This window comes from Meles meles, chromosome 18 (assembly GCF_922984935.1).
Source record: "Meles meles chromosome 18, mMelMel3.1 paternal haplotype, whole genome shotgun sequence".
Lineage (NCBI taxonomy): Eukaryota > Metazoa > Chordata > Mammalia > Carnivora > Mustelidae > Meles > Meles meles.
In genome coordinates, this window is record NC_060083.1 from 3,098,381 (window position 1) to 3,170,469 (window position 72,089).

General features: G+C 41.8%; 1 protein-coding gene and 1 non-coding gene across 3 annotated transcripts; both read left to right on the top strand.

Annotated features, from left to right (window-relative positions):
* The first annotated feature begins 5,420 nt into the window (after nt 1-5,420).
* TEKT3 (tektin 3) lies at nt 5,421-44,115 on the top strand. Of its 2 annotated transcripts, XM_045985610.1 has the most exons (8): nt 5,421-5,521; nt 16,132-16,739; nt 19,232-19,315; nt 24,901-24,971; nt 29,172-29,315; nt 32,875-33,097; nt 35,934-36,088; nt 43,842-44,115. In XM_045985610.1, exons 2-8 carry the CDS (start codon nt 16,161-16,163, stop codon nt 44,056-44,058), a joined length of 1,473 nt encoding a protein of 490 aa, XP_045841566.1. In that variant the 5' UTR covers nt 5,421-5,521; nt 16,132-16,160; the 3' UTR covers nt 44,059-44,115. The 2 variants fall into 2 exon arrangements, with proteins under 2 accessions (XP_045841566.1, XP_045841568.1); XM_045985612.1 differs by lacking the exon at nt 16,132-16,739 and having other exon boundaries at nt 24,898-24,971.
* LOC123930341 lies at nt 31,932-32,037 on the top strand. Its single transcript, XR_006816057.1, has one exon. It is a non-coding gene; the product is annotated as a U6 spliceosomal RNA (small nuclear RNA).
* Nucleotides 44,116-72,089: the final 27,974 nt, after the last annotated feature.

The window sequence follows — 72,089 nt, forward strand, 5'->3', positions numbered from 1 at the left end:
TTTTTTTTTGTTAAATTTTTATTTTTTTATAAACATAAACTGTATTTTTATCCCCAGGGGGTACAGGTCTGTGAATCGCCAGGTTTACACACTTCACAGCACTCACGATAGCACATACCCTCCCCAGTGTCCATAACCCCCTCCCCCTCTCCCAATCCCACCTCCCCCCAGCAACCCTCAGTTTGTTTTGTGAGATTAAGAGTCACTTATGGTTTTTCTCCCTCCCGATCCCATCTTGTTTCATTTATTCTTTTCCTACCCCCCCAACCCCCCCATGTTGCATCTCCACGTCCTCCTATCAGGGAGATCATATGATAAAGAATACATTTTAAGAATTTACATTATTCTCTAATTTTAGACTGCAATTTAGAGCTTACATTATTCTATAATTTAGAGTCTCACATTTTTACAATGCAATATTTCCAGTTCCCCCATATAAATTGCCATAAAACAGAATTATGGAATTAAAAGGACTTAGAAAGAGTGGGCAGATTAGAGACAGCTGCCTGTAAAGGCACTGCTTTCTATTTTATTTTCCCTCTACTCCCCCTTCACTCATACTCCCGTATCCCACTATTTTACCTCTCCTCCTCCGTCCTTCTTTCATCAGTTTTCCAAGAACTACCCTTTGACTCCTCCTCACCCTTCCCCACACTCCTAGCAGGATACTCAGATGGGGAGCTGTCATTCTCCCTTCTAGGTGGTATCAGAATTATTTTTGCCAGCCTTATTAAAGGTGTAATCCTAGAAAAGCTGACTTTAATGCCTCCGAACAGGGAACCTGTGCCCCAGGTAGTCCTCCAAAGCTACTTCTTTGTGGTTGGTCTTGTGTTTCTGATACATGACTTACTTTAAGCTTATTTGTTTATGATATAGAGGCGAAGAGCATAGAAATTAAAACCAGACAGACACGGATTCAGAGTATGGCTCTTCCTCTTGCTGTCTGTGTGGCCTGGGGCAAGCCACCCAACATCTCCAAACCTACATTGATTCATCTAGAAAACAGAAATAATAATAATCTATTCCTTACTAATGAGATCATGCATGTTAAGCCCTACCTAGCATAAGATAAGGTATACAGCACAGAGTGAGAGGTCATTGAATATTAACTATGATTATTACTGCAGTCCAATAGTGGTGTGTGTGTGTGCGTGTGTGTGTGTGTGCGCGCGCAGATATAAGGCATACTGTCTAGGGAGTGAGGCCAAAACATTTGTAAATGAATATTTACTAATCCATCAAGTGGATTCTACCATACTTGCCACACAAACTAACAAGATAGAGAAGAAAGGATTAGTTCTGATGAGCAAAATATATAATGTTTTGGAGGTAGCGTTTCCCCTTAGCATCAAACAATGAGTAGCACTTCTTGATGAGTACTACTCAAACAATGAGTAGCAAAGATGGGAAGAAGGGAGCTCTGGGTTGAGGGGACAGTCCGAGCACATCATGGATGCAGAAAAATTACAGGCTGTTCTTGGAGGCCCACTTGGAGAAGGGAAAGCTGGGGTAGAGGTTGTGTGCTCACCTGTGTTTGGGGTCATGGAGGCAAGAGGGAGAGTTGGAGAGCTCCCCCATATTCCTTCTTTCCCAACTTGGTGTTGCTTTAGGGCAGGGACCTTGTGTTATTTGTTCCCTGCTATTCAGCGCCTGGCACATGGTAGAAGGCACCTACTAAGTAATGGTTGAATGAATGAATGAGAGATTTCTAGCCTGTGCTTTTATCACAGCTGGAAATGGGGAAGCAGAGGGACAAAGGGGCATCAATGTTTTACTTTAAACTCTGGGTCCCTGCTTCACAGAAAGAGATTTTGCTGACGATTATGGGACATAATTTGGACAGGCGAGGTGTGTGTTAAGTCCAAGAGTGCCACAGTGGAAGGTGTCACAGCAACAGGCTGTCCTGTACAGAGCATGTCAAACCAGGCTGGAACACTGGGTCAGAGATGTAGACACAGGAACGAACAACACAGATATGGAACTTGACTCCTTGGACTCTGCACAACAAAAATCTTTGTAGAGGTCATGGTCATATCCCAGTTTTTAGGGACTTGACAGGATAAGGAAGAGAAGTAGAGGTCAATGACTTGATGATGCAGGAAAGCTTAGTGCCTTAATTCAGTAACAACAATGGATGGAGTATGTGGGGAGATGGAGGGGAAGTTCTCTAGGGAGTAAGAGAAGTGAAAGATGCTGGAGAGTAAAGGAAATATTTTAGTTATCTGAATGGCGGGATGCAGTGTGGTTCTGAGTGAGCATTAATGGGAAAATCCCCTTTGTCTAAGGATGAAGACGTGAATGAGAGAAGAGACGGGAGGTAGTCAGGTGTGGAGGAGAGACAGGTAAGGGTGTGGAGGGGGAGACAGTATAGTGAGGTGTGGAGGGGGAGAAGGTGTGGTCAGGTGGGGGGGTGGGATGGTCAGGTATAAAGGGGGAGACAAGGTAGTCAGCTACAGAAGATGATGACTTGGTCTTCATATAGCTGGAGGCTAAGTTTTCCACTCACCATGAGTCTTGGGCATTTAGGGTTGAAATGGGAGTCTTAGGAGTGTTGGTTGTTTGTGAACTAAGAAGATGCATAGAGCTCAGTAAGGAGATTTCTGGGGAGTATCATCAAAGCTTAGACTTGGGTGCTGAAAGGTTAGACTTAGAATGTGAATGGCATTGCTGTGTTGTGAGCAGCATGGGCTAACCTGCGGGCACCACTTCTAGTCTGGGAGGAGCATGGAGGAAGCAGGCTGTGTGCATGAGTCCACCTTGCGAATGGAGCTGGAGGGTGGGGGTTGGGCGCCCAAGACGGATAGGGCTCCCCGGGTCTCTCATGAGGAAGTCTAGCTGGGAAGGGGCCGACAGCATCCTGAATCAGGACTGATGGAAGCCGCACAGAGACTGGAGAGGAGGTTTGGTGAAATAGGGCAGGGAAATGAAAATATAGCACATACGAGTTATACAAGAGGCAAACTCTGTTTGTGGCTTCTGTACTTCCAGACACTTGATGAGCTTCTATCCCATCAGTCATCACAGATTCGCTCCTTTATTTAACAAACATCGATCGCGCCCCTGTCTTGGAGCAGATACAGAGATGGACAGAAAGAGACTCGTCCCTGAACTCGTGAAGCCACCGACAGCTGTGAGGTTGATTAGCAGAGTGTACACTGTTTTGCTATATTCTCTTTATAAACAGGGACAAATAAGCGTGAGAGGAGCTCTCCACTGTAAAATAAAGCTGACGGGGCGGGGGGTGGGGTGGACAACTAACCTCTTCATTCTGTCAAAGACTCGATGATCACATAACAATTTTAGGGGGAAGGCATCTGGATTATTTTTTTAAATCATTAAATTCTTTCTGTGGAGACCAGAGTTGACCAATGTAACCAGAAATTTTGATCAGAAGGTTTTAAAATTTCACTGGCTCCATGGGTCATTCAAAGGACCAAGTTGTGCTGTAATTTCACCTGTTTATTTGTAGATCAGACATTGAATGAATTTGATACTCAATAAGTGGTGATATTAGGCATTTTGACGTGTGCCAAACTCAAAGACACACAAAGTATGTCACCTCTAACAGGCAGCTAAATTTGTTCTAGGACTATTGAAGGCCTTTTGGCTGGTAGCATTTTCAGGTAGGGCTCCCTCCCACCCCAGTAAAAGCATAGCTGAAATACAGTGTTATGCTAGTTTTAGGTGTATAACATGGCAAATGGACAATTCTATATACTATGCAATGCTCACCATGTGAAGCGTAGATACCATCTGTCATCTCTACCAAGTTACTACGATACAAAGCATATATATTGCCTATACACTCCTGTGACTCATTTATTTTGGATCTGGAAGATTGTACCTCTGAATCCCCTTCACCTATTTTACCCATTTCCCTGCCCCCTCTCCTCTGGTAACCACCAGTCTGTTCTCTGCATTTATGAGTCTGTTTCTGTTTTTGTTGGTTTGGAAATAAGTCAGATGGAGAAAGACAAATGCCATATGATTTCACTTACACGTGAAATCTAAAAACCAAAACAAATGAACCAGTACCATTTTAGACCCATGGTAGCATTTACCAAGTCTACAGCCTACAGCCCCATCCAGAATTCTGAGAATTAATACAAAATATACACTGTGCATGGGAAAAAAGGAATTTTAAAAAAGGTATCTGAAGGTAAAATGTTTGCGAGGCCAGAAATAGAAAGAGTTGCTGGTAAGGAGCATAGGAGAACAGAAGGACAGGGTTTGGGAGCCCTGGTGCCCTGGTGGGGTCTGGGAGCTTAAACTTGGCCTGTTTAGTCCTGTGGCCAGGCTAATGAGCAGCTTCTGATCATCGGATATTGTCTGCGGTTTTCCAGCGTGGGGAAAATATTCTGGGCTTGTCTCCATTGCTGAGGTGCCATGTTGCTTAAAATAAACTCTTGTGCTGGCACCCCATCCCTGCTTTTCTAGTTCAGGTTCCTATGAGTTCAGTTAATGTGAGTTAGCCCCTAATAAACTTGGAAAGGAGACGGGAACACTTTTCTGCATTGACAAAGCTGAGGTCCCTAAACTTTAGTCACATCACTAAGGTCTTCTAGGGGCCAATCTGATGGTGCTTTATCCTGCTATCACCCTTTGGTGGAGTGTCACACAGGGGTTCCCAGGCCAGCCAAGACTGATCAACTTAGGGCTGTATTTTCTTTAGCACCAAGAGTAACTCCATGGCCTTCCTGTTCACCCATTAAGACTGTTGCCTTGTGGAAAGAGTGCTTTGAAGCCAGACAGATCTGAATTTTAATAGTGGTTCTGCCACTTACTGTTTGGGTGACCTTGCTTATGCCAGTTAACTTCTCCAAACTTGCATTTTTTTCGTGTAAATTTTAAATTCCTACCACACGGTTGTGAGGAAGTTGCAAGGGGGAACAGTGATGTATGGGAGACAGGTGACCCAGTCCCCGGATGAACTAGTGGAGGCCTCTGTTTACGGAAATATTTGCCAAAGAGAGAGAGTGAGGGAAACCCCAAATCTTTTCTTTAGAGTGAGGAAGGAGGGGAGGGTCACTGGGCAATGCCACCACGGGAGAAGTCCCGCTGGGCAGAAGACAGGTGTAGATGTGGAGGCTTGCCCGCTGTCCTGCACCTAGAAGGGGCCACCGAGCCCTCTACCACTGAAGTTCCCATTCAGGTGCCGCAGGAGAGGCGGGGAATCACCGCGGCCCCTCCCGTGGGCTGCACTGCCCCGGCTCACCTCCGCGACCCAGCAGGTCTCCCCGGGAGCCGCGGTTACTAGGCGCGAGAGCGTCCATGGCAACCGCCCGCCGCGGGGTTTCCCTCCCTCCCTCCCGCTCCCGCCTCCCGCTTCCCACCGGCCAATGGGCTCCCGGCGAGCCGGCAGGGGCGGCCGTGGAGTGGTCCACGGGCGTGACGTCACAGGTGGGGAAGGCGGGGCCAGGACGGGACCGGTTGGGGTCGCAGCCCCCAAGGGCGGTGGGTGGGGTCTGCCTCCCTTCGCGCTCACCGCCCCTTCCCCGCCCCCCGCCGCAGCGGCCGACAGGTGAGTGGTCGGGTCGGCTCCGGCCTGCCGCTGGGACGACCCCTACAGCGTCCCCTTCCCCAGCGAGGCCCCAACGTCTGACCTCGGAATTCGGGGTGACGGCGTGGTAACCCCGCAATTCCTCTCCCCAGTCTGCACTTCCCTGCCCCCACCCTTCAAACCGGGAACCGTGCGGACCCGCGGGACCTGCGAGCCCATCCCCCACCCCATGCCTGGTGCTTGTTGTCAAGGGCTGAGAAGTTATTTCCAAATGCGGAGCCCGCGAAGGGGCGTCCGACCCCGACCCTGTGCCCACTCGTGCGATTTCTTAGACCGGTGAGCGGTGCCGTGCTTCGCCGCCGCAGCGCTGGGTCCGGCCGCCTCCGCCGGGTTTCCAGGGGCCGCCCAGGGAGGCGCCGTCCAACGGCCGGGCTGCTCCCGCAGAGCTGAGATTCTGATCAGGGCAGCTGCTCGCTCTTGGGCTGGGGCCGCTTCTGTTCTGCTCGGACCCTGAAGCTCTTACCTTGTGTTCGGACCTTTTAGACCAAACCCCTTTACGTTTCCTCCCTGGATGCTTATGATGGTGTAGATAAATATTTTAGAAATGCATACTATCACTTGTTTGGCCACCGTGAAAACAAGCAGATTGTTTCACTAACAGACAAAGTGTTCCGAGGTTTCTGATAAAATGTTCTACCCTTTTTTAAAATTAAGATTTTATTTATTTATTTGACGGAGATCTCAAGTAGGCAGAGGGGCAGGCAGAGGGGGGTGGGGAAGCAGGCTCCCCGCTGAGCAGAGAGCCAGAACCCTGGGATCATGACCTCTGAGCCAAGGCAAGGGCTTAACCCACTGAGCCACCCAGGTCCCCCCTACTCTTTTGTTTTTAAACGGAAATATTTTCTGCAATAAGTAGAGTGTTCAAGCATCCATGCCTCACTTAAATAAGCAAGCCAACAACTTTACAGTCCTGGATGAGACCTCCCTCCTGTGCATCCCTTGGGAATTCCATTCCCCTTCTCCTTTCTCAGCGGTATTCACCTACCAGAACTTGCAGTTTACTTACATTCTGTATATTCGTGTACCGTTTCTACTTACGCATTTGTTCAAAAACGAATATACCGTGTTATTTTCAAAGTTTATGTAACGGTGTGGTGCTCTAGGTCATTCATTTTAACTGCTGTGTGATAACGCTTGTATAACTTACCGCAAATGATGCATGCCTTCTCCTCTTGATAGACTTTTAGACCGTTTCCTTTTAAAAACTGTTGGAAACATTCTTGTACATTCTTCTACATTCTTGGGTACATACTTGAGTTTCTCTACGTATACCAAAAGGTTGCATTGCTGAGTCATGGGGGAATGTGCTTTTCCAAATTGTTAGATGCTGCTACATAGATCTCCAATGTATGTTAATTTATATTTCCAGTCTCAGTGAAGAGGGTTCTGTATTATACATTTTTTTTTGGAAGAAAGGGATGAACTTAATGACCCAAAATATAAGATGTTGCCATGCTATTGTCTTCTAATCAGTCTTTCTGAATGACTTATAAGATGGCTGGCTGGAGCTTCTTATTTATTTATTTACTTATTTATTCATATTAACTATATGTATAAAGATAAATTGCTTAAATGTTGAAATCTGATATAATTTTTAAAAATCAGCTGCTCGTTAATGTAGTTAGTGGGGGCAGTGTTTTATTTTTCCCCCAGTTTGGAACTGTGAGTAATTAGATGGACACAACCAAAGGAGCTAAGGGGGTTTGTATGTGACCATTTAAGCCTATCCTGGTCACTTATCTGAGGCAGAATGTGGAGAAATTCATGGAAATCTGTTCTTGTCATGTCTTCTGTACAAAATGACCCACAGGTTTTTATACCTTAAAATATTTATGATTTTAAAGCCTTGACTAAATATGCTAATAAAATATGTTTATCCAACTTGAGGTCATCTTCTGGATTATAAGTGGCGCTTTCCAGTACCTACAGTCTTTGTGTTATTGATTATATTTTTAGCATGTTAATATTTATAGAAGACAATTATAGCATTTTTTTTCCAGTAGGTAAGTAACTATTGACTCCATATTAAATAAATACACTGTATTCTACTTCATTTCTTGAAATTTTTTTTGGTTCATGCTGAAAGTATAATAAAAAAACAATTGCATAATTTAGGGTATGAATTTTTCCACAGCTATTTTCAGTCATTTTTCCAAAGAATTTGTTCCGTTTGTTTGCAAATAGGAGACATTTATAGCATCAGTTAATGAGCTTAGTATGTGCTTTATGAACCCTGTTACAATGTGACTGAGTTAGAATTTAGAGAATGATTTAAGTGTTGTAAAAGTCACATCATCGAAGTAAGCCATGGGCTTTTAAAAAAAATTCCTCCTTAAAAGTTTGGTAGAATTCATGAACAAACCCATTTAGGCCTGAAGTTTTCTTTGAAGGAAGATTTTAGAGATTCAGCTCTTTTGAGTACCGCAGGGCTATTCAGGTGGTCAGTTTCTTCTTTAGTCAGTTTTGGGTGTTTGTGTTTTTAAAGCATTTTGTACATTTCATCTCTGTTGTCAGATTTCTTGGCATGAAGTTGTTAGTCACATTGCTTTATTAGCTGTTTAATGTTTGCAGGGTCTGTGTCAATATCTCTTTTTCATTCCTGATATTAGTAATTTATCTCTCTTTTTATCTTGACCGGTCTGGTGAGAGGTCTATCAATTTTATTGTTAGAGTCTTGTTGCTCCCCCCATTTGTCTATTTTCGATTTCATTGACTTTTCTCTTTTTATTATTTATTTCCTTCTACTTTGGCCTTACTTTGCTGCCCACCTCCCTGCCCTGCCCCTTGCCATCAAGAATAAAGTGGAGATCATTGATTTTATTTTATTTTTAAAATTTTTATTTTTTTAAAGATTTTACTTATTTATTTGACAGACTGAGATCACGAGTAGGCAGGGAGGCAGGCAGAGAGAGAGAGAGGGGAAGCAGGCTCCCCGCTGAGCATAGGGCCCAGTGTAGGGCTTGATCCCAGGACCCTGACCATGACCTGAGCCAAAGGCAGAGGCTTACACCACTGAGCCACCCAGGCACCCCTATTTTTAAAATTTTTAAAATATTTGGCGCCTGAGTGGCTCAGTGGGTTAGAGCCTCTGCCTTTGGCTCAGGTCCTGGTCTCAGGGTCCTGGGATCAAGCTCTGTGTTGGGCTGCTTGGTGGGGATCCTGCTTCCTCCTCTCTCTCTACCTGCCTCTCTGCCTACTTGTGATCTCTGTCTGTCAAATAAATAAATAAAATCTTTAAAAATAAAAAAAAATATATTTTATTTATTTATTTGAGAGAGCAGAATAACACAGAGCATGAGCAGGGTTGGAGGGGAAGAGGGAGATGGAGAATCAGGCTCCTTGCAGCCTGATGTGGGACTTGATCCCAGGATCCTGGGATCATGACCTTAGCGGAAGGCAGACCCTTAACCAACTGAGCCTCCCAGGTGTCCCGAGATCATTGATTTTAGCTAATTTTTATTTTCTAGTGTAAGCACTGAAAGCTATACATTTCTGCCTAAACACTATTTTACACACAATTTTAGCTGCATCTCACAATTTTGATATGTTCTGTTTTTATTCTCATTCAGTTCCAAATGTTTTCTCATTTTTCTTCATTGACCTAGAGGATGTTTAGAAGTGTGTTGTTTAGGGGTACATGGGTGGCTCAGTCAGTTGAGCATTCTACTTCTTTTTTTTTAAAAAAGATTTTATTTATTTATTTGACAGACAGGGAGAGAGAGAGAACACAAACAGGTAGAGTGAGGGAGGGAGAAGCAGGCTTCCCATTGAGCAGGGAGCGCAATGCAGGGCTCAATCCCAGGACCCTGAGATTATGACCCGAGTTGAAGGCAGACACTTAACCACTGAGCCACCCAGGCACCCCTAGCATTCTACTCCTGATGTCGGCTCAGATTTTGATCTCAGGATCATGAGTTCAAGCCCTGCATTGGGCTCCATGCTGGGTGTGGAGCCTACTTAGAAAAAAAGTATGTTGTTTAATTTCTTGCTATTTGAGAATTTTCCAAATATCTTTCTATTTTTGATTTCTAATTTAGTTTGATATATCAGTGAACATATTCTGTATCATTTCAGTATTTTATGTTTATTGGAGAACTTGTTTAAGGGTCAGTATATGGTTTACCTTGTTAAATATTCTTTGTGTAGTGAAAATTGTATGTAATTGCTGTTTAAAAATATTTTTCTTTCAGTTTTATTGAGATAAATTGACATATAACGTGTATGAGTTTAAGATGTACAGCATAATATCCTACATATATTGTGAAATGGCTACCGCAATAAGTTTAGTTAACATCTGTCATCTCGGGGCGCCTGGGTGGCTCAGTGGATTACGCCGCTGCCTTCCACTCGGGTTGTGATCTCAGGGTCCTGGGATGGAGCCCCGCATCGGGCTCTCTGCTCCGCAGGGAGCCTGCTTCCTCTTCTCTCTCTGCCTGCCTCTCTGCCTACTTGTGATCTCTCTCTCTGTCAAATAAATAAATAAAATCTTTTAAAAAAACCAAAAAAACCCCCAAAAAACAACAACAAAAAATCTGTCATCTCATGTGGACACAAAAGAATTTGCTGTTTTGAGGGGTGTATAGATATAAATTAGGTCCAGTTAGTTGTATTTTTCAAATAGCCTATTACCAATTTTGTATTCGTTCTAACAACTACTGACAGAGGTGTGTTGAAATATCTGCTATAGCTGTGGGTCTTTTTCTCGCTTTAGTTCTGCCAGTTTTTGCTTTATGTGTTTAATATTCTACTGGTGGTTACCTAGACATTGAATATCATTAAAGCTCCTTGATTAATCCTTTTATCCCTGTTTCTCTCTTTATTTGTGATGGTATTTATTGTCCTGAAATCTGTTTGGTTTGTTATTAATATAGCCACTTCAATATTCTTTTGATTTTTATTTATGTGGTGTGCCTTTTCCATTCTTTTATTTTTAACTTACCTATGTTTTACATTTAAAATGGATTTTTTGAGATGGCGTATCGTTCAATATTGCTTTTTAAAAACCAGCTTAGGGGCGCCTGGGTGGCTCAGTGGGTTAAAACCTCTGCCTTCGGCTCAGGTCATGATCTCAGGGTCTGGGATCGAGCCCCGCATTGGGCTCTCGTGCGGAGCCTGCTTCCTCCTCTCTCTCTGCCTCCTCTCTCTCTGCCTGCCTCTCTGCCTAGTTATGATTTCTCTCTGTCAAATAAATAAAATATTAAAAAAAATAAAAACCAGCTTAAAAATCTGTGCCTTTTAATTTGACTGTTTAAACCATTTATTATAAATATAATTATCGGTGTGATTTGGTTTGTGTCTACCATCTTGCTACTTGATTCTGTCTTACTTTTGTCTCTTTTCTCATGGGTTAATTACGTGTCTTTGTCAGTCTTCTATTTTTCCCTTCCCCTCTTAGCTGATTAGCTTTAATTTTGTTTTGAATCTTTTTGGTCTGAGGACCTTTTTGTACTCAAACAACCTCATGTTGAGTATCTCAAAGAACTTTATGTGGATTGCATCCACTGATATTTATTATATTAGAAATTAAAATCGAAAAGTTAGAATATAACTTCTTTTAAAAATAAGCATTACAACCCATTATATATAATATAAAATGTTTAATTAAAAAGCTATGTTTTTGAAACAAAGAATATCTAGTGAGAAGAGTAGCATCATTTTATATATGCGGTAAAGTTCTTTGATTTCTGTCTAGCAGCTGGGTTATCTGATCTACTGTATTTAGTCTATTGTGATATCACATATCATGTCATCTCTGGAAAACCCCATTGTAAATTTGTGAGAGAATCAGAGTGAAAAAGGAAAACATCACGTGAGCATTTCTATCAAAATAATTTTGAACTTGTCACCCCTGAGAAGGTTTAGGGTTCTGGGGTCATGGGTTCTGGGTCATATCTTGAAGAACTGATGTTCTACAGTTTACAATATGCATTTTTAAACTTGTTGCAGTATATGTTTAAACAATATTATTCCATTTTAGTTATGATCCTTAGAATAATACATTGCCTTTTCAGCTCTCCATCATTTGTGCTATTATGATCATATAATTTACTTCTATTTTTACTATAAACTCCACAATAATTTTTTATTATTACACTTAACACAACCATCGATTAAAGAAATTTATAAGTTAGAAAAGAATATTTTTTATATTAGCACACATACCATTTCTAGCACTTTGTTTCTTTGTGTAGATCCAAGTCTCCATCTGATATAATTTCCTTTTGCCTGAAGAATTTCTTTTAACAATTCCTTTAGTGCAGTTCGGCTGCTGATGAATAATCTTGGCTTTTATTTTTATGAAGAAATTTTATTCCACCTTCATCTTTGAAAAATACTTTCACTGGATATACAATTCTAGGTTACATTTTTTCCCCAGCTGTTTAAAGATGGTGTTTGATTGTCTTCTGGCTTGCACAGCTTTTTTTTTTTTTTTAAAGACTTTATTTATTTATTTGACACAGAGAGAGAGAGAGATCACAAGCAGGCAGAGAGGCAGGCAGAGGGGGAGGGGGGGAGCAGGCTCCCGCTGAGCAGAGAGCCCGATGTGGGGCTCGATCCTAGGACCCTGAGACCATAACCCGAGCCGGAGGTAGAGCCTCAACACACTGAACCATGCAGACGCCCCTGGCTTGCACAGTTTTTGACAAGAATTCCGCACTAATCCTTACCTTTGTTCCTTTCTATGTAATGTGTATTTTTGCTCTGATTTTAAGTTTTTCTCTTTATTGCTGATTTTCAGCAGTTTGATTATGATGGTCCTTGAGGTGATGGTGGTGGTGATGATGATGATGGTGGTCGTAGTGTGAGCCCACACGTGTGTTTGGGTGTGTTTGTCTTCTTGGAGTGTTTGGAGCTTCTTAGACTTAGGGATTTATAGTTTTCATCAGATTTGGAAAATATGCAGCCATTATTTCTTCAAATATTTTTGTCTCCCTACCCTTTCTATATGACTGACACCCCAAATATGTGATGTTAGTTTATTTGATATTGTGCCTATATTACTGAGGGTTTTCTCTCTCTCTCTCTCTTTTTTCAGTTAGAGAAAGTCTGTGCTTTGGTTTAGTCAGATTTAAACTCACTAATATTTATTTCTCCAGTGTCTACCCTGCAGTTAATCTCATCTAGTAAAATTGTTCTAGTATATACTGTGTATACGTATGTTTTATTCCTAAAGTTACATTTGGTTCTTTTTAAAAGATCTTGTTCTTGTTTTACCTTCATTCTGTTCTTGTTTTCCTTTAAATACTTGTACATTGTTTGCTTGTTCTATCAAATCTTTCCTGTTGACTGATTTTTTTTCCTAATTATGTATCAGAATTTTTTCTGCTGCTTGGCATGTCTGGCAATATTGATTGAATGCTGGACATCGTGATATTCCATATTTGAATGTCTTGATGTTGTCAGGCAATTAAATTACTTGTGGATTAATTTGATCTCTTTGAGGCCTCTTTTTAAGCTTTGATGGGATGAATCTTTAGTACTTTCACTCTGGAGATAGGTCAGCCTTATCTTTAATGTGTGACTCCTCTGGGGTCTCCACAGGATGCTCTAGGTAATCACCAACAACTTTCCACTCTGACTGGTCTGAGTTCAAAATGTCTCTCCACCCACTGTGAGCTCTAGAAATTGTTCAGCTGACAACCCTGCCATCATTCTTTGCCAAAGTTCATGTCGTGTCCCTTGATCGATGTGCATCCCATTGCTCAGCAAAGATGCAAGTGGACCCCTATATAGACTTAGGGAGCTATTTTTCTACATAGCTTGCTTTATTCTGGAACCCTGCTTCACAACTTCCAACTGTCCCAGCTTCCTAAATTTCTGATCTTCTCCTCAACTCACAAAGTTGCCAGGATCTGTTCAGTTTTCACCTGTTTTCCCGTAATCTGGAAATTGCCTCCAGACAGAATGCCAGGACCATCAGATGGCTTGCCTTATTTGTTTCTCTTTTCTCAGAGATCAGAGTCTTGTCCTGCTTATTGTTCAAGACAGATGTTTCAGATATTTTGTCTAGTGTTTTAGATGTAAGAGGCTAAGTCTAGTTTTTATTACTCTATCATGATTGGAGTCAGAAGTCTATTTTGATTTTTTAAGTATTTCTTAGGCCATGTTACCCTAGGTTTCCTTGACCAATAATGACCCAAAATATAAGATGTTGCTGTGCTATTGTCTTCTAGTCAGCCTTCCTGAACGACTTATAAGATGGCTGGCTGGAGCTAGAACTTCCATTGTGCAACTGTATAGAACGTTGTATCTTGCGTAGAATATTGTGTCTCCATGTGAAAATTATGGCCACACACCAGGAGCTCTACATCTGAGAGATGTATCTGGAGCTTTATGCTTCAGATTCCAGATTTTAAATTATATCCCATCCCTAATTAAGAAATATCTCACTGGAAACTTTTGTAAACTATATTGAATTTCTCAATCCATCTGTCTTCTCTGGCTTACGAACTTCTGCGTTTCATAGATCACCACTCATAGTAGATGACTCATGATTTGATAAACATGGGTTTAGATGCCTCAAGACTTCAACATAATAGGTGTTGGGTAAACATATGTGGTAATTCTACACTTAGAATTCCTTGGTTGAAGGACCAAGTGGGTCGCTAGCTTTTACTGTCAAGAATTAAGAAAATCAAAAAAAAAAAAAAAAAAAGAATTAAGAAAATCCAGGTAAGAGTGGCCCAAAGCCACTTGAAGTTTCTTGCTGAAAGAAAACTGACAAGATTATTTCCAGATTTGACTGGAGAAGAGGTTAGAACTGAAAGTAGCCATGAAGACCCTAAGGTCTCAAGTTGCTTTGAATTTAGTTTTTTGAAAAACAGTGTTTAACTTTCAAACTGAGGGGAAGAACTGCAAGTGATTATTAAGGTTTCTCTTTTACCACCATACTCCTAAGCTTGGCCAGTACAAGGTATCTGGGGACTGAGGGAGGGAAGAATTAGGAAGAGGCGGGGAGCTAGGGTTGTGTGGGCCGCCACCATGGCGTGGGCAGCTGTCCCACCGCATGTGGAATGAGTGTGTTTCAATCTAACCACAGTTCTACAAATAGATTATTTTGTGGTTTGGGGACCAAAGACCTCAAGGCATAGCTATTTAAATAATCATCAAATGATTTTTTTTTTCTGAGGTGGTTATAGAATTGGATCTGATTTATTTTTCCTTTTCAGTAAACGGATCCATAGACATTAACAACCAAACGGAATGGTGTTTACATGCTGAAAAGTATGTCATAGGCTGTGGCATCTTGACTTTCTGGGCTAATAATAACCCAAAGTTCCAGACAATAGAATACTTTTCAACCGGTAAAAAAGATGAAGTGGATCTGTATGATCTAACAGGGGGAGAGATCAGAAATATATATTTAAAAAATGCATGTTCTAAATAATACATAGAATATTAAGATAATTCAATATTTGTATTTAAAAAGCTCTGTTGATACATATAAATGGTATATAAGTAGCATTTTAAAAATAGCCTTAAAAATGATATATATGTTGGTATATAATAGGAAATATCTGGACAGAAACAACAACTAACGAATAGTTGTTCAATGTTCAAAGGGGTTCACTTTTGGGGGGATGAATATTTATCTTTTATTTTGTATATACTTTTGGCCTAGTAGTTTATTTATTATTATTTTTTAAAGATTTTATTTATTTGACACAGAAAGAGATCAGGCAGAGAGAGAGGGGGAAGAGAGAGAGGGGGAAGCAGGCTCCCCACTGAGCAGAGAGCCCAATGCGGGGCTCGATCCCAGGACTCTGGGATCATGACCTGGGTGGAAGGCAGAGGTTTAACCCACTGAGCCAGCCAGGGGCCCCTGGCCTAGTAGTTTAAAAAGCTCACATTTATTGAACATTTATTTTGAGCCCAGAACTATGATACGCATTCCAAATACATAGCATTGTCTTACTTAGCCCTCCTAACTGCCCTAAAGTGTCTATACTGGAGGTGCCTAGAGGTGGCAAGTTGTCAAGAGAAGGGAGCCAAGTATTTGCCTTGAGGTATGTTTGCATACCAAGCACACTGTTGTTATACAGGTTTTGTGCTCATTTAGGATGACTTCGTAGGGGAAATGCTGCCAAGTAACACCTTGCTATTACTACCTCTCATAATAATCCAGAGAAGTAAGTACTACTATTATTCCCAATTTAGAGATGAGAAAATTGAGGCACAGATAGGTTAAGTAATTTGCCCAATGCCTCACAGCTAGTAAATAACAGAGGCAAGATTTGCATTCCTGTTAAAATGCGTACTTTAGGCTCTTAATTTAGATTTGTTACAAGATAATAATAACTTAAATTTAAATAATGATTTTTTTTTAAAATTCAGAAATTCAAGTGGCCAATCTAAAAAAATGTAATTTTTAGTATATTCTGGAAACAGAGATGGGAAAAATATTTTTAGAACATATTATCACTGGTAAAGGTGGATATCAAATTAGAACAAATTCCTAATATGTTAGGGAGTACTGCTACTAAAAGTCAAATGTAGCTTTCATTTGTAAATTTTTACCAAAGATTAATTTATGTGACTGTTTTTTTTTTATACACCCTCCCCCCCAACAGGAGAGATTTACAAATAGTGTTTGAGCATCATGGAGCTTTTAGGTTCTACATTAACGGCAACTTATGCCCACCCTAGACCAACACCAACCAACTTTCTACCAGCCATCAGTACTATGGCATCAAGCTATAGGGACCGCTTCCCCCACTACAATTTAACCCATACCTTGAGCCTTCCTTGGAGACCAAGCACATACTACAAAGTAGCCTCCAACTTGCCGACCTTGGGTCCGTACTGCACCAGATCTCAGAAGGTGTGCGAGAGTACCATGCTTCCCTTTGTTTCCAATAGAACCACTCTCTTCACAAGGTATACTCCTGATGATTGGTACAGGTCCAATTTGACCAACTATCTAGAATCCAACACTTCCCGACATAATTCAGAGAGACTAAGGGTAGATACTTCTCGCCTGATTCAAGACAAATATCAGCAAACAAGAAAAACTCAAGCAGACTCCACCCAAAATTTGGGAGAACGAGTCAATGACATAGGATTTTGGAAATCTGAAATCACTCATGAGTTGGATGCAATGATTGGAGAGACAAATGAACTCACTGATGTTAAGAAAAAATTGGAGAGGGCTTTGATGGAGACAGAAGCCCCTCTTCAGGTAAATATAAGACCTTATGATAAAAGACACTGGATATTTATATGATTATAATCCACTGGTAGAATTACTGTGGTTATTATCTGTCGAATTATGTTTCACTTCACCTGTAGAAGCCAACCTCCTTTCAATACATCTGTAACTACTTCCAGGAGTTGGTAAAACCATGACCAGCTTTGCACATCCTACAGAACAACCATTTAAGTAGAATGAATTCTGAGTGCAAAGCAAAAAAGGTTAAACAGAGAGACACCCTTATAGTGAGAATGGCACCTTTCCATTTATTTAAAAGGCTTCTTGGGCATTGCTGTCCCTGGATTATTGTATATAATATTTGAGGGGAAAAAAGTGCTAGTCTTTTAATCTTTTAATCTGTGTCATGAAATGCCTCCTGTGTATATGTTATGATATCTTTTTAGAGCACAGTGAAATGATCAAGGAGACCACCTTAGGAGGTGGGGTGAGTTTGACTGAATAGAGTAATGAGCGTGAGGTTAAGTCAGGTGTTGCAGTCATGGAGATGGCATGTTAGTTTGTTGCTGGCCTCTGGCCACCTCTCACCCCACTGTGTGTGTAATGCGCGGGGGGCGCTCCAGCCCCTCTACCCACCACCATTGAAAGAAGACATTCTGTAGTTGAAGATGCACAAATTACAGAAATTATTTCAGAAGGTGTCTATATATTGAAGAAGCGAACACTATTTTTCTTCATGTTTGTATGACATTTCCCATGTGATAAGCATTTGCTGTAGGTCTTCACTATGACATCTGTACCAGAAGAGATTAGAGAATTAAGCAGCTGGAAGTCTAGTGGGTTGAGTTTGTTGGAGACCGCTGCGCATTCTTACTTCTTATTGTGCACCCCCAGCCCTTCCCCCCACGAAACGCAAGCCCACACAAGTACACACAACCACCAGAAATTCCAAGAAAGGACTTCTCAAATGATGTCCTTTTAAATTAACTCATCATGAGATGTTTCTCAGGATCAGAAGCCCTTCCATACTTTCTTCATGCCCTGGCTTATTTTGAGGAATCCTGGGCTGATCTGCACCCCACCTTACCCAACCCACTTTAGAGTATCCTTAAAATGATAGCCACTTAACCTCTGAATTTCAGGGGGACATCCCGTTTCTTCCTTTCGTGACTCCTTTCAGGGAGATGGGTCTAATTTGTATTTTTTTCTGCAATTCTTGTCCAAATAGTCTTCTGTGTTCAAATATTTACTATCAGCACAGTGTAGGAAGGTCCTGATTAAAGTTAAAATTAGTCACATAAACAGATACATCTCAAAAGGGAAAATCCAGGTGATCAACTAATATAAGAAAAAAAGTGTTAAAATTCCCTAATAAAAATGAGAAATCAATGAACTATCCATCTTTGACCTATTATATTTGCAACGGTGGAAACTGATGACATGTAGAGTGGCCAAAGTGAAGAAGATGGATACCTTTCTCTGTTGCTGGTAAGATGAGTAGAATCCTACTAGAGTCGGGTTGTAGGAATTTACAAAAAGCAGTTTAGCAATATACATGAAAATAATCAGAGTTTCCCATCAATCTATTAATTCATTTTCTTGTAAATGTGTATTTTTACTATTAAAAAATATACATTCATTCAAAGATTTTGTTCAACAATATGATGTCCAGATTACAGTTTACATACTATTACATTTTATGCTGAAAACATTAACATTATACAGTCACCCCAAGTCATGAAATAGTCTTTGAAAACAATATTTTAACTTTTGCATCATGTTCTTTCATAATTGACTGTTAGCCATCCAAGTTGTTTTCCACTTGAGTCATTAGCATACTTTGTCTCAGGGAATATTTTATGACTGGAGCCTCCCATTTAATGTCAATCCTAAAAATCATAATATAAAATTGTAAAGGACATTATAACCTCTGTTTTGTTATAAACAACAAACAAAACAGTGATAGGACTATGGCTAAATCATTTTCTACTTTTCTATGTTTTTTCTTTTTAATGGATAAAGCACATCATTTTTGTAATTAGGAAAATAATAAATGGTACTTAAAAGTAATCACTTGGATTTTTGGCTACACTAATATTTTGGCTTCTTTAAGGATAATAATTTGTTTCTTCCTCACTCTTCTCAGTATAAAATATTTGAAAATAATATCCTGAAGACTGCGTTTCAGGATATTATTTCTGTAGCAGAAATTAATGCTAAGTAATTTTCTCAGAAATTAATTTGTAGGAATTAAGTCGATGCTATATGCCTGATTTTGTCACCTTTCCAAATTAGAATTTTTTCCTAAACCACCTTAAAAGATGAACTCTACCTCTTAACTAGCAATTAGTATTTACTTAGTTGTTATGGTGGGTCTCATGCTGGATTTTGGACAACTTGAAAAGTTGGTAAGTTGGTATTGGGACTATCTATTGACTTGTTTTAGGAACAGATCCTTAGAACTGGCATCACTGATTTTAGTTACTTAGTATTAGTGCTTTCCATTATTTGTGTATCTGTAGGTAGCCCGAGAATGTCTATTTCATCGAGAGAAGAGAATGGGGATCGATCTAGTTCATGATGAAGTGGAAACTGAATTGTTGACGGTAAGTATGGCCAACAACAAGAAATGTAGTTGCAAACATGTGCTTAATGTGTAGAAACAAACAAACGAAATTTGTGTTAGATGAAGCCATTTATAAGTAAGAAGTTGCATATAGTATCAATATGTTTATATTGATACAATATAGTATCAAATGTTTATAGCATTTAGAAAAGATTTTTTTGGGTTATAAAAGTAATAGACGTTCATCGAGAGAATTCAAAAGATACAGGCTAGGATAAAGAAAGATAAAAATAATCTGAATTTGAGTTGGACAGAAATCACTGTTAACTTTGGAGAATTTCAGTTTATTCAGAGAATTTCAGAGGATTTCTTTTTAATAATCACACTTAGACACCACCCAACTTAAAGACACACAACTATATCTTCAAGATTAGAATTATACTGTGTACATAATTTGAGTGGTGCTTTTTTTGATGGATAAATGTTCAATGAGATTTATTCTTAAATACAGTTGTAGGGAAGGCAGCCCCATTCTTTTTAAAGAATTAATTTTTTTAGAGCAGTTTTAGAATCACAACAAAATTGAGGGTAAGGCATAGAGATTTCCCAAATAGCCCCTACTATACGGGAATATATAGCCTCCTCCATTACCAACACCCCCCACCATTGATGAACCTACACTGATACGTCATTGTCATCAAATCTAGAGTGGGGATTAGGTATTGGTATTAAAAATATTCCCCAGATAATTTTAATGAACAACTGGAGTTCAGAACCACTATAAAATATTGTTGGTAGGAATTAATGAAGCCATAAATGAATGGACAAATCATGTGTGTGTGTGTGTGTGTGTGTGTGTGTGTGTGTGTGTATTCGAAGGCTTACAGAGTGTTATGGTAGCAGTACTTCTCAACATGGACCATAGATTCAACAGAATCCTTGTCAAACCCCCAGCTGACTTCTTTGTAAAAATTGACAAGCTGATCCTGAAATTCGTGTGGAAATTCAAGGGATTCAGAATAGCCAAAATAATACTGAAAAAGAAGAAATTCAGAGGACCCACACTTCTTGATTTAAAAACTTACTACAAAGCTACAATATATGAGACAGTAGTACTGGCAATAAAGATAGGCATATAGATCAATGGAATAGAATTTGAGAATCCAGAAGTAAACCCTCCCCTTTACAATCAATTCATCTTCAACAAGGGTGCCGAGATGAGTCAATGGGAAAGAAATGCTTTCACGAACAAATGGTGACGGGACAGTTGGATGTCTGTGTGCAAGAGACTGAAGTTGGACTCCGACACCACACCACATATAAAAAATGGAATGAAAGTGGATCAAAGACTTAAATGTAAGAGCTACAATTGTAAAACATAGGCATAAATATTGGTGACATTGGAGTCGGCAATCATTTCTCAAATCTGACGCCAAAACCACAAAGTGCACACAGTGTAAGAAAAAAGAGATCAATTGATCATCATCAAAAGGACAAACTTTGATGCTTCAAAGAATGTCATCAACAAAGTGTAAAGACAGTCCACAGAATAGAAGAAAATCTTCTCAAATTGTATATCTGATAAGGTTATCTATAATGTCTAAATGACTCTAAAAATTAAAGATAAAAAAAAACCCAAATAACTCAACAAAAACTAGGCAAAGGATCTGAACAGAGTACTCCAAAGTGAATATGCACATGGCCGATAAACACAGTAAAAAATGCTCATCATTAGTTCATCAGGGAAATGCAAATAAAACCACAGTGGAATACTACCTCACCACCCCCCCCCCCCCAGGATGTCTATACTCAGAAACACAAATAGTAACAGGTGTTGGTGAGGATGTGCTGGTGGAGAGGTAAAACGATACACCTGTTTTGGAAAATTGTTAAAGATAGAGTGGCCATATGATTCAGTAATTCTACTCCTATGTATCTGCCCAAGAGGAAAAAAAAAAAAAAAGACATGCCTACTCAAGAACTTATACATGACTATCCATAGCATTATTCATAACAGCCATTTAGAAATAACAAAAATGTCCGTCAGCTGCTGAGTGATACATAAAATGTGGTATAGCCATACAATAGAATGTTATTTAACCATAAAAAGATGCTAAAACATTCTACTACATGGATGATCCTTGAAAGTTTATGCTAAGTGAAGAAGTTAGCCACAAAGGACGGCACATTGCAGGATTCCGTTTCCATGAAATGTCTGTATTAGGGAAGTCTATAGAGACTGAGAGTAGATTAGTGGTAGCCTAGGACAAACAGGCTCCGGAGATTGAAAACTGGGTGACAGTGTTAGGGGTATGTTGTTTCTTTGGGGTGTAATGAGGATGTTCTACCATTGGTTCTGGTGATGGTTTTATATACTAAAAAACCATTGAATTGTACAGTCAAATACATGAGCTCTATCAGACATGGATCATATCTTAATCCATTTTTTAAACAACCACCACCACCACTGCTTTAGAGGGTTAATATTTTTCTAGATCAGTAGCAGAGGTTACTTTATCTCAAAATAACTAAATCTACAGTTAAAGTAATGGTTTGTCAACTGAAAGGTGCCTTGATCATTGCCAATTAATTCAAGTAATGAGTGTATCCTTAGCTTACTCAAAGTAGTGATTTAGCATATCTTTTCATTTAAACAACACTGGTCTAATGTTTTAGAATAACTAAATAAACATTGGCAAAGAAAATAAGTAGCCTTAAAAGGCCTATTTTTGAAGAAGGTGGCTGCATTGAAATATTTTCTCACTAATTCTGTTGGCTTTCACAGTCAATTGGTGATATTCTACCAAATTCTCACAGAATGGCTTCTCACAGAATGGCTTCTCTTGGGGAATTGATCAGGGTACCATCTTTTTTGGTGGTCCTAGACCAGGCTAACTCCTTGAACTTCTTTTTTTTTAAAGATTTTATTTATTTGACAGACAGAGATCACAAGTAGGCAGAGAGGCAGGCAGAGAGAGAGAGAGGAGGAAGCAGGCTCCCCGCTGAGCAGAGAACCCCACGCGGGGCTCAATCCCAGGACCCTGGGATCATGACCTGAGCCGAAGGCAGAGACTTCAACCCACTGAGCCACCCAGGCGCCCCTCTCCTTGAACTTTTTTTTTTTTTTTTAAAGATTTTATTTATTTATTTGACAGATAGACATCACAAGTAGGGAGAGAGGCAGGCAGAGAGAGAGAGGAGGAGGAAGCAGGCTCCCTGCCAAGCAGAGAGCCCGATGCGGGGCTCGATCCCAGGACCCTGGGATCATGACCTGAGCGAAAGGCAGAGGCTTTAACCCACTGAGCCACCCAGGCGCCCCTCTCCTTGAACTTTTTAAAGCCAAATGAATCTTGCATATAGATTAATAGATAAATTATCGCTGGAGACAATTCCAAAGGTCTTTGGTTGTAGGCATTCCCTATCTCCATGAACCCTTCTGCCCCCAACCATCTGACATTTATTCCATGACATCATTTAAATTCAAATATAGTAATCATTGATCAATATTTTTTATAGCAAGAGTTTCATTAAATGCATTTTTTCCCCATTAAAATCCCAGAAATTCCCACTACAAGCATCGTGTATATGTAGTATAAAAGCTCACTAGGATTTCGGGTGTTAAGTAGTACTTTCAAAGCAGTATCCCACTCATCCTTTGGCAACACCTTAGTGAAGTAGGTACACACATACACCCCGAGCCGTAGAGAAAGGCAAAGACTGAACAACACTAAAAACAAAGACTGATTGCACAACTCACTGTGAAAATGTGCAGAAAACCTTTGCTACCTGTAAGGGCAGGTGGAACCTTGATGACAACACGAGGTGGGAATGTGGTTTTTCACTTCATTAATTCAGAGGATCAAAGAATGAGTCGCTAGAGTTATCACTGAAATGAATTCCGCATATTTAATATTTTTATGTGAAACAATAAAAGAATACGAAGACTATACAATTGAGCAGTAATTGATATTGGAGTGGAGAAGTCCTTTATAATCAAATTAGCAAAAGTGGAGACCAAAAGGGGATATTTAGTAAGTTTGACAGCATAGAAATCATGACTGTCTAAATATCAAACTCACTATGCAAAAATATAAAGGCAAGGTACAAACTGGTTAAAAATGTACATATATTTTTATATTATATATATTTACATCTACATTGATGACATCCGTGATGGAAAAGATTGAATTTTAAATATAAGAACCCTTATAAAATAGTAAGAAAAAAACAACAGAAAAAGCGAAGAAGCAGGTAATTTGCAAAAGAAGAAAGTCAAACGAGGAGCAAATACACAGTTAAAGTATTAACCTGCAAATTTCAGGAGGTTTGTTGTTTGGGGGACAGGTCCTATCACACTGGTAAAAATGGTAAACATGGAGTGATCGCTCAGTAGGTGAGAGGAAGTGTACTCTCATTTATGGTTGTAAATGGGGACAACTTCTCTGAAGGACAGTTGGCCGTAGTCGTCAAACCCTTGGAAAAAACCATGCCTCGGTGGCGTCTAAACATTCACTGAGGTGGTTCATCATGTGTGTTTTAATGTCATGGGAAAATGTTCAGGTTTAAAATGAGAAGGCGGGGACCCCTGGGTGCCTCAGTTGGTTAAACGTCCCACTGTTGATCTCAGCTCAGGTCGTGATCTCAGGGTCATGAGACCGAGCCCAGATGGGCTTGCACTCAGCAGGAAGTCAGTCCACTTGAGATTCTCTTTCTCCCTTTCCTTCAGCCCCTGCCCATGCTCTCTCTCTCTAAATAAATAAATAAATAAAATCTTAGAATAAATAAAAATGAACAAGATGAAAAGTCAGGTCACAAAACAGTGTGCATATTGTGATCGCTCTGTGCTTGAAAAGTGAAAACAGTGACCATGTGCACTTTCTAAATGTCTCCTTGGTGCTACTTTGAGTTTCGAGACTTTCTAAAGTGAATATGAATTTCAGAGGGAAGCGAAGAGTGTTTACTTAAAACGTCTCTGACCCAACACATGCTATGTAAAGTATATATCCTGGAGGCATCAGAATGCCCCATGTGTGGTCGGGTAGAGGGGTACACAGAGGGGTTTGTGAGTGTAGGAGCTGAGCTGCCAGGCACAGGTAACAGAAGGAAGGCTGGCCTCCCAGTGTGGAAGTCAAGTTTCCATTTGGACCAAAGAGCTGGGTCTGTTGAGGATATACGCAATGCCAGAGGGAAGTCCCTTTTTGGCAGCCCCTTTCCCTCCCCAGTTTACTTTGTCTTGGAAGAATAGCTATTATAAAAGAAGCATGCATCAAGTTCAGCCTTGCACATCACCAGAATTTATTTATTACCTTCTTGTTATACTGTTTTTGTTGAGGGTCAGAGATAAAAACAAATCCTACAGTTTTACTCCTGTCCCAGCTTGTTCCATAATATAATTTTCTTATAGCCCTAGAAAGGGTGAACCTCAGTCTAATGTTTAGATTGCAGGACCATGAAGGCATAGAGGTAAGTAAGTGGGTGTAAAAATTGTTTTACTGTTTTACTTTATGTATTTTTCCAGGAACAGTTTTCCTTTGCTGATGTTTTGTTACATTGTTGGCTTTGGATGTTATACCCAATGATGAAAACTTTAATGTGTGTGTGTGTTTTTTTTCTTCAATCAAGTAGGAGGTTGATATTATTCTGTGTTGTCAAGAAAGGATGAAGCTGCATTTGGATAAGGCCATTGCTCAACTTGCGTAAGACCTTTCAATGTGTATACAATTTAAAATCTGTCTCAAAACTGTGTTTTTGTGCCTCCCACTCAAATTTCTCTTAGCTTCCTAGGTAAGGATTTCTTATATATAGATACACACACACACACACACACGTGCACATACACATTTTTATTTGGAGGTTACGATGAGTACTTGGAGTGCTTGCTTTACCCTTTTAGCTAGAGAAGTAATTTTGAAAGGTGCCAGGGTGGCTCAGTCGGTTAAGCATCAGATTCTTGGTTTCAGCTCAGGTCACGATCTCAGTGTTGTAAGATCGAGCCCCAACAGGGGCTTCACGATCAGCGTGGAGTCTGCTTGAGATTCCCTACCCCTCTGCCTTGCCCCCAAATTGTGTTTGTGCACATGCACCCACTCTTTCTCAAATCAATCAGTAAATAAAATCTTAAAAAATAATTTTGAGATGCTACAGAATTTCTGCCCTAACTTGGAGTACGGTTAAGATTAATTTCTTTTCTTTTTTTTTTTTTTAAGATTTTAGTTTGAGAGCAAGAGTGAGAAAGGAGAGTGAGCATGAGCAAGGGCGGGGGGGAGGAGTAGTGAGAGGGTGGAGAAACATACTCCCTGCTGAGCAAGGAGCCTGACACAGGACTCCATCCCAAGAGCCTGGGATCATGACCTGAGCCGAAGGCAGATGCTTAACCGAATGAGCCACCCAGGTGTCCTGGCTAAGATTTCTTTCAAACTCAAAAGACTTTCATTCTTTGAGGAGAGATTGACTTGTGTATATTCAGCCCAATAGCTGGGAAAGTAATGAGTTGTGGCTCACTGTTATGATTATTTCCATAACTCCTTAAAGACTCAGCTTTCTCTGATTTCCCAGGGACCCTGGTACCTGCTCCCTGGTGCTCTAGTTACACCAGTAACACCCATCCTACTCTCTCCCAGAATACAGATCCTTCTTTCCTTGGCAATAGTAGATAGTAGGTACTTAATATTTATGGTGGGGATTGGGGCGGGCGGGGAAGAATAATAATCAAAGGAAGGTCTTAAGCAATGATAACAGCTGTCAGCCTAGAAAACACATTGGTCGAGCCTCTTTCCCAACATGACTGGAGAGATGAATGTTCATCTGGTTATGGCCGTGGGAAGCAGCATCAAAATGTCACCGAAAGGGAAGGATGCTTCTGCTTATACTGATGCTGTCAAGGATAAGATGTGAGAGAGACCCTAAAAGGAATAAGTGTTATAGAGGTATCAGTTCTGCTTGCTTTGTGTGGCCACTGTGCCCATTGGATTGATGCTCTGTTTAGCGGGCTGGGACCTCTCCCTCACTGTGATTGGAAGGGATCTTTACTCTAGAAATGTTGAGGATAGGTAGAAGATTAGTTAAGGATGACTGACTGCACATGGTTTGGTTAACTGCACCATTCACCTGAGCTATAAATACAAGGCAGTGCTCTTCTGATATTTTTGGCTTCTGCTCCCTAGAAATCACAGAACCACAGTTTAGTATGGTTCATGCTGTTCTGTTTTCTTTGGGTCCAGTTCCCAATCTTATTTTCTTGTGTAACTTAAAATCTGCAGCTCATCCTCCACGTTCTTCACTCTTCTTGCCCAGATTGTCCCACCGTGGAACAGCCACATCCTCATTTCAATCTCTGCTACAAACCGCCTCATTTCTGGCCCTATTTAGGTCTTTGCAGAAAGTTCTCACTCCATGTATGCATTTGTGTGGAGCCTTTGTTGGTGAGCCTTTAAAGACCTGGGCTTTCATTTAATACACAGTGGATAAAATGCCTACCTCATTTCCTGGGGTGGTTTCTCCAGAATTTATGGGATCCTTAACATGGTCATTGGGCTTGGTCCAATGAAGGTGATGGGAGGGGGTTTTTCAATGCTATTTGCTTTGGAACACACAACGAAGGCCTCAGTTTGGACCTCAGTTGAATAGACTGTCATTAGGCACCAACATGGTAGCCAAGATTTTTCCCATTTTAGGCTCTAAGACAGGCAGGTGGGGTACTGCCTCAAGCACCTTCTTTAAGGAAGTTCTGAGGTTAGGTCACAGGAGGTCTTGTGTCAGCCCAAGAGAGGAAGGGTAGGGAGTATCTTGGTCCCCGACCATAAGATAGAAAGGCCTTTAATCCCAGAGTTTCAACACAATAACCTGAGATGGGAGACTGAACACAGAATAGCAAGGGGAAGCAGCTTTCTCATCTTTAATCTCTTGCGTGTGTTTTAGAATTCACAAAAATTGTTTTTCAGGATTCACAAAACACAGGCTACTGGCATGCTGTTACCCTCATTTCTATTTCACACAAAAAGATGAGCTCTGATAGGTCAAGTACCTGCCTAAATGTATGAGCTAAGCTATGGGGAAGCTGCAGCTTTACCAACTGGCTCCTGTATGCCAAGACCATTTTGGGTGCCAGGAACACTGAAATGATGATCATCTGGTTGTCCTGATTTTTCAAATACTATCTATATGCTAATGATCCCCCAGTTTTTATTTCCATCCCAGACCTGTCTCCCAAATTCCAACAACCTCCTTGGTATCTGCACTTGGATGTTTAATGAATGCTCAAGCTCAGTGTGTTGTCTGCACTTCTGTCTTCTCCCCAGCCTACTTGCTCACCTCTGTTGATGGAATTCTGTTATTTCAACTACTCAGCTTCACCTCTCCTCCACCCCTTCATGTTTAATCTCCTAGAGATGTCTCTTGGCTCTCTTAAAACTTACTGGATCTGAACACTTGCTACCTCCTTCATTGTTACCCTCTCGGTCCAAACCACTATTATCTCTCACCTGGGTAACTGTACCCATCTGCTAATGGGTCTCCCTGTCCCCTGCAATCTGTCCTAAACCCAGTACCAAATGATCTTTTAAAACTGTAAATCAGGGCACCTGGGTGGCTCAGTGGGTTAAGCCGCTGCCTTCAGCTCAGGTCATGATCTCAGGATCCTGGGATTGAGTCCCACATCGGGCTCTCTGCTCAGCGGAGAGCCTGATTCCCTTCCTCTCTCTCTGCCTGCCTCTCTTGTGATTCCTCTCTGTCAAATAAATAAATAAATAAATCTTTAAAAAAAAGTTTTAAAACTGTAAATCAGTGGTCTCTCACTTCACTCGGAGGAAAACTTGAGTCCTTCCAATGTCCTCCAATGAGGACCAGCATGATCTGCTATTTCCTCCTTCAAGTCTTGGCTCAAACCTTTCCTCCTAAAGGAGTCCTATTCTGACCATCTTAAGTCGTCACTCACAGTCTTGTTTCCTTTTCTGCTTTGTTTTTTGTATTGTTCTGCTCACCACACAATTTGCTTATTTGTTAGGGGTATGGCCTGTCTCCTCCCTCTAGAATGTAAACTTCTTTAGAGAAGAGATGCTTGCTTTGTCCATGATGCAGTGGGGTTGAACTGTGCCTGACAGGTAGTAGACACTTAGTAATTACTTGTTGAATCAACCACCACATGAGGAAAGATGTGGGTCACCTGTCACCCATGCCCACCCCATGGGCCTATCTTTTTGGTAGTGAGGTGCCAAGTCTCCTCTCTGTTTGGCAGGGGAGGGAACACCATGCGTCTCAGAGCCCCTTCCCTTCCCAGGAGAGTGGCTACTGGAGGAGATGAGCCCGGGGGCCCCAATTCCTCATGTCCTTTCAGGCGCTCTGTCTCTGGCCCCAGAGCTCAATATTGACACTTGGTTTCTATCTCCTGGAAAACTTCTTAGGCCTCACCTGACCACAAACTGAGGTCAGCTATGGAAGGAGGGAGGCTGGATATAAATGTCTCAGAACTTCTTGGGGGAACGGCACTCAAAGAATGGAGGAATTAGGGTGTAGAAGCAGAAAAAGAAGAAGAAAAGAGAGGCACCGATGTGGACAGATTACTTTAAACCAGGGTCCAGTCTGGAACAGTGTTTGTGTTAGGAAGACAGGTCTCAGCCTTGGGGCTCCAGATAACCTGCCTTCTGTTTATCTACACCTCTTCTCCCCCAAATCCCACCACACACGATGGGAGGGGCAGTGTGGACAGGGTTCTAATTAATCACATGTATGGCCATCTCCAGGGAAAGCTCCTTTTAATTAGGAAACTGGACATTGTTTGAAAAGAGGAGAGACCCAGACAGCAGTAGTGGGTGGGTCCCAGCACAGAAGGGCCAATTACTCTTCCTCATATCAAAATCTTTCCTAAACCTGAAGCTCCATTTCCCCACTGTGTGTTACAGAGCTAACAGAGCTTCCCAGCACGAGTTGGAGAAGGACCTGAGTGATAAGCAGGCAGCTTTCAGAATCGATGATAAATGCCACCATCTGCGAAACACGTTGGATGGTGTCAGCTACTTTCGCGGTGTGGAGAGGGTTGATGCGACGTAAGTTGGGCTCCAACTACCTCTATGATTTCGATGTCATTTAATTCATTCTCTCTCCCTTCAAAATGACACAGCTTACAGGTTAAAATGGAAAATGTGGGAAGATGAAAGACAGACCCTACTTTGGATCAGCCTTCAGTAAGCATGTGTATTCCTCAGCCAGACCTTCACACTTGCCTTCTCTATTGTTTTGTAGAAGAAAATTTGCTGTTTACACTTACTGTGGGGAACATTGAGTAATGTGTAGAATTGTGGAATCACTGTGCACAAAGTAATAGGACATTGTAAGTCAAACTTACCTCAAAAATAAATATTTTTTTGTTTTGTTTTCTAGTCTTTCACCTTAAATTTTGTTTTTTTAAATTTCTTTTCAGCAAAACAGAATTCATTGTTTTTGCACCACACCCAGTGCTCCATGCAATATATACCCTCCTTAATACCCACCACCTGGCTCCACCAACCTCCCACCCCCCGCCCCTTCAAAACCCTCAGGTTGTTTTTCAGAGTCCATAGTCATGGTTCACCTCCTCTTCCAATTTCCCTCAACTCCCTCTCCTCTCCATCTCCCCATGTCCTCCATGTTCTTTGTTATGCTCCACAAATAAGTGAGACCATATGATACTTGACTCTCTCTGCTTGACTTATTTCACTCAGCATAATTTCTTCCAGTCCCGTCCATGTTGCTACAAAAGTTGGGTATTCATCCTTTCTGATGGAGGCATAATACTCCATCGTGTATATGGACCACATCTTCCTTATCCATTCATCCGTTGAAGGGCATCTTGGTTCTTTCCACAGTTTGGCGACCGTGGTCATTGCTGCTATAAACATTGGGGTACAGAAAATATTTTAAAAAGCTCCAAAAAAAGGGTGAAAATTTGTTGTTTTTATTTCTAACTATGAAGATAACAGCTACTTGAAACAGAAAAGCCTAGAAAACACAAATAAACGTAAAGAAAAGAAGGCGTTGCCAATGGGCTGGATGCCCTGGATTCCATGGGATAAAAGTTGAAAAACAACTTCATGTTTTATTATCACTGCTTGTTAAACTGGCTTCACCAATGGTTTCTTTGCTAGGCCTCTGGATGCAGTCTTGCGTTAATGGTCTTTTTCCAGCCATTCCCTTAAAAAAATCAACTTGATTGATTGAGGTGAAATTCACCTACACACTAAAATGCATTTGGTCCAAGCGTACATTTTGGTGAGTTTTGACAAATTTCTGTGCCCATGTAACCATGACCAGGGTCAAGATAAAGAATATTTTTGTCACCTCAAAGAGTTCCCTTATTCTCCTTCCCAAGCTGACATCCCTTCCCCCTTTTCAAGTGACCCCCACATGGATTCCCTGTTGTGGGGCTGGGCACCCCCAAAGCAGCCCATCTCAGTGCTCCTGTACTAGGGACAACATGTGTCAACTTCAATTTTTAGATTCTTCACGTGTGAATCAGATTCAAACCCTATGTGCTAAGTGGTCTGCTTGAAATACCCCTTACTTGGGTTGAAGTGAGCAGGAATCATCTTCTTCTTCTCCTTCTGGGGAAGGAGATGTGCTGAGATCAAACCAGACACTCTGAGCACCTTGCCCTCCATCAAGGGCCTTCTCTATTTCCAACATGAATTTTTAGCCATTCTTCATGGGATGTCAAGGTATGGAGCATGTAGTATGTTATTTTGGGTCACTGTGGCCTGAGCTAACACCTTTAGTCAACAGTAAGATTCTTCTTTGATATTCCATCATGTCAACAAAGAAATGCCACCTGTAAACCCACCATGCCCAATGTTAACTATTAGTCCTTCCAGTATGGTTCCACACACATAGATATTTTTATTTTTATTTTTAAATAAAATTTATTTTTATTTATTTTTATTTTTTAAAGATTTTATTTATTTATTTGACAGACAGAGATCACAGATAGGCAGAGAGGCAGGCAGAGAGAGAGGAGGAAGCAGGTTCCCCACTGAGCAGAGAGCCTGATGTGGGGCTCGATCCCAGGACCCTGGGATCATGACCTGAGCTGAAGGAAGAGGCTTTAACCCACTGAGCCACCCAGGTGCCCGAGATTTGTATTTTTAAAGAGTGGCATTACAGACATACTGTTTGTATAATCTGTGTGACTTTTCATTTCCTGATATATCAAAAACACTGTGAAAATACTCTACAACACAAATTTGCATGCTATATGAATTACCTTATTTAAAATTTTTTTTCTTTTTTAAGATTTTATTTATTTATTTGACAGAGAGAGATCACAAGTAGGCAGAGAGGCAGGCAGAGAGAGAGGAGGAAGCAGGCTCCCTGCGGAGCAGAGAGCCCGATGCGGGGCTCGATCCCAGGACCCTGAGATCATGACCTGAGCCGAAGGCAGCGGCTTAATCCACTGAGCCACCCAGGCGCCCCTATGAATTACCTTATTTAAATGTACCATAATCTATCGCTTCTTGGTCTTTTGGCTAAGATCAAGTGAAATGTACCATAATCTACTCAACTTTTTCTTTACTTTTGGACACTTAGACTGTTTTCAGTTTTTTAATGATAGTCCTATATATTGCTGACAATTAATATCCTCATGTATACATTTTTGGCCACATTAATTCCTTATGATAAATTTCTATATTACTTGTTTTGACAGCTCCATATACTAATATCAGAATGATGCAGAGAAGATGAGCATGGGTCTTGGGCAAGAATGTCACACAAATTCACAAAGCACTCCTTATTTTTAGTCCTAGAGATGTAAAGTAGAACTTCGTGACAATAGTTAATGATACCGTGTTGTAAATTCAAAAGTTATTAAGAGAGTAGAACGTAACAGTTTTCATCTGAAGAAAAAATAACTGTAACTCTGTATGGTGATGGATGTTAATGAAATTTATTGTGATAATCAATTCGCAATGTAGACATGTATCAAATTATTATGTTGTGCACCTACCTGAAATAAATGCAATGTTATATGCCAATTATATCTCAGTAAAAAATTTCCATAAATGGAATTTCTGGGTTATACACATGGGTTAGGGTCTTGGTGTATGTTGTTCTCCAGCATGGTTCTATCAATCCCACATTCCTGCCTGCAGGGGAGAAACCTTTTAAAAATATGCTCACCAGAAACTTCTCATTCTCGACAGTCTTTGCTATTCCGATGAAGGGTCTTTAGTATGTTGCTGTTTTTGTCAGTACTCCTATGATTACTCCTGAGTTTGGATATTTTCTCATATGCTTCTCAGGCCAGTGAGACACATTTCTTATGAGCCACAATACCCATATCCTTCACCCATTCTCCCCCACCCTTGCTCCCCTCCCTACCAATTGGGCAGGGGACCTAGTGTGTGCCCTGGATTTAAAGAAACTAAGCAGAAATATAAGCAACAATTAAGAAAAGTTTTAAATAAGCTTTCCTCGGATGTTTACATTTTATTCAATAAACCAGGATTCAGTGATAGGGGGTTTCCCCTTTCACAAAATGAATGATCGTCTAGAGACTGTCTAGGCTGATTCATCATTGTCAACATTGTATGGTTCTACTTTTTCTTCTCCCCCTTCCCCCCCTCCCCCCCACAGGGTCTCAGTGCCGGAGTCCTGGGCCAAATTTACAGATGACAATATTCTCCGTTCCCAAAGTGAACGCGCAGCCTCTGCCAAGCTAAGAGACGACATTCAAAACCTCTTGGTTGTGACTGCCAATGAGATGTGGAATCAATTCAACAAAGTGAACTTGTCTTTCACCAATCGCATTGCTGAGACCGCAGATGCTAAAAATAAGATTCAGATTCACTTAGCGAAGGTAAATCAAGTGCCGGTGGTACCCCTTAGCTGACCCAGAGAGATAGAGCAGGGGGTTCTGGGACCACAAATCTCTCACCACTCCCAGAGAGACGCCGAAAGATGTATGGCCTCCTGACCAAACAGACTAAGAAAAATTAAAAACAGTACAAAGCACACCATTTATTTTAGCCAGGTAGCCAGGTGTCAAAATGAAATTGGAATCCACTGGTTTTTGGAATACAAAGAAGGCACTATGCACTGAAAGGTTCCTAGAATTTAATAGAAACAAAAATATTATGATTAAAGTTTAATGAATCACTGTATGTAGCTAGGAAGTGAATTTATTCTTAAAACATATGGTAAGAATGTTTTCTGTTAAATTATTTCAGGTCCTTTCTCTGGAATATAAAACCAAATACAGGAAACGATTAGGTGGTTCAAAGTGTTTCTGATATTGAACTTTTTAAAGTCCTCTAAGCATAAACATTTTACAATGACAATAAAATGAAGGATTGAGCAGGATTTGAGTGTTTCAAGATAAACAAGGAGCTCTTTCTTTACTGAACATTGGTCTTAGAGCTTTTATTATTTCTGTGGATTTATGCTACCTATAGGTTTTTGCTTCTTATTTTAAGAACCTGACACAGTCGGCCATGTGTGCTGGAAGGCACCATTATTATGCAATTGAGGGAAACCTTATTTTCTCAGACTGTGGCAATTTAAGTTCCCTTCTCATAGTGTCTTCTTTGGGCAGCAAGTATTTATTGGGCCAGACAGTGTGCTACGTTCTGTGAAGGGCAGAGAGAAGTATAATATGCAGTTTGGGTCCCAGGAAGCTTCTATTCGTGATGCGCACACATAGGAAAAGCTCATGAACAGTTAATAACAATAGAAAATTACAAATTGCAATTGCCAGAGAACAGATGCAGAAAGTGTCGTTGGGGTTCGGAGAAAGAGGGGAACATTCAGGTGGGGTGACGTCTCGAACGAAGCCTTCGGAGGTAGCCAGTCAGAGGCTGAGTTGGGATCTGTAGTGTGTCCTGGCAGAGAAGATTTCGAAGGGAGCCTGGAGCCACACTGTACAGGACATTGGTGGGAAGGTAGTCACTGGGCAGTACGAGGCAATTCTGAAGGCCTCTAGAAGGAAGGCCCGATGGAGTCCCTTTGTTCAACAAATATTTATTTAATGCTGCGTTAGTTCCCTGGGGCTATCCCAACAAAGCACTACAGGCTGGGTGGCATAAACAACAAAAGTCATTTTCCCCCCCAGAATTCTGGAGGCTAGAATTTCCAAGATCAAGTTGTCAGCAGGGCTGGTCTGTACTTGACTTGAGATGGCCATCTTCTCCCGTGGTCTTCACTTGTTCTTCCCTCCATGCATGTCTGTGTCCTAATCTCCCCTTCTTATAAGGACCACAGTCCCTTTGCACTAGGACCTACTCCAATGACCTCATTTTAGCATAATTACCTCTTTCAAAGGCACCACCTCCAAATGCAATCACATCCTAAGATACTGGGGGTTAGGACTTCAACACAGGAACTTACTTGGGGGTGGGGGAGAAGATAGCATTCAGTCCAGAATGGCTACATTTGAAGTACTGTGCTGGGTGGCTTTGGGGTAAGCACACGGAACAACACCCTGGCCTTGCCATCTTGCATCTTAGAGGCAGACGAGACATGAAAGTAGAAAAGACCAGAAAGGTGCAGAAAGAACTCCTCAGATAAAACATTAAATGTAGCAGAAGGAAGCGTTGTTTCCACCGATGAGAGACAGGGATGGCTTCACGGGAACAGGGAACCCTGAGGGAAGCTTTGGTGATGGGAACAGTGCAGTGATCTTCAACAGGTTGTTGAACGCTTGGGAGGGAGGCCAAAGCTTAAGTGACCGATTTCAGGGCTCCTGGATTACACAAGTGCCGAATCTGTGACGTTCCATGAGAGCTCTGCAGGGGAGAGAGGACAGAGCAGAGAAGTAGCTCAAGACAGAGCCTTGCACTGGGAAGTGGGGAGGGGCAGCTATAGGGAGACGCAAGGAATTAGGACAGCGGTTGGCCAGAGAAGACAAACAGGGCAAGGGTTTCAAGGAGAGGGAGACATCGGGGAGGGTTATTGTCAACTTTGAGAGTACAGTTTCACGAGGGCCACTGGGTCTTGGAGTACGGGGGTCACCTCAAGGTGAGCTGGTCCACGTGGAGGGAGTGAGCAGGACCACTGTGCAATGCACATAGCTGGGCCTGTGAGCCGGGGGCCGGAGGGTACCAAGGTCGTAGAAGAAACAAGAGTTGTCCGAACATAGGCGAGGAGACCAGGGAGGGATCCGGGTTTATGCAGTTTGGGGGACCCTCCTTTAAGAAAAAAGAACATAAAATGAGGACTCCGAATCTGCCTGTGCTCCTTCCTTGCAAGTGAGACCCTGAGAAACTTGAACTTGATTTGCTTCAAGGCTAGTCCTTCACTAGCAGGAAAACCTCTCTGTGACACTTGTAAGAAGATGAAGAGGCAGGACTACTGATGTGAGGAGGGATGCAATGGCCACAGACACGTGTGTTTTTTTTTCAGAGTTACACACACGTGTGCTGGTAAATATTTAATAATCGGCGATCTGGGGGTTGTGGGTGGGAAGAAGGCTCCAGTTTGTTGAATGTGCTCATTTCTGTGGTGTGACTACTCTCCGCCTGGCAGATTTCACCTGGGGTTAGGAAGAGACACACACAGTCGGCTCTCCAGAGACTCCCGGGGACAGGGCTGGGAGGGAGCAAGGCCCTCAGAGAATCCACCTCCCCCCAGGAGAGGGCAAGGCAGGCCTCAGGCCTCAAATTGCAAGAGGCCTCAAGCATCTGCTTCTCTTCCTGCAGACCCTGCAGGAGATCTTCCAGACTGAAATGACCATAGACTCCATCAAGAAGGCCATCAAGGACAAGTCTGCCTTCCTGAAGGTGGCTCAGACCAGATTGGACGAGCGCACGAGGAGGCCCAACATAGAGCTCTGCCGGGACATGGCTCAGCTATGGTGAGACGGGAGTGGGACCTGGGCAGGAGGGGCAAGCTCGGGGCACTCCTTGGGGCTACCCACCAGCCCCAGGGTGGCTCCATGCTCTTCATGAAGGTCCTTCTTTCTGCTTTCACCCCGGTCACATGGAAGAACGCAGTAACGGTCATTGTGTAGGATCCTTCTTCGGAAGTGTTAATAATTATTAATGACGGACATGGACTTTCATTTGGGGAGGACAGGTAAGTTCTGGAGATGGATGCTGGTGATAGGCGCACCACACTTTGAAGGTACTTAATGTCACCGAACTGCACACTTAAGAACAGTTGAGATGGTAAATTTTTTGTGTTATGTACATTTTACCACAATTTAAAAAAAAAAGGAAATGGAATCAATACTAGACACACACACACAAAAAAGTGATAATAAACGTGAAGCTTCATTCAGTGGGGCCACTCACAATCTGCGCTTCCCTGGGGTCTGGAGTTTCCAGAATGTCTCTTAAAAACAGCAGCGTGCATTGCTTGCTGTGTGGTTCTCAAGACGTGGGTCTCAGTCTCGGAAAAGGGACTCCTGGTCCTAGTTCCACAGGCCCCTTTCTATTTGTTCTCACCCATTGGTTCCCACTGGCCTTTTTTGGCATTCGGTATCTACTCTCCCCATTAAGACCATCCTCGTGGTTCCCTAGTCACTTCAGCTTGTTCTGATCTCAGTATAAGTAGAAAAGAACTGGGCTTCATCAAACACATCTCCCATCTTCAAGGCTGGCAAGGCTCCCATGCCGCCATTTTTTTTAAAAAATATTTTATTTATTTATTTGACAGACAGAGATCACAAGTAGGCAGAGAGGCAGGCAGAGAGAGAGAGAGGAGGAAGCAGGCTCCCCGCGGAGCAGAGAGCCCGATGTGGGGCTCGACCCCAGGACCCTGAGATCATGACCTGAGTCAAAGGCAGAGGCTTAACCCACTGAGCCACCCAGGCGCCCCCCCATGCCGCCATTTATCTCCCCAACACTAGGCGTCTTTTCGTATGATGATGATTTAAACCTTGAGCATTCCTTTTAGGATGGGCTCATCAGGAACTGGGCAAAGGTCTTTTCCCCCTCTTACGTCTGGCTTCATTTCCAATTTCCCAATACCTGCCAGCTTGCCTTTTCTTTGCGGAGTTCTCCTTGGCTTTTCTCAGGTCATGAAATGGTCTCTGCCGAATCAAATCAAATTTATAGCAACTGGAGGGACAAAGGGGCTGCACTCGAACTCCAAATTCTTTTCTGGTGCTGTGGTCAGTTGCCACTAGTCTCGTCTCCTGCCTGGTTCCTTGATGGGATTCCTTTATCATCACAAGGATGGATCCTGGGATTAAATGGCATTGAGCCCTGCCAAGGAAGCAAGTGTGGATTTCTTGGAGGGTAAGGAAGACGGTTGTGAGGCCAACAATGATGAAGATGAGAAAGACAGTGAAATGGCAGAGAAGAGTAGGTGATTATGTGTGGCTCTCATTCTGGGCTGAGCCCTGTCCTCGGCCTCTTACACTACCTCATTCATTATGTGCATTTCACAAATAAGGAAACGGAGGCAGAAGCGGGTTGCATGCTGTGGTAAGTAAGGGCACCGTTTGAGCCCTTGCCTGCCTCACTGCAGAGCCCTATTCAACCAATCAGCTTCTGTGTGGGAAGTTTCTGCCTCCCCATCTTTACACATGCATGGTCCTTTTATCATCCCCCTCATCGTGCGGCCGATCCCATCCCCCTTCCTCGATGCCCTAACGGAGCGAGTCAGCAAAGCAGGTACTGTGTCCCCATCTCTTTCTCATAGAGGATGAAACTGAGGGTCACAGAGGCGATCTTTACAGCAAAACCCCCTACCAGCACCCACGCATGTTGTCTGTGTTGCATGCTAAGAAGCACGTTTGAGCATTTATGCCAAAGCCAATGCCAGAGCCAATGCCTTTCTCCTGGTAGATCTGCTGTCTGGGCCATAGCCATGTGCGTGTGAACCCAGGCTGGTACACATTTCCCCAGGTGGGTTCCAGAGAACCGCTCTTCCTACACCGTCCGTTCATTACTTAGGATTAGCTCTCCTCCCCTCCAGAGGTCCATCTGCGGTGTCCACGTGCTTCTGAAGACTGTGGCAGTGAGTACCCGGCCATCTGGCCGGTTAGGATTAGGTCACGAATTGTGGCTTTCTGCAAATCTTACGAGGGGTAGCTGAGCAGAGTTGCATTCTCTGAAAGTTTCTGAGGAGTCCCCAGAAGTAGAGACGGAAATCTATCAGTTGTTCAGCCTGGCATCGGACAAGCCTGGGGCTGCTTTTTTTAAATTAAATTACATTTTTAATTTTTATTTTTTTAAAGATTTTTATTTATTTATTTGACAGAGAAATCACAAGTAGGCAGAGAGAGAGGGGGTTTTGAGCAGTGGTCTAATTTGACGTTGGAGTTATCAGACAACGAGGCATTAAAGGTTGCTGCACAGAAACTGAATGATTTTTACTTTTCTCCCCCCTTCAGGGCTACACAGAATTTACTTTCCCTTTGCTTCCCATAGAATCCATACTATGTCCATTTCCTCTGCTCCTTTATTGACTTTAGGACAAAAAAACCTCTTTTTGTTTCCATAAGGATTTCTCATCCAAGTGTCGTTGCCAAAAAGACCACAGACTCAGGGGAGCGAGGACAGAGAAAAACGGCAATTTTCATTTTGAGACTTTTATTTTCATTTACAGTGTTCCGAACGGGTTCTTTCAAAAGTAACTCTAAACATTTTTGGCTCTTGGTGGCAGGCCAGACCAGGTTCTGCTTTGCTTCAGTCATCTTGGTACATTCAGAAAAACAAAAAAATGACGGTAGCTTTATTTGTACTTGAATGCAAAATGTTTTTTCAGTTCTGTAATTTCCCCCCAAAACGAGCGGTTTCAGCAGAACGGCTTTCTGTGATCTGCCAAGAACAAGGAAGGCGAGGCAGAGGGGTGGCCTTGAAAGTGGGTGAGAATGTGTTTCTGAAGGCACAAACAGGAGGCAAGTCCAGGACCCCCCAGCCCTATTCACGCAGCAACGGGAAGCTGGGAACTAGGTCCCTGCATTTTCTGGATCTTGAATTCCCTTTAAAAAAAAAAATTAAATTTAAAAAAAGAAAAATTAATCATTGATCTTTCAACATCCGTATTTTCAAAAGTTCCCTCCCAGATAAATTTTCCACCAGGCTAGGGTTTGTCAGCTAGGAGTAAGGACTCATAGATCATTGTGCTCTGTTTCCTGCCTCCGGGTTTGGGGGTCCTTCTGAAGCTCTCGGACCAGCGCAGGAGAAAGTGAGGGGGGGGTGGGGTGCCATTATACACCCCCACCCCCCACCCGCGGTCAACCCCATCCCCCACACGGTTGCCAAGACCTCCCCACTGTTTTATACCCTGGGATCTTTCCAAGAGACTTTTCTTTTTAACCCACCTTGAAGGAAGCAACAACAGAAATGAGCTTTTAGATCGGCTCTCAGATTTTGTGTTTATCCATTGGAGACCAAAGGGAACGTCAGGCACAGTAGGTTTCAGTTCCTTCCCTCGCCCCATGGAAAGTCTTTGTAGTTTCCTCGCAGTGCAGGTTCTAAGATGAAGGGAGATGCGCTGTGTGTGGTTGCTTCTGTGAGTCTTTTGTGAGCGCCTTGACACTTGGGGGCTGCCTGCAGGTGTCTTGAGCACTGACCCCGGCGGCAGGTGTATCTCCGGAGCAGGGCACGCCCAGAGGTGGGCTCCGCAGAGCAGTTTCTAGACCATCACAGTCTGATCTCTGTGTTGTCCCAGCCAGATACATTGGCCCTGTTGCCTTGTTGCGGTGTTGGTCACGAAAGATCAAAGGGAGTTTAAGTCCCTTCAAACTGTTTCCTTTTTGTAAAATATTTACTGCATTCTCCCTGATTTTAAAAGTAGCATCTGTTCATGATAGGAAAACAAAACAAAACAAAACAGGAAAAGTAAAAAATAAAACCTATCTTTGATTCTTTGTGCCATGGAGGGATAACAGAGGTTAGCATTTTGTTGTACTCGACACCAGGCGTGTTCACAAAATTGTGATCATGCTGCCTGTGGGATTTTCTAACCTCACTTTTCCTTCCTTCCTTACCCTCTCCTTCCCTCCCTCCTTACCTCCCTTCCTTTCTCTCTCTCCCCCTTCCTCTCCCTCTCTCTTTCTTTCTTTTTAAAAAATTACTTATTTATTTGAGAAAGAGAGAGTGAGAGAGCATGGGTGCATGAGCAGGGGAGGGGAATGGAGGGGAGGACGGGGAGGAGCAGTGGGACAAGCAGATCCCTGCTGAGCAGGAAGCCCTACGTGGGGCTCACTCCCAGGACCCTGAGATCATGAGCTGAGACGAAGTCAGACACTCAGCCGGCTGAGGCACCCAGGCGCCCCTATCTTGGCTTTTTCAGTCAACATCATATTGTGAGTTTCTTCCCCCACCTCAAGTACAAATTCTCTTTTTTCCAAAGTGTTGCTTGCCTGGCTTCCATCATGTGGCTAGAGCGTAGATCATCATCGGGTATGAGTGATGTTTCCTCTTGTTTTCTCATACTACGACTCAACCCAAGATAACACTGCGAAGAAATTATTCCTTTATTCTTTGATGTCAAACGTTCCACCGTATTTTCCCTGCAAGTTTTCTTGTTCAGTTTCACAAGACCGAGATGCAGTGTGATGTTAAAATGAATTCAAGGAATATATAGATCTCTATGGAGTCCAAATGAGTACCCCCTTCTCTACCCTCTTGTCTCCCCTCCACTCAGCCTAAACTGTGGCCTTTGAATTGGTGCATCTCCTTAAAATTGTGTCTTTAGGAAGAAGAGAGCACGGAGGGTTTGGGGTAGAAAAATTTTGCTTTGGAGCCACTTTAATATTCCGCGAGAGCCCACTTTGTGCCGGGCACTACACGGGCCTTATGGTGGGGTTGCCCGATTTTGCAACTCAAAACCTGGGATGTCCAGTAAAATTTGAGTTTCAGGTAAAAAACAATGAATGGTTTTCAATACAGATATATCCCAAATCTTCAGAGAGACGGAGAGTAGAATGGTGATTGCCGGGGGCAGTGGGGTGTTGGTTTTTCATGAGGACTGAGTTTCAGTTTTGCAAGATAAGTTTTGTGGATGGAGGGTGGTGATGATTGCATAACCGTGTGAACCGAGGGAAGGCTGTTGGAACTGTTCGCCCAAAGGTTAAGACAGTAAATTCTCTCTTGTCTGTCTTTGATCACAATTAAAAAACACTTTTACTAAAACAACTGCACATGGTCTGAAATTCAAATTTACCTGGGCTTCCTGTGTATTAATCTGGCCTCCTTACACGGTGGGGATTACAATTAGAAACGGTCTTACCCAAGGGGGTCCTGGATACTGACCCCAACACGCGGGGTTTCTGCTTCTCTACCCTTTGCTTGCAGGGAGCTGAGACGGTAGGGGCAGGAAATGGGACCCAGTTCCTTATTACGGCCAGTGAGACTCCTTATTTCCTTCTTAGCTTCCTGGATAACCACGCGAAGCTTATAAACACATGTGGGCTGCGTGCCTGTGGAGACGGCAGGCAGCTCATGGGTCTCTTGGCTCAGTTTCCTTGTCTGTGAAACAAGGAAGCTGGGCTTGATGACCTCTCACATTTATTTTCCAGCGGCAGAGTTCTGTGAAGCCAGACAGTTGCCTGGGTATAATAATGATTTTAACATGGCCGGGATATTTTTCTATAATGGTGAAAGACCCACATATCTTTACGTGGTCATCATTGCTATTCTCTTTACATTACTGTATTTTTAAAAATTTTTTATTTTTTTTATGTAGGCTCCACACCCAATGTGGGGCTTGAACTCATGACCCTGAGATTGAGAGTTCCATGCTCTACTGAATGAGCTGGCCAGGCACCCCTGTATTACTGCGTATTTTAATTAATTCCATGCACCTCCAGTCTGTTGATAAATGAATTCCCAAATAAAATAACCTTAATATTGAGTCAATTTGATAAATACAATTTGATAAATTTGGAGTTGTGTTTTCAGTTGACTGGAGTTAGGTAGGGGAGCAGCGTGGTAATTAAAAGCAGCCAGTGGGTAGTTCCATGCAATACTCTAAATTCCTTATACCTCAGTTTTGTCATCTGTAAAATGGGGATAATCATGATATCTACTTCATGGTGTTATTATGAGGATTAAATTGTCTGATCATGTAAAGTACTGAGGATAGTAAATACATACATATTTATATATATATATACTACATGTATCATGTGTACATATATATAATAAAGTAGTTAATAAGTGTGTTGCTATAATTACTATCATTATTATTGTCTTTTTATAAACTGTTTCCTAATTTTTTTTTCATGTGGTCAAGTGACCACATGGTCATCTCTCCACAATATATTTGGTCAAATCAGTGGGTAAAGGAGAACCTGCTTAATTGCTCCCTAGGAAGGGAAGGCTTTCTAAATATGAACACAATGGAAGAAATCACAAAGAAAAAGAAAGATTTGGCTTACTGTAAAAAAATTGAAATCTTACATATAATAAAGACATCATAACTACAATTAAAAAGGCAAAAAACAAATTAGGGAAAACATTTGCCAGAAGCAAAACAGACACGCCCCCCAAAATCAATATGCCTAATATGGAAAGAGCTCTTTGCAGATGAGTCAGAAAATTGGTGATAAGTCAGTAGAAAGGGAGCAAAGGAGAGAAGCAGTTCTCAGAAGAAATGAAGCAAGCGACAATACCAGTGGACACTTAGGAAACGTTTGCTAATAATCAGAGAAATGAAAATTGAAACAACATTGACTAATATAATTTGAGGAGAGCCTATACATTTTTTCATGAAATGAATTTTTTCTTTTGTCTTAATGAAAAATGTGCCTTTTTTTAAAAAAAAAATCATCAGGGACACCTGGGTGGCTCAGTGGATTAAGCCGCTGCCTTCGACTCAGGTCATGATCTCAGGGTCCTGGGATCGAGCCTGCTTCCTCCTCTCTCTCTGTCTGCCTCCCTGCCTACTCGTGATCTCTCTCTCTGTCAAGTAAATAAATAAATCTTTAAAAAAAATCTTCACAAGGTAATTGGAACTACAACCTGTTACACCCTCTATAGAGCTGATTTCAAGCCTTATCCTGTTCTACTGCATCTTCGACAATTATGAAGATATTTAGTCTGGGAACTTGAGGCATTGCCTTAGGAGGTTCCTGGGGGACAGGGGCATTAAAATTTCAGGAATGCGCCTTTTGCTAACCCTTTCCACTGCCATTGTGCCGTACTTTAGCCACCGAGTAAACCTGGGCGTCCCCTTCTTCCCAACAATGAAAACAGTTTCGATGATAAACAGTGTAAGGAAGTCCAACAAAGCTTTGATGTTCCCGATTTGTACTATTTTTTTTTTAAAGTCACGTTTATAAGTTTTCCCTTTTTAAAAAAAATATAATAATTTAATGTGTGTGTGTGTGTGTGTGTATGAAAACTTGGGGGTAAATTTGATGGTGTCCCTAAAATATGCTTAGTTTGCCGTTCGGATTCTGGGCGTTGTTACTGGGAGTGGCGCTGGCCTGATTCTAGAACACCAAGGAAGCCCAGGTATTGCTTCCTCTGCTCATTTGTTCTGACATTGGGATGACCCCTGTGCCCCTAGAGGCTCCCTGTGCACTCAGCCCAGCAGCCACCTTCCGGCAGGAATTCAGTAACCCTGCAGGCCCTTAATTCAGCCCATCACCAGCCTCCAGAGTGCGATTTCCACTAACCTAACCTGATGCTTCTTTGCTCACACAGCCTTGTTAACGAGGTGTATGAGGTGGACGACACCATTCAGACCTTGCAGCAGCGTCTGAGGGACGCGGAGGACACCCTGCAGTCGCTGGTCCACACCAAGGCCACCCTGGAGCATGACCTGGCGGTCAAAGCCAACTCCCTGTACATTGACCAGGAAAAATGCATGAGCATGCGTAAGACCTTCCCCAACACCCTCCGGCTGGTGGGCTTCTGTTAGGGCCCGCCGGGGGCCGGCGAAGTGGGACCACAGCCCTGTTGCAGCTAATTTAAACGGAGTGCGAATATAGTCACTTATTAAAGGATTGTGTTGACAGAAATGTACCCGCGTGCTGTCTCAGAGAGTCTTTTGTTTACATCCAAACCTTCATTTTCCACTATGTATTAGGCTTCTGAGCTGTGGGAAGGATATAAAGAAATATAATCAATCTCATAAAGAAGGTAAAAAAAGATTATTTGTATTATTCTGGTTGTCACCTGTGTAACATGAATGGGCTGGAAAGGAGAAATGTATTTCCTCTAGGCGGTGGGGGCAGGCATCACGAATAAGGTGGATTTTCTGCTCTGTCTGGAAGGAAACCCAGAGGAAAGGAGAATGGCCCTTGGGTATGTGGTGGTTGGGGGTAGTCTGAGCAAAAACAAGGGTGGAAAAACGCATAGGGGATTTGGAACGATAGTAAGGAGACCTGTTTGACTGTGATTCATAATGCCAGGTGTATAATGTGGGGGGGGGTCTTTATCTCCGGGTGAAGGAGTTGAAGGGAGCAAGCAGACCTCGCCAAGCTGGGAAATGGCCATACGAAATTGCGACGGACAACGATATTAGAGTGATAGCAGTAGAAACAAAGAAAGGAGAAATGCAAAACATATTCTAACCAATCAACAGGGCTTGGTAACCCTTTCCATGGGAACCGAGTGCGAAGGGGTCCAGGATGGCTGAGGCGTTGACCCTAGATGAGTTGCAAAATGGGGCATTGCTTGAATTCCAGGAGGTCCTGTGGTATCCCAGGCGTTTCTGTTTAAAATAACTTTTTCTTTATTATAAATGAAAAACATTTGCGTGACATATTTTGGAAATGAAAACACACACACACCAACTCCTAAGAAGCACATGTTATCCCAACACCCCGAAATGACCACCGAGTTCTGTCAACATTTTCTGTGCTCTTGATTCCTTTGCTTTGACTCTCTGTGTATATGCATAATATTTATCTACACCTGTGGGTAATAGGTAATGTTTATGGTTATTTCCATATATAAATATGTCACTGGCTGTTTATTCACAGCATCATTTTTGAAAATCTTTCCTTTCTACCTCCAAAACGCAATATGTTTTGCTTGTGGGAACTTGAGAAAATACAGACAAAAAAAAAAAGAATAATAAATGTCTTCTATTTTTCTAAACTAGGTACTTGGATATGTACAGATTTTTATTTCTGTACTTATACACTGGTGTTCCTCTCAAAAATCGGAATCATTCCGAATAAACTAGCTAGCATTGATAAAACACCTACTATGTGTCTGATACCGTTCTCAGTACCTCATTCACCATTTATGCTTCTCCACTGAATCCTACTTACACTTTCCATGTCATTAAATATCTTTTCAAACTTCATTTTAATGGCCTTTTGACGTACCATTGCAAGGAAGTTCTAGAATGTTTCATAACCAATTTTTTTGAAAAATAGCTTTTACGGGGTGTTGTGATATTGCCCCCCTGAGCGTTGTGTTACTCGGCACTCCTGCCAACAGTCTATGAGGGGGTGAGTCTTTCTGCATCTTTGAAAACTCTTTGTCATTTTGTTTTTTTACCATTTCATAGTATAAGAAGGATCTTAATTGCTTTAACATCTTGTTCTTTGGACAGTATTGATGTCGAGCGTCATTCCTTGGCTCCTTGAAGTTTTTCTGCTAATTGCTTGTTTTTGTTATTTTCCTATTTCCCCTAAGTAGGAAGGGGAATTTTTTTTTTAATCTTTTTTTTCCCATTTATTTGTGAGAGTTCTCCATACATCAATCATAGGACACTTCGCCATAGGTACTGAACATGGGTCCTTTATACGGCACTCGCTTTTACATTTTGTTTATGGTTTTTAATGTACAGTGGGTGAAGTGTACAAATGTTTCCATTATGATTTATTTATGCCTTTGGAGTTACACCGGGAAAGCTCTTCCTCATCTCAAGATTATTTACTTGTAATTTCTTCTAATTCCTCTAGTGTTTTCTGAACCATCTGGAGTTCAACCTGATAGGATGTCGAGAACATTTTGGCTTTGAATCCTTTGATGCAGAAGTCCCGAGATGGGAAGGTGGGACTACCGGAGGGAAAGGCTTCCTGCCTGTCTCCTACTTACTTGCCACTTCGGTGCAGCCCCCTCTCGCCCATTAGCTAGTAGCATCTCTCTGTCTGTCCTCTCTACTCCCATCTACTGCTGTTGATTAACCCCAAACCCTGTCTCTCTCTCTCTCTTCCTCTCTCTCTCTCTGTTTCTTAAAAGTTTCTCAGACCTTGATTAGTCAACTTCATGAAACATCTCAAAATGCTAGAAAAGTTGACTTAAACATGGTGAGCTTGGACTGGAGATAGTTTTGCCGTCTCAATATATCATTTTAGAAATCAAATTGTAGGTTTTTGTCCTCCCGTCGCTTCTAGTGGAAACAAAGATCTTTAAGTGACACTTGAGCACTTAGGCAATGGGGGCAATCAAGCGTTGATGGTCATCGCCTTTAGACGACAGTAAGAATAAACATAAATTCCACACGTCTCTAAGTTGTTATATGTTTCGGGGAAAATCTTGCCGACTTTTTCCATGAATTGTTACCTTTTTTAAAGACTGTATGCCTGCGGAGTTTTTTTCCCTTAAACATATGTTGCCGGCATTGCAAGAATGTGATGGGAAGAAAACGCAGTTCAGACACAGAAAAAGCCAGTTTTCTTGTTATTTCAGTAACCCGTGGGCAAGACTAAGTTCCACAAATAAACATTCAGTTGCTCGTCTTAAATGTTGTGGCCGCTTCACGAGGGTAAATATTCTAATGCTGAAATCCACGAACAGCTAAGAAACACAAAGCGCGATCTTGTTTAAGAGTCACACGACTGCAAATATCAACACGGGATGTGGCTTTATATACTCAGTCCCCAAGTATCTTTAATAGTATGTGGCTTTAAGAAGGGCTGCTGGACCGTCAAAGGCTTCCACCTCCCCAAGCATCATTCAGATTTAGAAATGCGCATAACTGCCCCAAATAGCCAAGTCACCTATAATTTTAGTAATGTCCATTTATGCTTCCGGGGAAGTGTTTTCATAAACACCTCACCTGGCACTTTGGAGTCGTGAGTTCATGCTGTAAATAGCTGAGGTGGGTTCTGGTTTTAGGTTATAATTTTTGCTTTGCTCTGAAAGCAGGGATGGAGTCCTTCCCTTTGTACGTCAGGGCTGGCTCAAGGCACACAGGAGGGGGCGGAGTGACTGGTCATTGTCAGCGTTCACTCTGCTAGCCCTGACCCTTCAACTGTTCCCAGCAGCGCTGGGTTCGCCCTTGGCGTGATTGCCAAGACCAGCCTTCTGCGCAGAGTGCTCTGATGGTATTTTTGGAACCCTGTATATTCATGCATTCATGGGGAAAAGAGACAATATTTAATCTCCTCACCAGAGCTGGACAATCGATTTTACCTTGCAGACAAGCTCCAGACCTTGGTAGTGTGTATTTATGGAGTGCTGAGTTGAGAAGGATTTGAGGCCCGGAGTGAGCTTGGACAGGTAAGACTCTAGAGGTGCCCTAGAAGAGTGTTGTCTGCAAAGGGTCCAGGGCGGAGAAGAGGCAGCACAAATACAGTTAGCTTTTCTCTAAGTTATTCTGAATCCTCTTCAGCTCAAATCTTTCTCTGTCAACATCTACAAGTTTCTGTTTTATGATTCGTGGCTCATTCCCTCCGGACCCTGTTATTTGCTGATTTTGCTGGGAGCTAATAGAAGATCCTTTCTTTGCCAACTTTTTCCTTTTAGTGAAAGGACCTTCTGAAGAGCTCCCCAGGACCAAAATGCAACTCTGGTGTCTTCATGGCACAGTGAAGAGAGAGCTTTTTGAGGAAGGGGGAGCCTTTTGCTGCTGCTGTGAATGCTATCTCATTGTGTATGGATGGACAGAGCTGTGGGAACCAAACAAATTCCTTCTTTTTCTCAGTTACTTTTTCCTCCTCCCTGTAGGGTGAAGTGATAACTTTGAACTAAGTTTCAAGGCTCTCGTCTTGGGTATTTTAGGTCTTCAATCATTCAGACATAAGGATGCTTTTCCTACTCCCCCGACCCCCATCAAACGGTCCTCTGCTTGCCTGAGAACCTGCTCTTTATGGAAACCTATGCCTTCACTGATAACAAAAATTATTATGTGCATTAGGGGGCATCCGATTTATTTGCAACAAGCTGGTCAGTTCCACCTTTCAACCCCAGGCCACTTATGTGTGTCGCAAAGATGGAGGCTCTTTAAGAGAGATGAGGTCAGGCAACCTGAGGGGAAAATAATAAGCCAGGGCCACAGACAAGACTTAAAACACCATCTATATCACAGAATGAAAGATTAAAGCATTGACACATTTATTTATTTATTATTTATAAAGATTTATTTGTTTATTTGAGAGAGAGAACACATGTGCGTGAGGAGAGGGAGAGACAGAGAAGGAGAGAGAAATCCTCAAACAGACTCCCCTCTGAGTGCAAAGCCCGACTTGGGACTCAACCTCAGGACCCTGAGATCATGAATCATGACCTGAGCTGAAACCAAGAGTCAGATGCTCAACTGACTGTGCCACCTAGGCACCCCAAAGCATTGACACTTTAAAATAATGCTGGAAGGGCAACCAACTTTCTCAGTTTCCTAAAAGGTAGATGTAGTAGATATTTCTCAGGATTTGGGGGGAAAATAACCATGCCTCCGAGTAGTCATGCCTTTGCAAAATCCTCTCATCTCCTTGACTATGGGCTGACTTTCTGATCGCCAACAGACTGCAGTGTAAAACTGTGCCAATTCTTGGCCAAAGCCTTGAGAAGGCCTGGAAGCTTCTGCTTTTATGCTCTTGAGACCTAGTTGTCATGTAAGAAGTGTGACTGCCCTGAGATCACCATGTTGTGAAGGAGCCCAAACAGCCCCATGGGGAGGCTCATGTGGAAAAGAACTTCAGCCAACAGCCGCAGATAGGCTCCTGGGGAGGCCACACCAGCTGCCAGTCATATGAATGAGACCATCTGGAATCTTACTGCCTTCCCAGTGCCTCTGCTGACCCCACGGGAGGCAGAACTGCCCAACCAACCTACAGAATCATAAGAAATAATAAACCATTGTCTTGAACTATTAAGTTCTTGGATAATTTTAATGACTCAAGTTTCTTGAGTTGCTCATCACTATGTTCTCATCATAACCACAACAATCTCATGAGACAGTTATTATTGCCATCCTGCAGTTGGGGAAACTGAGACTCAGAGAGGTTGCATAACCCCACAGTTGTTAAACAACTAGTCTGAGGTTACTCAGATAGAAATGCTGGATTGAGTGTTCAATCCCCTTATCTGACACTGGGATATGAGCTCTTAACCACTATTTTATACCGTTAGAGGGTCTCCAGATTGTTCTTCTCAGCAACAACAACAACAAATGTTTAAAATGATAGCACTGTTGGATTTAGAATTGAGGACAGAGGCACGGAAGAAGCTTTAATTTTGGGAAATTTGCATAAAAGTAAAACATGAGTGACATCCAGCCTCTGGGTTGATGATCATCTCTTGATTTTGACACATGTGATGAGAACGGTGATAGTCAACTCAAGCTGAGTAGAAGAACTTTATAAATAGTATTTCACAATCACAGCTGTTCTCTAGGGCGCACACATTTAACTATCCACATTAAAAAAATGAGGAAATTGAGACTGAGGCAAGTAGAATAATCCAGAGTCAAGCCACTAGTAAGATTCAGAGCCAGGATCTGAACTCAGATAGGTTCTCTTCCAAACATCACTAGGCGTCAGGGAAATACAAGTCAAAACCACAATAAGATACCACTTCACACCAGTCAGAATGGCTAAAATAAACAACTCACGAAACAACAGATGTTGGTGAGAATGGGGAGAAAGGAGAGCCCTCTTACACTGTTGGTGGGAATGCAGACTGGTGCAGCCACTCTGGAAAACAGTATGGAGTTTCCTTAAAAAGTTAAAAATAGAGCTACCCTATGACCCAGCAATTGCACTATTAGGTAATTATCCAAAGGATACCAACAGTGATTTGAAGGGACACCTGCACCCCAATGTTTATAGCAGCAAAGTCCACAATAGCCAAACTATGAAAAGAGCTCAGATGTGCATCGACAAATAAATGGATAAAGAAGATGTGGCTGTATATTATAGATGTGGCTATATATATATATGTATATATATATATGACATAAATTACATAATTACATATAACAAATGGAATATTACCCAGCCATCAAAAAGAATTAAATCTCTCCATTCACAATTGACATGGATGGAATTAGAGGGTATTAGGCTCGGTGAAATCAGGCAGTCAGAGAAAGACAAATATGATTTCACTCATATGCGGAACTTAAGAAACAAAAGAGATGAACATAGGGTAAGGGAAGGAAAAATAAAATAAGATGAAAACAGAGAGGGAGACAAATCATAAAAGACTCTTAACTATTGAAAAGAAACTGAGGGCTGGAGGGAGGTGGGTGGGGAGATGGGGTAACTGGGTGATGGGCATTAAGGAGGGCACTTGATGTATGAGCATTGGGTGTTATATGCAACTGATGAATTACTGAATTTTTACCCCTGAAACTAATAATACAGATACGTTAACTAAATTGAATTTAAATTAAAAAATTGAAAAAAAATCACTGATACATTACTACATTGCCTCTTTCTAAATGCTTTAGAATGCATTAGACATTCTCAAAGTTGTGGGTTCTTTAAAAAAAAAACATATTTTACAACCAATGTGCTATTTTCCCCCAAAGATGTTCATGAGGATATATTTTGAGCAGTCTCATTAACACAATAAATTAATTTTACTATAGTCTTTCAAAGTCTTAGCTCTAAACTTCCTTGAGTCTACCTTTAAGTAGAATTTCAGGATGATAACTGGGTGTATACTCTGTTTTTTCAGATAGAAGGAAAAAAATATCCGACAGTTCAATCGAAGGTGCTCAGTTCTAGAAATCAAATTCTCCTTCACTCAACCTCCCGGAACTCTGTCAGCAACAACCATAGACCCTGATGGGTTGTAGGATTGTCTTCTATGTGCTCAGTCTTGCCAGCATATTTTTCTTAAAGAACATACAGTCCCAGAGGGGAATCGAGTGTGTTCAGTGACCCCATACACCAGCATTTTGGTGCTAGTTAACTAAAATAAGTTCTTTCCCATATGTGTGCATTTTATGCCATATGTGTGCATTTTATGTTTTCATCTGAGGTTGAGTTATAGCTACAAAAATAGCTCCCTAAATTCCTCTAGAGAGAAAAGAGAATTCAGAACTAGATCTCTTCTGTTGTTAGGTTGGTTTGGACTCTCTTCATCCCACCATAGTTCTCAACATATTTGTTTGCTCATATGGAGCTCAGGAGACACAAGAACATATTAATAAGATGAGTAGTAAGTATTGTGGTGTGATAATGTTAGGTAATGTAGAAAGGAGTCTAATTATGACACATAGAGAGTAATTGATGAAAAGTCTCAATCTAGAAGCACAGAGATATCTAGTGATTTTTCAGAATCATCCTTGTTCTGGTTAATTGGTACTCGGGATGAGTAACTACCAACATAGAGGGTAGGAGATCTGAGGTGTTTATTGTTCATCCTTCAAGTAGAGAAGGATAATGTTTATCTCTTGAGAAGGAGAATGCTCAAAGGCTCTGGGATGAGAGAGACCTATCATGGTGAAATAATGACTATCCCTATTGGACAGTTTCATGAGAGGATGATGTCCTCCAGCTACATTAGACAGAAAAAGACACAGAACCTTCTTGACTTATGATGGGGTTACATCCTGATAACCCATCATAAGTAGAAAATATTGTCAGAAAAGGCATACACCTAACCTACCATGCACCATAGCTTAGCCTAGCCTACCTTAAATGTGTTTAGAACATTTACATTAACTTACAGTTGGGCAGAATCATCTAATGCAAATCATATCATGTAATTAATTGAATACTATACTGAAAGTGAAACACAGAATGGATACATGGGTACAGATGGTTTAAGTGTATCAGTTGTTTACCCTCATGACCCCTGCCTGACTGGAACCTTCAGGTTGTCACTGCTCAGCATCACGAGAGAGGATTGTACCACATATCACTAGCTTGGGAAAAGATCCAAATTCAAAATTTGAAATATGACTCTCCCAAATGCTTATTGCACCATCATAAAGTTGAAAAATTGTAAATCAAACCATCTTAAGCAGGAGACCATCTGTATAGGGTAGTGAAAGTTTTCTAGGGTCACTGGTAAAACTAAAGAAACAGATTCTTGGCTGATTTCCTGAATTACTCCCAAAGCACGTCGCTAAACTAGGCCACCAAAGAAGATGACTTTATGGGTTGGGAAATCTCTCGTTGAGTTGACACGTCACCACTAACTGCTACTATAGCCAGCCCGATTTCTGTTGGGATCAGAAAGGCACCTCTGCTAAATCAGGAAGTGGTGGGGCACCTGGGTGGCTCAGTGGGTTAAAGCCTCTGCCTTCAGCTCAGGTCATGATCCCAGGGTCCTGGGATCGAGCCCCACATCGGACTCTCTGCTCTGCGGGGAGCCTGCTTCCTCCTCTCTCTCTCTCTGCCTGCCTCTCTGCCTAGTTGTGATTTCTCTCTGTCAAATAAAATATTTTAAAAAAAATGTTCTTGTAAATCAGGAAGTGGTAAACACAGCTACCAACTCCAAAAACATGACCTCTGTCATCAACAGGAACAAATCTCGTGCCTCGAGTCCTTCCTCTCTTCCTATGGAGCTGATTTCCAAAGGCAAGTCTCATACAAGCACAGCCCGTTGAACACGACCCCAATCACATCCAGAGCCTGAGCAGCAAGATGGTCTGGGAAATGGAATTTTTTATTGTTTGTTTTGTTTTTTCAAAAAAGACTTTGGCCTCTACAGTATGGTAGGGAATATTTTCAGAAGATTTGCGTAGGTATCAAGGGAGCCAAACCCACCATCCGAACTAGAATTGTGCAAGGATGGCAAGAGATTGTTTGACCTCTAACAACTGACTCTGATTAGTAGTTTGGACTTGGTTTTGAAGAGAGCTCACATTCAAATATTAAAAATCATAAATTCACTCAAATGTATAGTGGTTTTGAATGAATGCAATTGTTAAAGAAGAAGAGAAAGGGGAGCCACTTGCTAAAGGTATGGTTAGACATACAGGAGAGTTCCCTTTGATTTGGTTTTTGCTTACAACTTGCATATTACACTCATTTGAGGTTCTTCACATTATAAAGTGAAGGAGTTTTGTCCCTGCTTTACAGAAGAAAATACTGAGGACCAGTCACCCACCTGGGGCATGCTTCTGAGCTATATGTCAAATAGCTATCTGACTTGTTTCATCGTCTACCTATGTGAAGAGTGTTTTGAAGACAGGGAAGTGATTAGTTTCCATAAGAAAGTATTCTAGCAAGAATTAGGCTCAGATAGAGCTTCTGTGTTGGGGAAACAACAGAGAGCTAGCCTGGAACTCGAGAGTTAGCCTGGAGCAAACTGCAGAGTGCATGCTCAGTCTAAAAGAGGGAGTCACTGTCCTGTTCTGCCTCATTATTGCCATGCATGCAGGAAGGTGGCCTCATGGAGCTGGAGATTCCACACCTCTCTGTTGCAGTGATTCAAACCCTAGCAGGAGTTGGGATTATTTCTTTTGGAGAGAGGAGAGAGGGCAAGCCTACAATAATACTATACCTTCGGATGCTTATTTACAAAACTATCTAACAATACGTTGTGGGGTGGGGTGGCAATTCTGATTTAGAACTGGAGTTTGGGTTTGTTATTCCTACTGAAATTATAGTGCTGATGACCACGGTGAGATGAACCAAAGCTGTGAAATGCAAGAACGCACCAGTGGGGACAGGCAACATCAAGTAGTTTTAGGTTATCAAACCAGCATACAGTCCAGTAGAGAAATAGGAGATTGTGTTGAAGACCATTTAGGGGAACCAAGACCTAGAAAGTAACTTTAAGCGTACGGAGCTATCACAAATCAAGAGACAGGACCTAACTTAGAGTGTAATATGCAAATACACATATTTCTACGTCAGCACGAGCGATACCACTCGTTTCGTTTACCACTTTGTACAGTTTAATTCCATTTATGAAAAATAGAAGGAGCTTGACATTCTCTAGCATTAAGTTTGAGAGGGCAACAGGGCAACCAGAGGGAGAGGCACGCATGGGCTACCCATAGTCGAAGGACTTTGTACAAGTTCTAACCTGATCATTTTGAAGAATCAGGTAGCAAATATTCTTGCATGACCTTAGGAATTAAACTAGTCAACAAAATCAATCCAGTAACGAAAAGCTAGGTAAAGTCAGTTATGACTGATATAATGAAGGTAGCTGCTTATTTTTAACACTTAAACTATATATATAACAATTTATATTCATATAACTACATATGTATTTAGATATAGTTTTTTTAAAGATTTTACTTATTTATTTGACAGACAAACATCACAAGCAGGCAGAGAGGCAGGCAGAGAGAGAGGAGGAAGCAGGGTCCCTGCTGAGCAGAGCCCGATGCGGGGCTTGATCCCAGGACCCTGAGATCATGACCTGAGCCAAAGGCAGAGGCTTTAACCCACTGAGCCACCCAGGTGCCCCTGAATATAGTTTTATAGATATACTTATATTATATATTTTTATTATACATGTGTTTATTTATTTTTGGCTAGGACATTCTAATCATTAAGGATTTAAGTTCTAAATTTTGTATAGCCAGGACAATGCAACACAGGATTTATATTTTATATTTTAATATTCACAAAATTATATGATAACATAGAAATATGTCATCCTTTTAAAATAATGAAACATTACTAGTGAGGCTAAATTCTCCTTTGACCACTGTGTCTAGTCCCAGCCTCTCCCTCCTTAGAGGCAAATACCGTGATTGGTTTGGTAAGATAGTGTCATGTTTTTAATTGTAAAGACTATGTAGTTTGGCTCTTTGGAAACCATTACCATGTTCCTTCAGTGCAGAGGTTAAAACCCATTAGGACTCTTTTTTTGAACCCCATAAGACCTTAAGAACTATGCTAATTAATTCTCCCTCTGAAACTAATAACACACTATATATTAATTAACTGAATTTAAATGAAAAAAGAAATATGCTAATTATGTATTTTATGTAATCAATTAAGTCCCTAAACAAAATGTAAGTCCAATCTAGTGGGAAGTGAGAAGACGCTGAGACCCAAGATGGTTCAATAACGAGTAACTGGAGGCGTGGCTTTACTCTAGGTCCCTGCTCGCTGGCTGATTGATTCCTCAGCAGAGAGCAGAGCAAGGCATATGGAAGGAAGCTAATCTAGGAACTGGAAAATAGACCGGGAACTCTGATATGCTCTCCTGCGGAGTCCTCTTCCTCTTCTCCTCACTGACCAATTCTTTGAAGAAATGGTATGTGGAAAATTGCAATTCAGTCTGTTCATTCACTCAATACATGGATTTTTGCTGAGTGCATTCCATGTCCTAGGGCCTTACCTGCCTCTGGAGAGAATATGATGAGCAAGATAGACATGGTCTCTGAGGTCATGGAGCTTACGGACCAATGGATTAGACTGACAATCAGATACTCATACAAAGAACTAAGTTAGTTATGAGAATTTATGAGAGGACTTAGACCTTGGTAGGTTTTCTTGAAGTTGTGACATTTAAGCAACTATCTGGAAGGTAAGAAATCAATATGCAAAGTGGTGGGGATGAAAGAGCTCCTCCCCACAGGCGTTTTCTAGGTAAAGAGAATCACCATTTATTTATTTTTTAACATCTTAATTTAATTTTATTTTTTTCAGTGTTCCAAGATTCATTGTATTAAGGAGGGCACGGATTGCATGGACCACAGCCAGTGTGGTCCCACGGGGTATGGTCCACGCAATCCGTGCCCTCTGTAATACTCACCACCAGGTTCACCCATCCCTCCACCCCATCCCCTCTAAAACCCTCAGTTTGTTTCTTAGAGTCCACAGTCTCTCATGCTTCATCTCCCTCTCTGATTTACCCCAATTCACTTTTCCTTTCCTTCTCCTAGGGTCCTCCATATTACTCCTTATGCTCCACAAGTAAGTGAAACAATATGATAATTGACTTTCTCTGTTTGACTTATTTCACTCAGCATAATCTTCACCAGTCCTGTCCATGTTGATATAAAAGTTGGGTATCCATCCTTTCTGATGGAGGTGTAGTATTCCATTGTATATATGGACCATATCTTCCTTATCCAATTGTCTGTTGAAGGGCATCTTGGCTCTTTCCACAGTTTGGTGATTGTGGCCATTGCTGCTATGAACATTGGGGCACATATGGCCCTTCTTTTCACTACATCTCACCTTTTAAAAACCTGGAAGCTTGAGGAAAGTTATATACAGGTGTTAGATACCAACAGGACTGGCTTCATGGGCAAGATACCTGTCAGCCACTCAGGGCCCTAGGCTCAGGAAAGGCTCATGCTTGGTTTATGCTCTCCTGTCAATATTTTGAAATTCTAAAAGAGTTTTGAACAGGGAGCCCTGCATTTTCATTTTTCACCAAGACCCATAAAGTATGTAGGTAGCTGGCTGTGGGAGTTTGATCTTGATTTCACTTGTCATATGTAGCCATGGGAGGGTTTTAGGCGAGAAAAGACACATCTTGATTTTTGAAAGACCACTCTGGTTGTGATATGAAGAATGAAAGAATGGACACTATCGTCGCCCTTTAAGAACTTATAGTATGGCTGGTAAAACCAAATCTGGCCAACGGTTATTATTAAAGGTAATATGTTATAGAAATATATTGGAGAGGATCTTGGGAAATTGGGAGAAAGGTCATTTAATAAAGTCTCTTGGTTGGGAAAAATTATAATCTCCTACATGGCTCCTCTCAATCTTCTCTGAGCTAAACGCCAACCAGTATTTTTTTGGCTCTTCAACTCAAAGCTCAATTTCTTAGTCAAGAAGCTTAATGATCTGAAAAATCACCATTTCCTATTGGGGGCCTCACAGTAGCTTTTGGAATTTTCTTGTATCTTCAGCTTAATACTAGAGACTCCCATAGAAGGTGGGGTTAATTTCCCTTCTTCCTTCCTATCATCCAGTGAGTCCAGATAACTCCCAGAGGATTATGATGAGGTTTTTCAGTTGTTTATCTGAATCTCCACTAATCTAATTCTTCAGATACATGGGAGTCCATCCCAGAGACACTTGGCTATCTCTTCCACTTAATGCAGCTGTGTTTCTGTTGTCAGTGAAGCTTCTGTTCTAGGCATTTCCCATAAATACTATTTTATGATCTTATTGCCAGCCACACCAACTCTCTTGTGATGTTTTATCTATCAGCCCTGTTCAATAGCATTTTTGACAATGATGGAAATATTCTATATCTTCTCTGTCCAAAATGGTAGCAACCAACCACATATGGCTATTGAATACTGATTAGAGTTCTATATGAAAATTTAGGCCACTGAAGCTCAGGAATGCTATTTAGTAGTGCAACTCCAGATATAAACCTGGGTCTTCTGTTTCTTGGAGATCTTTTCTATATACCACGATGGGTGGTCTCAACAAGCACTTATTTGCAAAATTTTATAGACTATCTGTTGAGTGTGTTAAGTATTGGGAAGACGCAAATAAATAAGACAGCTCCATTGGACAAAAGGGGGTTAGCAATAAGGAGAGAGAATCACTTTGTTGACCTCTAAGAGCAAAGAAGAAGGGGGACAGTCCCTGTGTTCATCTTCAGGAGGCCAGAGGTGTTACTATGACTATTGCACAAGATGGGTCAAGTTCTGTCTCTGTGCTGGATAGACAAGTCTCTTGATCACTGAATTCTTTAGTGCTTGGCACACACAAAATACAGGTGGTCAATTTCATCTGCTATGCCATTCCAGGGTCTTTGGGTTTGGTGACAATGAGGCTAAGGAATTTGCTTAAACCCACAGAGCTACTAAGAGGCTGAGTCTGGATTGAAATCTAGATCCTTTTGACCCCAGTATTAGTCAGGATAGCAGAGGGTACAGATGTGCAAACACAGTTTGTGCACTGATTCTGGTGGTCTTGAGGGCCAGGCTAAGAAATTCAGATTTGATCCATAGGCAGCAGTCATCCAGAGAATCTTTTAATGAACTACTCAGTGGGGGCTACTGAAGAAGTAAGAAGTAAGAAGAAGAAGCCACTGGCAGTGTTAGAAGGGAAAAATGGGAGGGCTTCAAGAAAAACCATGTGTCAAGGTTTTGTGCCTTAGGGGCTGCTTTCTCTCACATCCAGATGTTTTCGAGGTGCCAAGGACAGTGGTTGCATGGAAACATCAAGGACCAGAGCTGTTCTGGAAGTCCACTGGAAGGTCAGCAGCTCATTTTCAGGTCCAGAAGATGTTGACAGAAAGATCATGGACTGAGCTGCAGAAAGGTCCAGGTTGTTCCTGATGAACACAGAGCAAACCACAGCATGATTTTTGGAATCGAGGGACAGTGAAGTTAATTAACTTGAGCAAGACCAGCCAGCCAGTCCTGGAAGAGAAGTGTGTAGGGGAAGTACAAGAAGAACAAAGAGACAGGGAAGTCACCTCAGAAAAGACAGAGGAGGTCCAGAATGGTGCAGTGGTGAGAGAGGAGAAGGGAGTCCAGGCTGTGTGTTGACTGGTGTAACGTTATGTAAGGGGTTGTGGGAGGTTGATGATCAGAAATAGACCTGAAGGACATGAGGGAGGTCGCTGATAACTTTTAATAGTCCTCTTTGGGGAGCACAGTGTGGCCAGATAACACAGGAATTTAAGGGAAAGAGGACTATATTCTAGGGGTAGCAGGGGTTGACCGGCAGTGAAAGGAAGGACAGAAAAGCAACAACTGGAAAAACACAAGGAAGTCAGTACAAGTCTTTTCAAGATAGAAAAAAAGCGTGTTCACATTTGGGAGCAAAGGGAAAGAAGCCAGCAGAGAGAATGAGAAATTAAAGATATTGGAAGAGTCATACTGCACGTAGATCTCTCAACATGGTTAAAAAAAAAAATCTTTCAGCCATTCTTACTTGTTTATTATTCCTGAAGCAGTATTTTCTTCAAGATTTAATTACTTATTTTAAGAGAGAGAGCGTGAGTGAGCATGGGGTGGGGTGCAGGGGAAGGGAGAGAATCTGAGAATCTCAAGCCAACTCCACCCTAAGTGTAGAGCCTATTGTGGGGCTCTATCTCGTGACCTTGAGATCACGACCTGAGCCAAAATCAAGAGTCAGATGTTTAACCTACTAAGCCACCAGGAATCCCATCTTGAAGCAATATTTTTAAGCAATAGTAATTGGAAATGGGATAGGCAGACAGATCAATGAAATAGAGAGTCCAAAATATCCATATATCCATATGGATCTAACAAAATCAATACTTCATAATAGTAGGAGAAAAAAATGGATTATTCAAGAATTGGTTATTTGCAAAAAAAATTTTTTAGGTTGTAATTTCATGTGATATACTGACATAAGTTCTAGCTGGTTATGGAGTTTTAAAAGCCATGAAAATACAGGAGCACCTGGGTGGCCCAACTACTTAAGTGTCTGACTCTTGATTTCTTCTCAGGTCATGATCCCAGGGTTGTGAGATTGAGCCCTGCATTGGGCTCTGTGCTCAGCACAGAGTCTGCTTGTCCCTCTCCCTCTGCTTCCCCACCCACCTGCTTGCACTCTGTCTCTCAAATAAATAAATACAATCTTAAAAAAAATACAATCTTAAAAAATAAAGATCATGAAATTACCAAAAGAAAATATACATAAATTTAATGGTAATCTAAGCATATCAAAAACATAAAATTCTAACTCACAACTATTAGGCCAGTGAAACTAGAAGCAAATTCTAGGTGGTTCTTTAGAAAGACTCTGAGGTGAACTCACTCTTCCATCCTCTCTGAACCTATTCAAACCCCCAGAAGTGTAAGAGTATATTAAACTCGGAAGCTGGAAGGTAGCAGTGAGTGGTCCCTAGGGCATTTTTTGGTGGACCTGGGATTTTTCAAATGGAAAATTTTGGAATTTTTCAAATTCTGTGGCATCATTTGGTAAAATTTGGAATTTTTCAAATTCTGTGGCATCATTTGGTTACAGTTTTAAGATATCATCTACTCAATAACATCATGTGTTTCTTCCTCTGGTAATTGGAGAAAATCATCAAATATCAGGAAGGAGTCAAATTCTTTCCAATTAAGTTATTTGCACCAAGTGTCCATCTCTTTAAGAATCCTCGAGACTGCCGCGTTTATAGGTAAAGTATGCCACATGTCACATAGGCAAATCACTTGACGTCACTGAAATGGCCTTAACTGACATTAGCAGTGCTGTGAAGTGAGGCTTAAAAAAACAAAACAAAACCAAAACCCACGCAACTTAGTCCTAATTTCAAATACTCATTCGAGTCCCTTTAATCCAATACAGTCTGTGTAGAAAATTTTTTTTTTAAGGTTTTCATTCATTTATTTGACAGGCAGACATCACACGTAGGCAGAGAGGCAGGAAGGGAAGCGGGATCCCCGCTGAGCAGAGAGCCCGATGTGGGGCTCGATTCCAGGACCAGGACCCTGAGATCATGACCTGAGCTGAAGGCAGAGGCTTAACCCACTGAGCCACCCAGGCACCCCATGTATAGAAAATTAAAAAAAAAATCTTATAATCCCAGCCAACACCTTTAGACCATGTGCTGAAATAGGCATCACTCAATTTCAGTGTCCAATGTGAGTGCATTTCCTGTGTTATTGCGTGGTGTTTAGTAAATATAATACTGAGAAGACTGACCTTTAGGAACAACTTCTTTGACTTTGGTGGCAACTCCCTTTCTCGATGCCTACTTAGCAAGTGTTCCATGTACCTGGCCCCTACGCACATTTTCCAATCCTCACCATGACTCACAAAATAATTGTTAACTAAAATAAACACCTCTTCTCCTGTACCGTAGTTTCCATCGGAAGAACGTCATCAGCTAAACACCTCTTCTCCTGTACCATAGTTTCCAACAGAGGAACGTCACCAGTCTCTGCTTCCCTGAACACGTCACTCATATTTCAAGAGTGAGTTCAAGTGTTGGTACGTTGGTGGTTTAATCCAACCACAAACTAAAACAAACACGGGCCTTCCTACCACCCTTCATGACGTTGTTCTTCCATGCTGCATGCTGTTAATACTTTGTTTCCCTCAACTATGTCTGCTGCTTAAAGATTTCCAACACTATGTATCACTTTAAATGAGCTCAGCTATGCTGCAGGGACAAATGAGCCCCAAATCTCACCCAGCAAAGTTCATGCCTGGTGCATATTCACAGACGGCAGTGTTGCGTGTCTTCCTCACTCTGCGATCCAGGCTGGTGGGACAGCCACTCCTAGAACATGGACGATGCCTCAAGGTGATGGGGGAGAGAGAACATGGCAAATGCCACACTGGCTTTTAAAGTTATTTTTCCACTCTCGTTTCTCTGACTACAGCAGGTCACATGGCCAAGCCTCTCTTCAAAGGCAGCAGGGAGATGTGGTGCTTTCATGCGCATAGAAGACGAAGACCTGGAAATAAGTAGTGAACGGTACTAATGACCTCCACATGCTTATTTGACTTCCTTGCCAAGCATAAATGTGTCAAAAGCTATGAAACTGGTTTCCCAAACTTCAGGAAAATATTTTGACTCAAACCTGTTTATGCTATGGAGAAGACTTTGAATGTTAGCTTTGAAGTTTTAAGTTCTTAGATAAAAAATATTCATTTACAACTGGAAAGTGATATCTTGCACTTGTCCTAGAAAAAAAAATTTCTCAACATGTTTGTGAAAAAGGTCACTCTTGGAAAATGAGGCAAAATCTTTGTCCCCTGTTCAACAGAATTCCTAAGCAGGCAAATTGTTGCAGAGTAGAAACAAGTAAGTTCCTCGGCCAAGCGTAATCGAACTTTACTTTATTGTTTTATATTTCTAAGTAATCTCTACACTCATTGTGGGGCTCAAATTCATGACCTGAGGATCAAGAGTCACACACTCTACTGACTGAGCCAGCCAGGCGCCTCCAGTGAAATCCGATTTTAAAATTCATTGTCAGGTTTCCCCTTTAAGTCTGTAGTTGGGGGTTGTCTGTGAGAGGTCTGCTAGCCTATCCCTTGTTCCAGCACAGGCAACTTCACAGTCTATATTTAAGTTAGGCTGGAATCCTCTTTCCTGTTTATATTTATGATTTTATTTTGAGCTGTTGTATTTATATTACTATTTTCATGACACTCTTATTAACAAGCCACTTTTAAGTCATTGATTCTTTTTTGTGAACTGGGGATTTAAAACAGAAGGCAGGCAATAACAACAACAAAAATATAAAAAAAAACACCAAAGGGTAATGTACAGAGAAAATAAAATGAAGTGCTTACATGAATTAGGTAGACCTCGTTTTACAGGATGGACATATTTAGTACAAGTTGACTTTAAAGCATATCTCATTTTCTGCAGTCTTCAGCAGGAAATGTTTTCCCATCAGGTGTGTGGGTCAGGAAGATAATTTTCCAGCAAGTCAAGTTTAGAGTATTTCTGGGTAAGGTATTTAGATGAGGGGTAACTCATGTGCCCAGGAGAGACTGTATTTGGGTGACTTGCAAAAACAATATAAGCAGAACTGTGTATCCTCAGAGACAGATAAAAGTAGAGAATCCTTGGCCAATCCTTTGATTTTCAGAAAATGGAAAACAATCTGAGAAGTTCAAAGTTTGTGATCTCAGAGAATATCATTCCCCCTCTCTGTTCTATCCAGTAATGTCCTTTTAATACCCCCAACTGGATTTGGGGTATTGTTTGGCCTTTATTGTAAGAGACACTCCAATTTTTTAATTAATCCCCTTTAACCTTATAACTAATAACATGATGAATGACGATGAATCCATGATTGTCATTCTTCCCTTAAGGACCCTCGAAGGGGTTAGAGAAAGGCCAGCTGTGTTCTCTTCAATATTCTTCCATAGGAAGGAGAAAGCAAGGTCCATCTTCTATGAACCAAAATAAGAAAAAATAGAGAAAAATGTTCCTTCTGTCAGGCACTAGTGTTTATTGTCTGCTCTGGTTTGAATGTTTGTCTCTCTCCCAAATTCATATGTTGAAACCTACCGTCCCAGGTGGTTGTATTAGGAAGTGGGGCCTTTGGGAGGTGGAACCCTCCTAAGTGGGATCAACATGTTCATTAAAAGTGGCCCTAGACTCCTCCGTTGTCCCTTCCAGTGTGTGAGCACACAGCAAAACGATGGTTATCTACAAACCAGAAAGTAGGTTCTTACCAGATGCCAAATCTGCTGGCACCTTGGTCTTGGACCTCCAACCTCTAGAACTTAGTTCTAGAAATAAGTTTCATTAGACTGGAAATAAGTTCATTAGACACAGTCTGTGATATTTTATATAAGACCTTGTCTCCGATAATAGCAGCAGTAGTAAAGAACTTGAACGTGTCGGTAGGGCTCGTGTACAAGGGGCCGCAACTCTATGTAATTGAACTTGTATTGGATCCTTATGGGCTAGGTCCTATACTGGGCACTTCATAGTAATGTGAAGAGGAAATGGGGCTGACCTCATCCTCAAGGAGTCATGGGAGGTACTTCCTACAGAGGTAGCCTGTGAAGTAGGATAAGTGCCATTCAAGAGAGACAAAGTAAGTTGTGTTAGGAGGTAAGGATGGAAGTGGGGGAGCTCTTGCTTTAATACAGGAAGTGGGATTTAAAGGTGGAGATGGATTAATAAGATGAATTGTGACAGATCGAATTGTCAACGGAATAGTATGGATGAAGGTATAGAAAGAAGGTATGCTTTCTAGTTGACTGGAGGGGAGTAGTGGAGGACATGCCTGGGAAGATATATTGGGGCCCTTCGGGAGACTAATTTGAACTTTACTGATCAGTCCATGAGGAGACATTAGGGTTTGGGCCATGCTTTGGGAAGATGCATTCATTGGCCATAGTCGTGGAGTCTGTGGAAGAAGGGAGGCTTGCGCAGTGGTAGAGTTAGTGTGGGTGGGATAAGGTTTGGCCAAAAGTGAGTTTGCCTAAGAGATGGACTGCAAAGAAATACATTTTCATTTTTAGAAAATATTTTCTGTATTTCCATTGAAGGAAAAAAGAAACCCAGAAACTCCAAGATTGCTCTGGAAGGAGAATCTCTTTTGGAGAAGGGTTGGCTGGACTTGAAGCCGCTCTTCTCTCCTCTCAAACTTCTCTCCCCTTTCAAGATCCCTCATTAATTGCCAAGAGCCCACCACACTGTTCTGTTTCAGGATGTGTTATGGGTTGAACTGCGTCCTCCTAAAATTCATATGTTCAATTCCTAAACCCCAATACCTCAGAATGTGATGTGCTCAGAGAAAGGGTCCCAAAAAAGAAAATTAGGTTAAGATGTGGTCTTGAGGGTGGGCCCTCATTCAATATGACCAGTGTCCTTATAAAAGGAGATTAAGATGGCCGACATGCACAGAGGGAAGACCATATGGAAGACGAGGAAGAAGATGGTCATCCACAAGCCAAGGAGAAGTCTCAGAAGAGGTACCTTGATTTCAGATTTCCAGGCTCCAGGACCGTCAGAAATTTAACTTCTGTTGTTCCAGCCAACCAACTGTAGGTACTTTGTTATGGCAGCCGTAGCAAACTCATCCAATGCATACGGAAAGTGACTTCCCTTGATGTTTTATAGGACAGCTGAGAGAAGACATTTAAAGTAGGCTTTGGTAAAGTTTGGGAGGCAGCAAAGGGGACCAAACCCACAAACTAAGATAAAACAAGGCAGTTGAGCTTGTGAGAAGTGGCCGGCATTCTATGTCTCCAATAACCCATCCCATTCATAAAAGGATGCGTCTAGGGATGGATGCCTTTGGATCCCATTGCTGCCTCTTGCATTCAGAGGGTGAGCCTCCACAATACAGCTCCATCATTTTGTCACGGAGCCATGTGCTTACATGTGCTGAAAGAGGGGTTAAGCCTCAGACCACAGGTGGCCTGTGGCTAGGCTGTGTGGCCAAGAAAAAAGCAATAGAATCTGGCCTCCAGATTTGTCCACAAACCAGTCTGGACATCCTGGGGATCGGTATGGCCATGGTGTCCCCATGCAACCACTGGGAGGGCTGCACCATGAACGAGGTATTTATAAGCTTTGATGAAAACGGCATGTTCCCACAGTGCTGAGAGCCTGCCTGGGAGGGAGGCAAGACAGGCAGCTGCTGTCCCCTCACGTATAGAGCTGGGGTGGTGATTCCCTCTGACTCGAGAGAAACATTATAGGAACATTCCCTGGCAAAGACTCAGCCCTGTAGAGTGCTCCAGGAAAATAGTTTTGAACACAGGAATTGCCAGGTCTGGATAAACATAGTTCAGTCCCTCAGATGTTTTGAGCATGACTGAATGTTCTCACTGAACAGCCTTTCATCAGAGGTCTTCAAATAGTTCACATAAAATCCTGATCCTGTTCCAAGCTGTGGCTTGGCCAAGTGTTATCAGATCCACTGCTCTGGGGACCCAGTGCCGTCAAGGGCTCATCTTTTCTTGAGATAGCGTGAACCGGTGAGGAAGCGAAAGCTTTAGAGTGAGCGAGTGGCAAGGGTATCATACTCACGAAGGAGGGTCCGGCTCTGCTAATGGACTTGGCAAGTGTCATTATGCTCTGAACTTCATATTACTTGTGTGTAAAATAGGGATGATAATAATAGTGTGTCCTTTACATTGATGTGGATGGAACTGGAGGGTGTTATGCTAAGTGAAATAAGTCAGTCAGAGAAAGACAATTATCATGTGGTTTCACTCATATGTGGAATATAGGAAATAGCACAGAGGATCATGGGGAAGGGAGGGAAAACCAAATGGGAAGAAATCAAAGAGGGAGACAAACCATGAGAGACTCTTGACTTTGAGGAAACAAACTGAGGGTTGCTGGAGGGGAAGGGGGGAGGGGATGGGGTCACTGGGTGACAGGCATTAAGGAGGGTACGTGATGTGATGAGCATTGGGTGTTACATGCAACAAATGAATCATTGAACGCTACATCAAAAACCAATGATGTACTATATGTTGGTTAATTGAATTTAATTAAAAAAATTAGGTACATGTTGAACATAATTCCTATCGAAATCCAGGTGAGCTTTTCTCCTTTTTTTGTGGCTATGAACATGACTATTCTAGAATTTATATGGAAAGGCAAATGAGTTAGAATAACTAAAACAATTTTGAGAAGAAGAGAAATAAAGTGGAAGAAATTTAAAAAAAAATAGCGTGTCTTCATATGCATAGCTCCTACATTTTTAATCCAATTGAAACACAAAAAGGGTTCGACTTTGTCATAGGAAGCCTCAAAGAGTTCATGCATAGCACAGGGGCTCAGGAAGGAACCCAGAAGATGGTAGGGAAAAAAGATGGTGGAAGATTAATGTCCCACTGGCCCTCTTCATTGTGTCTATCACCACACTAGGCATTCTTTCATTTTTTAAAAGATTTTATTTATTTATTTGAGAGAGAGAGAATGAGAGCGAGCGAGCATAAGAGGGGTAGGGCCAGAGGGAGAAGCAGACACCCCCGTGCCCATGTTGAGCAGGAAGTCTGATGCCAGACTTGATCCCAGGACTCCAGGATCATGACCTGAGTTGAAGGCAGTCACTCAACCAACTGAGCCACCCAGACATCCAGCACTAGGCATTCTTGAAATATCCTATGATTCTGCTATACTATGCTCTTGTGTTTTTTTTTGTTGTTGTTGTTCGTTTGTTTGTTTTTGTTTTTTTAAACCAGTCTTCAAGTCCAAGTGACAGGATGGATCCTAGGTGAACCATTAGGTTGGAAATTTAAGATGCTTGAAGTAATGTAAATAAATAAGTTATAAAAGCTCAACGCGGTGTTTAGCAGCCAATGGGTGTGGGGTCACCACAGGACAGGCATTCTAGAAATACATGGAAGTTTGGAGAGTCATATGCTTTTCTAACTATACTCTCATTCATTCATTCAACCAATATTAGTAAAGTGCTCATTTTATGCCAAGGACTATAATTAGGCATAAGAATCAGAAAACAGTAAGACAATCCCAGCCTTTGAACGCTTATAGACTGAAGAAATAAATGCACAAATAATGCCATAAACTGGAATTAGAGTTTAGCAACTGGATGCGGTATTCCTGGAGTCAACGCCCTATGGGTGGTCACGCAGACCTGTGACATGATTTTTATAAGACTTAATTCTTTTTAGAGAAGTTTTAGTTTATAGAGAAATTGAGAAGGTACAGAAATTCCCACACACATACACCAGCTCTCCCATCATCAACATCTTCCATCTGAGGGGTACATTTATTAAATTTAATGAACCTACCTCGACACATCATTACACCTGAAGCCTGGAGTCTGCCCTTAGAATTTAGTCAGTGTTGATCCTTTTACGGGTTTGGGCGGATATGCCATGACACGGATCCAGCATTCTAGTATCATAGAGAGTAATTTCGCTGCCCTAAAAAATCTTTATTTTTTTCCCTGCCTACTTGTCGCTCACATCTCTCCAAACCCTAGGCGACCACGGATCCTTTCATTATCTCCATACTTTTGCTTTTTCCAGAGTGTGCTGCGGTTAGCATCATACAATATGCAGCTTTTCCAGACTGGCTTCTTTCACTTAATGATGTACAGGTAAGTTTCATCCATGTCATTTCATGGCTCGATAGCTGAATTTCTTCTTGCGCTGAATAATATTCCATTGTCTAGATGTATCACAGATTATGCAGTGATTTCAATTTTGCTGAGGGTGCAACATGAAATGTACGGGCTGGAACAAGTCACCAGACTAGTGAGGAGACCAGTTGATCACCGATCGCTCAACATTCCAGAAAAGTTTCATTCTCTATGGGGAGTGGGGGGAAGGGCCCCAGTATGATGATCTTCACAGTGTAATAAAATCCTGTCTCAGTACTGTGGTGATAAGTAATCTTGAGGCAAAAACTAGCTGTTGATGACAAGGATGGAAGGAAGAAGTACAGACGTCCAAGGAAGCAGTTCTCGTCTCGTCTAAGCATTTCTTCAGGTAGACCTCTAAGATGTCTAAGTTGTTCTTATCTAGAAAAAAAGCATTCAGGGAAAACAAGTAGGCTGCGTTGGTGAACCCCACCTCGGGAACTCGTGAGGAGCTTGGAGTGTATTCTTGTAAATTAAAAAGCTCTATTCTCTACAAAAGTGCAGCAGTAGGAGGGAAAAGTTGGGAGAAGCTTCACGAAGGAGGTGATTTTGGAGCAGATTCCTGGTAGATAAGTCACATCCTGACCAGGGATGAGAAGGACCCATGCCTGTTTAGAAAATACTGATAAAAAAAATCAAATAAAAGAACTTTAATTTCTGGCCAAGAAAGAGTGATAGGGACTGGATTTACCCTCTCACTAAAAACAACCAAAAAAAAAAAAAAAAGACAAAATACACAGAAACTGGACACTGGACATCAGGCGGCAAAGAACATTGATCCTAGAAACCGCCTGTACATAGAGACACATAATGAGAAGGTAAAGAAAGGGAAAAGACATGATATACCAAGACTAATTTTCAAAAAGCTGAAGTGATTCAGTTGATATTGGACGGTTACTATAAGACTTCAGAGCAAAGAGATAGATTTTATAATAATAAAATGATCAATCCATTAAGAGGACATAATAATCCTAAATGTTTATATGCACATAATAGAACTCCAAAATAAATTAAGCAAAACTTACGAAACTGCAAAAAGAAATAGCCACAGTCACCAGTAGAGTTAGATGTTATAACACCTTTTTTCAAAATTTGATAGGAGAAAAAGATAGACAGAGGGGAACCTGGGTGGCTCAGTCAGTTAAGCATCTGCCTTTGGCTCAGGTCATGATCCCAGGGTCCTGGAATCGAGCCCTACATCGGGCTCCCTGTATGGTAGGGAGCCAGCTTCCTCCTCTCTCACTCCCTCTCTCAAATAAGTAAATAAAATCTTTAAAAAAATAGAAAATCAGGAAGGATGCATACAGAAGACTTGAACTAGCACACCATCAATGAAGGGATCCAATTAACATTTATAATTAACATTTTTCCATCCAGAAACAGCAAAATATGTAAACTTTTCAAGTGCACATGGCACATTAATCAAAATAAGCCACAGACTGACCATTAAAAAGTCTCAGTGAATTTAAAAATCATTAAAATCAGACAGAGTATGCCCTCTTACTACAAAAGAATTAAATAAAAAATCAGTCATCAGATCCGGGAAAAGTCCTCGCATATTTCTGAAAGAAATGACGTACCTCTAAATAACCCATAGGCTCAGAAATAAATTGGCAAAGAAAATATTTGGAACTGATAGAAATAAGCAGTGCTGATTTAGACGATTTTTTTTTTTTGCAATTCTGGAAGACCCTGAATGGCTTTTCCATCTTCTGATTGATACTAAGTAGCTCCTGAAGCCTTCTAGTCTGAGGGTCTCATTTTAACACAGAGCACAAGGGGGGAGAAATGGACCCTTAATGAACGAACCACTTTCAGATTGTCCCATACAGGTAAATTCTAGTTTATAAAGCTGTTACAGCCAGAACCATTCATAAGTTGGTGGCTTGCCCTTGAAATGTCTTTTTCCCATAGCATTGGTTGGAAGTTTCATTCCCAGCTAACCCACAGGCAACTGTCTCAGCCCCAAGCAGGAGGGGGTTTCAGTCACATTCTGTGGTAAGTTGGTTGTGCGGTCTCATTTGGAGACAGAGTCACCATCGTATACATTGTTGCCCTGGGAGTGATGTGGGGTGACGGGTAGAGAAAAGACACCATGTTTGTTCAAAAAGTCCTTTTACCAGCAGCCAGATGTCTGTTGAAATAGAAACAGAGAGGTGTGGGTGAAAGGTTTGGCCTCTGGGAACAGCTGAGCGTAACTTTTGTCTCTGCAATGGGTGTGTCTTGATCAGTGGATGGACGGTTTGTCTAAGGGCTTGGGGGATTTTCCACCCTGGGGACACCTGTCCAAGGCTCCTGGCTACATCTGGCAGCATCAGTCCTGAAGGAGGAGCTGGGGCATCCTTGCGGACTTGGAGAAGGCTTTCTAATTTGATAAAGTTCCTTTTAACCCAGGGTCATGGGATGAGCCAACAGGTGTAAGATAATTAAGGACAGTGTCCAGGAGGTAATAGAGTTTATGAATATTTGGCAAAATAGAGAGCCCCGCCGTGTGTGTTGGAGACAATGCCAGCCAGACACTGAGTACTCTCTTACACTGAGTCTCCTTCACAGTGCAGCTGGGTTCAATTGATTCGTTTGGCCAGTGGATGCTGGGTGGTTCTGCGCCAGCGTGCCTCTCTTCACCTCTCCTGCCTTCCCACAGTGATCTTGGGTGCTTCTTAGTTATATGATGTTTCCTAAGAAGAAGCAGAAATCCTGGATCCTTGAGTCATCGGTGGGACTAGGGCCCTTGCCGACTCCAACTGGACTCTGAGTCAACAACAAACGATCTTTGTTGGGTTAAGCCACTAAGATCTGGGATTTTATTTGCCATCTCATGAAAGTCCGTTCCATCTTTGTTAATACACAATTTACGTTTGAGCCACTATTCACTTTGAGTGGTTGCTGCCGGGCAGCGATGTGGGCTTGGTGTTGCCAAGTGTCCCAGTTTTTCAAGGCCCCCCGAAATAGAGATTCTTCACATGACTCCAGGTTGGAAGTGCGGGCGGTGAGTTCAATCTGAAAACATCATGGCCTTATGGCGCGTAGACCAAACATCACTGGGCTGACTCCAGCCTATCATTTGCTCATTTTCCCATCTTCGAGTTCTCTTCTAGTGTATGTGAGTATTTTACAAACTTAGTGTCCTATTATGTTTGTAATTTCAGACAACAATTATGTGACACAGTGGCATGGTTGTAAACGTCTCAGAAACTTCAAGCTAAAATGAACAAGATTACCCAATGGAGGATAATCCAAAGTGAAAGAATTTCTCATTCTTGTCCCACACCTCCCTGTCTTTCCTGCCCTTTCCTTCCCTGCCACCTTTCAGAAAAGGTGCCTTAGATCGGGTTCTCCAGAAGCTGACACTGAGATGGGGACTTGTGAGCATGTGATTTACTGAGTAGATCTCCCCCTCCCCCACCATAGCAGACTGGTAAAGGATGGGGATGGATGGGGAAGCAGGGCAGTTGAGAGAAGTCAAGAAAAGATACCACCATCTTGGGCAACATCCTGTGGAGGAAAGCTTTAGCCTCACCCTATAGAATACTAGAGGGTAAGATGAACCTCAGAGTCACCCCAACCCAAAGCAAGGGATCTGTGCTTTCATTCTCCTTGATCTGGCAGTCTTGTTAATGGCCAAGATGGGGGTGGGAGACAGGCATGTGAGCTCCCATGCATCTCCAGCTCTCCGTGCCTGCAGGTCAAGAGTTCCAAAAGCCCAAGGGCAGCCTTTCAAAGAAGAGCCTGAAGATACTGGCCATTGGAAACACAATGATGGAGGAAGGTTGAGGAGCAGGTGCCCAGAAATGATAAGACAGAATATGATAGTATTTTGGTGGAGCACCAACATTATCCACTTTAGGCATAAAAAAGATTTCTGGGGGAAAAAGTTCCAAAACGGCACCATCAATCAGTGGAAAGGACTTATTTTGTTGGGGGCTCATGTAGAAGTAGTGATTGCAGTTCTTTACAAAGAGATGCTAACTGCATGACTCTGGGCATCTCATTTAATTTCTTCAGGTTTCAGTTAGCTTGGGACTGTATGGGTGCTGTGAAGAACACAGAAATCATATATCAGCCACTTAAGGCCTGGTACCTTTTGGTGCTCCCTAAGTGTCCTCAGCATCTTCCCTCTGCATGCTCCTGGCACCCCTATCCAATGCTGCAAGACCCTCCCCCAGAAAGATGCTCTAGGATACCCCTTAACGCATTCTAGATTTTTTCCTAGGATTTGCTTATGCTTCCCCTATCTGCAGAAGATAGTAGAAAAAGATAGAAAAAGAGAGAAGAAAGTAGGGGCTCCATCAAGGAGAATGGCTGTTCAGAGTCGGGGTTCATCATCTCATTGGCGGGAGTGCCATTCC

Excerpts from the sequence above, each read along its gene's own strand:
- TEKT3 (XM_045985610.1), top strand. The coding sequence starts at position 16,161 with ATGGAGCTTTTAGGTTCTACATTAACGGCAACTTATGCCCACCCTAGA. Across the intron at positions 24,972-29,171 it reads AAGGCCATTGCTCAACTTGC|AGCTAACAGAGCTTCCCAGC; the intron begins GTAAGACCTTTC and ends TGTGTGTTACAG. Across the intron at positions 36,089-43,841 it reads CGGGACATGGCTCAGCTATG|CCTTGTTAACGAGGTGTATG; the intron begins GTGAGACGGGAG and ends TTGCTCACACAG.